General features: G+C 36.5%; 1 protein-coding gene across 1 annotated transcript; it reads left to right on the top strand.

Moving 5' to 3' along the window:
- The first annotated feature begins 24,343 nt into the window (after positions 1 to 24,343).
- Positions 24,344 to 49,264, top strand: LOC114362016 (uncharacterized). The gene is made up of 4 exons (XM_028317263.1): positions 24,344 to 24,362; positions 25,948 to 26,156; positions 46,593 to 46,728; positions 49,239 to 49,264. The coding sequence occupies exons 1-4, from the start codon at positions 24,344 to 24,346 to the stop codon at positions 49,262 to 49,264; spliced, it is 390 nt and encodes a 129-aa protein (XP_028173064.1).
- The last annotated feature ends 22,825 nt before the right edge of the window (positions 49,265 to 72,089 follow it).

Genomic DNA, 72,089 nt, shown 5'->3' with positions numbered 1-72,089 from the left:
AGAAATAACTATTATAAATATAAATATAAATATAAATATCCTTGGACATTTTATACTGCGCTTCTAGTCCCAAACTATGCAAAACTTGAACTATGGGTACTTACTAGACAAGGGATATAAACATACTTAAATACTTTTTTTTTGTAAATACATAATTACATACATATTATACATAGAAAACACCCAGTCCAATACAACGAAATATGTTCATGCACACAAATGTTTGTACTGTGCGGGAATCTAACCCGTAACGTATAGTAGTACGTTTCGAACCACTACACCAAACGGCCGACAAAACGTTTGATGTAAACACACACTCGGCCCTCTGTACATAGGCCTCACCAGGGCCTCAATGGTTTCCATTGACCGGTTTGTAGCGGTCGGTGTGCAATCATGCTTCCAGCGCCTTCCTGCTATACAGGGTGTCGCAAAAAGTAGTGTCAAGCCGAAACCCAGAAGTAGAACATCACTAGAGCTATCCAAATAACTCCCATGTATGTTCCGCGTTTTTTGTTAGTTCGAGCTATGATTGTATAAATGTTGCCCCTTTACGTGTTCTTTGGGTGCCTTTTCTTTGAATTGTATAATAGTTTCCCTATTTATTGTCGTCGTCAGATAACGTCACAACATCAGTCGGGGTCATAGATACATATCTACAAAACAATGATTGTCAGTGATTGCGAATTTTAACAGCAATATTAATTGTTTTGTGACTTGACCTTTCGGCATTGGTTACCGCTTCGTGGTTTTGCATAATATAATAACCATAATTTTTATACGAACATCCTCGTAAATCGCTGAAGATAAAAGGAATTTATTAATATGATTTGGATCGGATAAAAATGAGCTCAAGATCATTTATTTCACTTCGCAAACCATTAAATTAAAACGGGTTCCGTAGTTGCCCGTCGTTACCACAATACCTATCTTCTAAGGATTTTTTAGTTGAACGATCATTACTTTTAAACTATCTATCTTAACCGTTATAGTTTCCTCAAAAGTTCATAAAAGCCAGCGGCGTAAAGAACTAATTCAAGGACAATCGCGATTAGGGCCGTATGCCCGTTTTCACCATCAATCCCTAATGTTTAAGTGACCCCTATGAAAACAAAATGCCTGTTATGTGTTATATTAGGGGTCACTTAAAAATTAGGGATTGATGGTGTAAACGGGCATTACAGAGGCGGGGCAAGACCTAAATTTGATGTGGGCAAGACAGATTTCGCGAGGCCTTGTTCTGTGGCGACCTGAAGACGGATTTTATGAAATAATAAAAAAAAGGGTAAAAGGTCTATATGTTACGGTCAAAGTGATAAATGTGAAAATTATGAATAATCGCCGGTTATTATGAATAATTACCGCATGATTTGGTAAATGTGATTAATATGAGATCATTTTAGTGTGTATAAACTAAATAAGCGGCTTAGGGGTGGCCCAAGGGCCACCCCCGCCGCACCCTAACCTATTTTTCACTTTAAATCAAAACAATGTGTTATAGGCATTATGGCAAAGTAAAGTTATGCAAAAAACATTCCAAACTCATTTTGCCAAATTATATTAAATGATATCAAAACGTTCAAAATGTGAGGCTGTACATGAGCGCTGTACTCGAGCAGGTGTTCTCTTTTATGGTGTTTGTTAGTATTAAGGTTACATTATGAAATAATCACTGATAAATGTGATTAATTTATCACTTTTACCAAGCCTGTCAGTAATTATTCATAATAACCGGCGATTNTTGTGATATTGTCATCTCCACCTTGTATATGTTACGGCTAAAGATAGTTGTGAACATAAACTTAAGATTAGCCGGCTAAACTTAAGTTTATCTTCGAGAAGCAGCTAAAGTTCGATAACATGTTAGTTTGCGTCGTGATATTCCATCTTTAGCCGGCTAATGTGCACATTAGCCAAAACGAAACGGCTAAAAATGTATTCGATGAGCGCGCCAGGCCGGCGGAGGGCTTGAGGGGGCGATGGGGAGTCAACGCGCGCGCAGTTTTATTTTGTTTTATTTTGTAATTTTAAAAACCTACAGATGATTCTGTGTAATAATGACCAAATGGTTCCTTATTATTTTATTTTAATGATTAGGTAGATATTGTTTTAAGTAATTAATATTTTGTTATTGTAATAAGTAATTTTGGATACCTACATAGGCACATAAAAGTAAGTTTTCGTGTCAAAATAGTAAACATTATTACCTACATTGTTTCCTTTTCCATTTACTTCTACATTTTTAGCCAAGGGCCTGCGGTTACACTTAAGTTTAGCCGGCTAAAGATAGAAGAAACTAACATTAACACCTCGTCGAAGATAAACTTAAGTTTAGCCGGCTAAACTTAAGTTTATGTTCACACCTATCTTTAGCCGTAACATATACATTTTTTCAAAATTTTTGATGCGCGAGGCCCCTTGTAACGCGAGGCCATGGGCGGTGGCCCACGTCGTCTACGCCTTACGCCGCCTCTGGGGCATTAGGCCTTTTTTTCGGGCCTTGTGGCATTTTGCCAGCCCTACCACGTGCTACCACCCTGTAGTTACGCCACTGTGAAAAGCACTATTGTCATGATTTTTTTCCAGATTTGTTAAGCTAATAGTTTTAATGTTAGATTGTAGACTTGACGTTTGTTATGTTAATGCTATGTTGACTCGTTCAAATCCGATGTAATTCAGTTTTCTGGGAATTACCTACCTACTTAATCACAAATAACATAACAAACAATAATTTATAAAATAATATTTGAATTTGAAAAAAAAAACTAATTGAACCAGATTATTGTTCAATCTGGTTCCATTTTTTGTTTATTTTTCAAGTTGACTGAGTTTTTTCCGCCACTTCTTCTTAGCACCAGCCCATAATATGTTTTCCTGAAGTGGTGGTAGGGCAAGCTATATTTGGGACGTGTTTAAGCGCCCTGGAAAGGGCTTAAGTACGTACTGAATAAAAGCTTTGACCAACTTACGCCCACGTGACGGCAGCGAAAAGGCCGAAAGCTGAGTAGTTTTCGCGCGAAAAAGTCTAGCCTAGTATATATTATCGTTCGTTTATCATCGTTCGTCCGTACGTTTCACCCAAATGACGTCCACTGATGGACAAAAGCCTTCCTGTGGTCAGTCTTCTAGGTCATGCGCTTTCCGCATCCAGGTTCTTCCCGCGACATTCACCAGATCGTCGGTCCACCTATTGGGGGGCCTGCTCACACTACCTACGTCTTCCATCCCGTGGTCCCCCGAGAACTTTTATCTCCTGCCTTCAGTAGAATCCGATTATAATGACGCTCAAGGGACCGATTATATTACGTCATATTATCGAACTAAAGAAGTATTTTTTACGTATTTCCCAGAAACAACCAAACAACTCCAATATCGTCGTTGAAGTGACAATACCTTCTAACTGCGTTTATATTTTTGGTATTCATTAGGTAGAAAAATACAAGTAAATATTACTTGCTGTAGTGTACCTAAATGTGCACACTGGCTCACCGTCACACCAAGCGTCTCACTGCGGCACGTCCGTACTCGCCAGCGTCTGCCGTACGACTGACTCGTCCCACTCGTAACGACGTCACGTGACTGCCTATCACTTGTGTACGTGAGACAGCGTATTGTATCTATCTAGTACGTAGATACAAACACTACACTTGCGCATAATAATATAGCAGCTATTTCCACAAAGTAAAAAGAAATAGGGTAAACCGTATAGCTATTGCCCACTTAAAGATTTCAAACACATTGAGATGAAAAATTAAAGAAAGTATTTTAATTATCGACCATTTATGACTTTTTTCTTATAACTCAATAAACTGTTAAACAGAATATTAACAGTTTTTAACTAAAAACTGTTAATATTCTGTTTAACTTACGTAACTTAGAAAATATTGAAATAAATTTAAAATCCTCCAAAAAGTACAGTCATTGCCCATTACTTACACTAATTGCCCACATCAAAGCACAGTAATTGCCCAGTATCTTAAAACAAAATAATCAAATATAAAATGACAAAAAAGGCTTTAAATAAACAAAACAAAACATTAAACTTAAATTCTAGTAGTACAGTCTTCAAAATTTCAAAATAAATTGCGTTTGGATTTTTATCAATTTTTTCAAGCCAAACCATATTTTTCAGTACAAGATGCATCCAAAAATTTATCTACAAGATAAATTGTTGGATGCATCTTAAGCTGTACAAGATGCATCCAAAAATTTATCTACAAGATAAATTGTTGGATGCATCTTGTACAGCTTCGATCGCTTTTTGTAAATTTTCTATGCTATATTGAACTTTTGGAGTCTTTGGCATACTGAAAATGAAACATTAAAAGCCATTTAAATATTTATGCCTGTAAATTTCAAAACAAGTCTAGCAATGAGCAACTTAAACACTGCTACTGCATGGTGGCAACACTCTAATAATAATTGCCGTGGGCAATAACTATACATTAACATATGGCAATAACTGAAATGATGGTGGGCAATAACTAAAAATACGAGTTACGTGCAGTGATTACCCACCGTTAAAATGACCGTTAGAAATCAAATTTTGTCAGTTATTTTCATTGATAATGGATAAAACACTTATAATTTCATCATGACTATACACCATTAGTTGAATATTAAATAACTTGCAAAAAAAAATTAACCTCTAAGCAAGCAATTCCTTAGTAAAATTGTTAAAGTCTTTACCTGTTTGAGTAACATTTTCATCCGTCTTGACAAAATCCGCCATAACTGTTTTTTTTAGTGTTTCCTATTGTAAATTTTAAATCTACTGTACATTGATCTCGGAGCCATCTACTTAGTAAATTCAAATCTAACTAGAGTGATTCAGTGGCGGCCTCAGATCATAGAAAGAGAATTCCCTTCTATGATCTGAGGTGGCGGCGTAGCATGGGTTGGCACCCGGGGCGGCGATCACACCGGATTTTTGGGGTTTCCTACCGATTGAAAGACAATCGCACCCCCCACCCCCCCGTATCATGACATAGACCGCAGATTTGCCATGCAGATGTGCCAGTGAATACTAATCTGCGCGACTTGTGTCACCCCCTGATGCTTGGCACCCGGGGCGGACCGCCCCCACCGCCCCCCCCTTACGCCGCTACTGAGTGATTCAAAGTCAGCACCTGACAATATCATTCTTAAAGCGGGCAATCACTACCAGTGGGCAATCACTCTCTGGTTTAATCAGTTAGGAGAAAATTTCGAATGAAAAAAGGCCACGCAAAATAAAATTTCAATTTTTACTGTATTAATAAAATCGATTTCTTAAAAAATGTTAGTTAATAGATATTGTCACTACAACACGTCGATATGCGTCGCTAAAAGCGGTCAGTCGTTTTAAGCGATGTCGTACTAAACGGATTCTACTGTTCGTTCGTTCGTTTCAGCCGAAAGAAGTCCACTGCTGGACAAAAGCCTCCCCCAAGGATTTTCACAAAGACCGGTCCTGCGCCGCCCGCATCCAGGCACCTCCCGCGACCTTCACCAGATCGTCGGTCCACCTAGTGGGAGGCCTGCCCACGCTTCGTCTTCCGGCTCGAACGGATTCTACTGTAGTTTTAAACTAGGAATTGACAGATTCGTGTGACAATGACGCGTCAATCCGCGGCATGCAGCAACTTGTGAACTTGTATTTGCAGCGCACGCACTTACGCAGTGAGTCTTCTGCGCGCGCGCCGCTTTGGTTTAACAGTCCGTCCGAAGCGAATGCCGGCAGACTGGTCGCATCAGCTTCCCGCGACGGTTGGTAGCCGGAGCGACTCCTGACGTTGACAACCACTGAAATTCCGAGAACGAAGTGCTGAATTTACTGGTGAGTACATTAGTGTATACAGGGTGGTTTTGTAATGCCACCTGGAGTGAAAGTACTGTTAATATATTGTCGATAGAAAATTAAACTCAAAGAAAACATTCCTTTATTTTTGAAAAATGGAACTGCATTCAAATATTTTAAAAAAATTGCTTGTCATACCCGGGAATCGAACGAACTAAATCTGTTGAAAATTACTCCCTGTATTTTTATTGCATCGATCGTTAGCGTTAAGGATAAAATCTCTCTAACAAACTTGATAAATGAAATGAAAGGAAAACCATGAAATCTTAAATTTTACGATAAAAAATGGTATGGTGGTGAATTTTCGAAAAAAATCGGAAATCTTTGAATGCAGTTCTCTTTCTTTTTAAAAATAAAGGAATGTTTTCTTTGAGTAAAATTTTCTATCTGCCTACAGTATTAAGAGTACTTTCCCTTCAGGTGGCATTACAAAATTCCACCCTGTATTGAATTTTAAGGTATTTTTGTTTCAAATCTTATCAAAATAAGATACCTACTAGCGGCCGCCCGCGACTTCTTACGCGTGGATCCCGTTTTATCCCCTTAGGGGTGGAGTTCCGTAAAATCCGTTCTTAATGAGCACCTACGTTCTAAAAAAAACCCCCTTGCAAAATTTGAAACTCCTAGCACTTGTAGTTTCTGAGATTTCGTGATGAGTGAGTGAGTCAGTTCTTTCGATTTTATAGATATACGAGATCCTTAAATAAATAAATAAATACTATAGATCTTAAATCGCGAATTCATTAAAAATCAGCTGTCTCAAATGGGAATCGAACCCATGAGCTTTGAATCCGAGCGTTTGCTGCACTGAGCTATAGACAATTTTTTACCGTGTCGAAACTTTCCATACTTTTCACTCAGAATATTAAGGTGGGTACTTTTGTACACTACGACTACTACGGGAGCTTTAGTTTTAATTAAAGGACATTACAATGAAAACTAAAAGTATGTGCACTAGCTCAACTAACATAAATAAGGAAAAATTGTTACTAATCCCTACTAACAAACTATGGATGAAAGTCTGAAATAAATGATTTATTATTATTATTCTCGGTTTACACTTTAGTGTCTCAGCTCTAGGCTGGTATCAAAGGAAAGCACGGGCCTAAGCCAAGTGCGATCCCGATAAAAAGGTTGCGTTTTGTTCTTGCGGTTGTGCTGATGTCGGCTGGCTGTGATCTTCCTGGACTTGTAAAAATTTTCTTACTATCCTACTATTATTACAGTTAAAGTCTTTTAGACTTGATTATTGCCGCTGTAATATTAAAGTGTTGGACCGTATTTAAAAGCTTTCTAAAAGCTCCCAGACAAAAAAAAATCATCTACTTGTCTAGATAGAACTACGTTTTAAAGGGGTTTTTAAAATCGCCTTAATTTAAACATTTTTAACAACGTTTTGACAGTAATGACATTGACGAAGCGTTTGTATGAAGACTAGCCATCTAGGCGAGATTAATCTAAGGTCAATCTATAGTTTCCGATTTGTATGTGTTACAGGAAATGTATGAAATCTAGGAATTGTATACTTTTCCTAGGAAATGTATACAATTCCGAAGCTATTTAGGAAATGTATAAAATATTGCTTCAGAGATTTTTTAATACGCACATATCCTAGGAAATGTATACTTTTCCTAGGAATTTAATAGAATTCCAATATTGTATTAGGAAATGTATAAAACTAAACGGCACAAGCACGGTCGCGTGGTCGGGTGCCCCTCGGTACGCCTAAAATTTCATTTAGCCAAACCACATTGGCCGATAGGTACTTTTAATTCACAATTATTACACTGGTCAACAGTGTTTTTGTTGCCCTTGATATTTAAATGATTTTGTGTCAATTGAGACCCACAATTTACGAAACTATTATTACTTTTAGCAGATTGGCTCTAGTTTTTTTTTAAATCGTCTTTTTCTGATTACTCTATTAATAGTAGAAAATTAAGCAAGTACATTTTATAAAATCAAATTTTATCTAAAAAAAACCCTCAAATTTTGTTCTGAATGGTTTTAATTAATTTACAGGGAAGTAAAAAGATTTAAAAAATGCATAAATAATGTTAGATTTCAGAGAAACACCTTTTATAGAATTTTTTAAATTAAATGTTATGGGTCAATTTTGGTATGTGACTAACATTACTTAATCAGTCAGGAAACGATCCTATCTACCTTGATATCTTTATTCAATCACTCTTACGTCTTGATAGAATCATTATATCTGCTCGTCACTGCAATTTCATAAAAATAAATAAACATCTACCCACGTGACTGCGAAGAAAGTGCAGCTTATTATGCTCATATTTGCTTCGACATATTTTGCCCAATAAACTGTGTAATCTAGTGCTTTCTAGTTACCTAAAAAGATAACAATCAACACTAAACCTCTCCAAGCTTCACATACAGAATAAGTAATAGCTTTTTATAAGTTTGTGCATGTATATTCGAATTTGCCCACACATCTTGTTCCGAGTGAATTTTCTTTGCCCTATAGTTCCATATACATACAAATTGGGTATTAGACGTATAAGTGTAAGGTGAATTAAAAATCTAAGGCGTCCAGACAATATGACAAGTAATGACATCAATATTACTGTCATTACTTCCTTCGGTAATGACATTCTAAATCTCCCCACATACAAATAGCCTTGTCGCACTATAACCGCCATTCTTTGATTCCAGCTACCACATTGTCAGTGGTAATGACATTATTTTATCGTAATATCATTGTTACCGATAGTATCTGGTCCCATTACGTTTAAAATTGTGCAGAAAAACTAATTTAGTCCAGGTTCCTGGTCACTTATTAACAACGCATGTTTCAAAGAACCCATATAAATTGTTTATCACTTAAACATAAATATCATAAAAACTAGAGCCAATTCAGTACTTTCGTTAATACATTCGTAAATTGTATGCTTCAAAGTATATAAATCCGAAGAAATAACCAGGGCAACAAAAAAAAATTTTTTTGTTGTTGAGCTGTGTTATTGTTTAGCCTGACAGTTGTTTTCGCACTATTATACTTTGGCCGAAAAAAATATTTGCCTAAAATTTATTAGCATACCTTTCTTTCGGCATCACGCATATTACGCTGAAGTATTGGAAATCCCTAATTTTAACATCTCTTTTATTAAACTATTATTGGCATGAAGGTTTTAGTACTCCTGTAGCTGGATAACAATGTCTCTAGTTAGGTTAGGTTAGACTTGCGACCTTTTGTGTAAGTGGCGTAATAATTAAATGATTTTGTGTAAAAAATTTTAGGCTTAAAATTTGTGTGCCATAGACAACTAGGCGTACAAAAAATTTGGCTATTCGGTAGAGACCCCGCGTAATCGGATGATGCAATATCCTCCCCTCGCACCGCATGTCCACGCGTATTCATTGAAATCTTAACATTTCCGATTGCTGTTTAGGAAATGTATAATTTTCCTAGGAAATGTGTCTAATATAATTTACATCACACATTTCCGGGTGATTTTAGGACTTATACACAATTCCTAGGAATTGTATACAATGACGGATTTCATACATTTCCTGTAACATATGCACGCAAGCACGCAAACTACATACCTATGTCATTCATCTCAGTTAGTAATTACAAAATTATATCATTACAATGAGGATCATTGGAACAACACCTAAGTACATACCTTTATGAAGTTTCAATCTATACCACTAATATTATAAATGCGAAAGTAACTCTGTCTGTCTGTCTTGCTTTCACGCTTAAACCATTGAACAAATTTTGATGAAATTTGGTATAGGGATAGTTTGAGTCCCGGGAAAGGACACAGGATAGTTTTTATCCCGGTTTGGGAAACAGGGACACGCGCGATAAAGTTTATCTGTGACAGACAAAATTCCACGCGGGCGAAGTCGCGGACGGAAAGCTAGTTTAACATAAATCAAACATTGTACTTAGGTACAGTCAGTGTCATATTATTATAGTCCGTCACGGCCGGCCAAAGTAGCCAAAAAGTTCGCAACACGTCTTTGTTTTGAAACTCTTTGAGAAGTAAATAAATTAATATGAAGCTTTAATTTTAAAATGGCATCAACCCTAACTGTAAGAACAGTTACCTACTTAAAATAATAATTAATTGAATTTCTTTTTGATTAAATTGTCTGGAAGAGATCGCTCTATAGCGATAAGACGACTTTTGTCGGGGCTTTTCATTAAATTATTATTTATTTTTCTATTAATTATTATGTACTCGTAGTTACCTATAGCAAGCGGGGTCATGTCAACCAGCACGTCTCTATGTCGACGACTAGTAAACAATATTAATTGTTATAATGTTCTCTGTTTGTTGTGGATTCTTTGAGTATTTACTAATACGAGGACCACTGCTAATGTTTGTCTTTTGTCTACGCGTTGTTCCGCCTGTTTGACACGGACCAAATTCGATTCCTAGTTTCCTACTTCTGGGGACAGCACACACAAGAATAGCGCTGGCTACCACGGGACTATTCCCACCGCTGCACGCTGTGACTCCTGTGTAGCCAGGATCTACAGCTTGAATAAAAACCCAACCAGTGAAGGTAAAGTTTGTCCCGGGGGAAAGTTAACTGTCATTGGACCCGCAACGGAGCGCGCTAAGTTTTGCCCGCGTGGAATTCAGTTTGTCACGGATTTATAAGCTTAAAGATAACACATACAAACTTGAAATTTGGCAGGTAGGTTCCTTAAAGCGTGTAGACATCCGCTAAGAACGGATTTTATGAAACTCAACCCCTAAGGGCGTTTGTAGACATCCGTTTCTTTACCGGACGACATGGACCGTCAAAAAACGGGTGTTTACAAGCGGCCTATGGGGGTAAAACAGAGTCCACCCGTAAAAAGTCGCAGGCGGCTGCTAAAAAAAACTGCAACTCCTGTGTAGCCAGGATCTACAGCTTGACCGCCATAAAAACCCAACCAATTAAGGTCAAGTTTGTCCCGGGGGAAAGTTAAACTGTCATTGGACCCGCAACGAAATTAATCAGAAGAACATAAGAGGAGTTCGAAATTAAGGTTCGACTTCCCTCCATTGCAAAGCGGATGACAGGTGACAAACAAAGGTTGAAAACCTTTAGGAAAAGATTATGCACCACGGACAATAAATATCAATCAAGGGGGCCTATCTAATGAGCAATTAGCAATTACCTGTCAATAATATTTTTCACAAGAGGCGGCTGCTAGTAGTTTGTTCGAAGTACGAGTAGGATAACACTAATATAAGCCACCTTCTCCCCCAGAATCAATCATGGTGGTGCTGCACGACGAGCCGACACCTGGTATACCAGAGTTCTTCGCCGGGCGAACGGTGTTCATCACGGGAGCCACCGGCTTCTTGGGCAAGGTCAGTCTTAGTTAATTAGTTAGTTTGTTCTGTTTTATTTATTTACTAGCTGACCCGGCGAACTTTGTTCCGCCTTAATGGCAATAAATAAGCAGACTTTTTTTTAATTTCGAACGGGATAAACAGTATCCTATGTCCTTCTCCTGGCTCTAAACTACCTCCCTGACAATTTTCAGCTAAATCGGTTCAGCCGTTCTTGAGTTATAAGTGGAGTAACTAACACGACTTTCTTTTATATACAGATGACTCACAAAACAAGTTACAGTCATATTTAGGCACAGATAACAAACCCATACCTACAGTGTCACCCCAAAACTCCGCCACAAGAGTGGCGTTGTCAGTAGCATTCATTAAATCTTCCTGCGGGCAGTTGTTTAGGCACGCAGGGCACGAATCATGTGCTTCATCGACTGGGGAACAATTTATCCCAACTAATATTATATATTATATTATATAATATTATATTATATATATTATATTATTATATATAATATTATAAATGCGAAAGTAACTCTGTCTGTCTGTCTGTCTGTCTGTTACGCTTTCCCGCTTAAACCTCGCAACCGATTTTGATGAAATTTGGCATAGAGATAGTTTGAGTCCCGGGAAAGAACATAGGCTATCCTATGTTCTTTTTTTTATCCCGGTTTTTGAAACAGGGACGCGCGCGATAAAGTTTTTCTGTGACAGACAAAATTCCACGCGGGCGAAGCCGCGGGTGGAAAGCTAGTTCTATTATAAACGGGACTTTACCCAGGATCTACAACTTGGTCTCCAATGAAACCCAACTAACATAGCTAACTGGATAGAATCCTTTTTCTAATATAGCTAGTAGCATATGAGCATTGCAGTATCAGTTGTAGTGGGTTGTAGTAGGCAGAGCAAACCATCACCGTCACCGTCATCATCATCACGTCGTCATCGTCGTTATCGAGTCTTCACTGAAGGTGAACGATACCACGTCATGCAAATGGACGATTTGGCTTACACTCCCCATGTTTGTAGTTTGTGTTTGTATTGGCAGTAAGACGTGTAAAAGCGCTTGGTAAAGGACGTTCTCGTGACCGACATAGCTCACAGAATTGCTAAAATCAAGTGGCAGTGGGCGGGGCACATAGCTCGTAGAGACGATGGCCGTTGGGGCAAAAAAGGCGACCACGGGCTGGAAGACATAGCGTGGGCAGGCCTCCTACTAGGTGGACCGACGATCTGGTAAAGGTCGCGGGAAGAGCCTGGATGCGGGCAGCGCAGGACCGTGCATTGTGGGAAACCTTGGAGGAGGCCTTTGTCCATCTGTGGACGTCATTTGGCTGAAACAACAAAGGACGTACTATAAATTGGACGATCAATGCTGAGGGCATTTTGTTTTACTTATAGCAAACGTTATGATTCAAGTAGGCTTAGATTTTCTCATATTCCCTTGCTAGTTGCTATTGATCTCAATTAATAAACAAACATAATTATTGACAATGCTGAGTGAGGTCGATTGACAAAGTGCATCGACTTGGAGTGGATGTTTCCGCGTCGCTTCCACAACACAATGCAAGAAGGCTCGGTTGTGTCGCAAAAATGTACTTTAACTACAATTTGTGACCTAAATAAACTATAGCAAAAACCGGCCAAGTGCGTGTCGGACTCACGCACAAAGAGTTCCGTAGGTACCATTGATTTATGAAATTATTTTTTTGTTTTTTTAATTTAAGTTATTTGTATGAAAGATTACGCGGTAATAAGCGGTTTACGATTTACGAGGTATTAAAAAAAAACTACTTACTAGATCTCGTTCCTAAAGACCTATCCATAGATTACCCCACACGTATGTGTTTGATGAAAAAAAAATTTTTGAGTTTCAGTTCTAAGTATAGGGACTAGGGAGCCCCCAATATTTTTTTTTGCATCAAAATCTTAATGCGGTTTACAGAATACATCTACCTACCAAGTTTCAACAGTATATCTCTTATAGTTCAGTTCAGTCGGCCGTTTGGTGTAGTGGTTCGAAACGGACTACTATTCCGGAGGTTGCGGGTTCGATTCCCGCACAGTACAAACATTTGTGTGCATGAACATATTTGTTTGTATTGGACTGGGTGTTTTCTATGTATAATATGTATGTATTTACAAAAAAAAAAGTATTTAAGTATGTTTATATCCGTCGTCTAGTACCCATAGTACAAGCTTTGCTTAGTTTGGGACTAGAGGCGCAGTGTAAAATGTCCATTTATTTTATTTATTTAAAAAAAAACAGTTTCGGAAAAAAATGGCTGTGAATTCTGTGATACATTATTTCACAGATTAATCCATTCTACGAGTATCTACCTCCTACTATTTAAAATATAATATTTGACAATATACTTATTATTTACCAAATGAACAAACAACAAAGAACGAGTCAACAGTGACTGTGCATCTCAGGGTTTCGTACCACACTGGGGATTTCCTATATTAATTTGTGCAAATAATGTAGAAAAACTGTGTTTACTAGTAAATAATGGTTTTACTATGAATCGTCACTTTTGACACTTGTGAATTAATATGGCGTAGTACAACTTGTACTTTTTGTAACGAAAAAATAATTTACCTACCTGATTTTCCTATAAATGTATTTTTAGATTAAACACAGTTTTACGAATGGATTGATGACAAATACTTCGCGGCTTAGGTACGAAATACGATTCTAACTATATACTTTGTACTGTTAACTTTTCTGCGGTTAATACCTATATGTATATCTAGTAGATCACGAATAAACACTTTCTGATTAAATACAAATTCTTGTCCTTGACTTGAATCGCGTAGATTTTTCCTTAAAATAATAATAATAATAACAGGCTAAAACAAACAGGCTGGGGATGGTCTCTGGCTACATCCCATGATAATATAGTCAGAGACTAGATCCAGCATGTGCACCACTTTCACTTTTGTCGATTATTTTGCGCTTAAAACGGCCTCTACGTGTTGGATCTGTATCCCCACGCAAGCCTTATAAAGGACCGGGCCACTTTTGACCCGTGAGCTCCAAAGCGTACAAATAATAATCATTTATTTGCCTTAAATAGGTGGTTACAGAGTAGTTCTTATTTGATTAGATATAATGTTACTTAAGACCTATTTAGTCATAGACTATGACATGCAAATATACAGAATGGTTACAGAGTGAGAAAATTAAATTTAATGTCAATTAAGATTAGTCAATAAATCCATACATCAACCATTATTATCCATACAACATCCAAGTTATTCTTTATACTTTAAGAATTCATCCACTGAATAAAACGTATTTTTACAAGCTTTTTACAAGCTTTATATTGACTTCACTTGTTAGTATGTGTGGGACAAATCTTGCAACTGAATTTAAGACCAGTTCTCCTCAACCGATTAAGCTGAAATTTGGTATACTTATGTAAGTACGATGACAATGCAATGTTATGGTACCATTGAGCTGATCTGACGATGGAGTCAGGAGGTGGCCATAGGAACTCCTTAACGAAAAGGCGGAATCGCATCGAATTTGGGTTCGTTGGATATGTCGTTTTGAGCACTTTAGTGCTAGATAATGTCCAGGGTCCTGATGATGGATGTGGAAGGTGGCCATAGGAACTCCTAAATGAAACGGTGGAAACTCATCGAGTTTGGGTTCGTTGGATTTGTCTTTTCGAGCAGTTTAGTGCTAGATGATGACCAGGGCCCAGAGATTGAGATACAACTAAAAAGTGTAAAATCAAATTATAATAAAAAAAACTTTTTTAAAAACAAGCTTTATTCTGAAATGCCGTTGTACTAAAACGAAAAAAATAATTGTATGCAAGGTTCAAATAATTTCGAAAGCTTGTATCGCAAACAGATAAAAAAGAGGAATAAATTCCATGCGCGATACAAGCTTTCGAAATTATTTGAACCTTGCATACAATTATTTTTTTCGTTTTAGTACAACGGCATTTCAGAATAAAGCTTGTTTTTAAAAAAGTTTTTTTTATTATAATTTTTATAAGCCACTCTCGTAGAACTTTTCCAAACCGGGATTTTGGGAGCAGTTTAATGTGTTTAGGGATCTGGTTATAGAGCGTGATACACATGGCATAACAATATTTTTTATAACGCGTTGTTTTTGGTATCGTGTCTAGTACTAGTCTATCTGGGTTTCGAAGTTGCCGGTTTGTTTGATCTTTTGCCTTTAAGAACATTTCTTGGTGTAAGTTTACGAACTTTCCTACCTCGAAGATATAGAGGCATGGTAGAGGAAGTCCTACATATATTCAAAAGTCTGAAATACGGTTTGCAAGAAACGTCTGGGGCTACATATTGCACGTATCCAAGCTTTTTGGGCAATAAAAACTTTCCTGCTATCCGTACCGTTTCCCCACAAAAGTAAAAAACGTAGTACCTACTATCCGTTCGCGATAAGTTTGCCGCTGGCGATATGACGTCACTCGAAGGGAAGCGTCTTTAACTTTAACAAACTATATTGAAAATATTTTTTAATTATTATTGTTGATAAAAAATGTGTATTTGCGTAAAATAAGACACATTAATTGCGTTTAATCACTAACTAGTTAACTGCGTTTGATTGCGGTTTGGGGAGGGGACGCGCATTCCACAAACCGGCAAACTTAGCGCGAACGGGAATTTTTTTTTTTTAAGATTATTAGCAATTTGTACTTATTGCACAAATTACTAATAGTCCCGTTAGCCCCTCGTGGTAAGCTAAATAAGCTTGTGTTACGAGTGGGCTCACCACAATAGTCGAGCGGCGGTGGGATTCGAACCTGCGTTCCTCGGATCTCGAGTCGGCCACTCCGACCCCTTCACCGTTCGGCTATCGTGGCTATATATATGTCGCAGTCGGATTGTATAATCCGCCGTTTTACATTACCACTAGGCATTTTACATTACAGCTCTGTTTTGTAATACGGCGGTTCAACGTTTAGGTGGATTGTCATTGCGATACGTTCTTCAATACGGCGGCCCACGTTTAGCCGCATCGTACTACTATTTAGATTGTAGGGTGACCATACTTACAAAATAAAACTATGTTTAATGAAAATAAATTTTAATAAGACAGATTTTAAGAATTATTATCTTCGTTACTGTATACTAAATAATATATTTGGCTTCAGTATTTTTTTTTTACTTATTTATAAATCACAAGGGATAGCCATCTAAAAAAAGTAACTCAAAAAAATTAAACTTTTCTAAACATTTTAAGAATTAATTAGATATTTGGCTTTAGTCTTTTTTAGACATTAAAAATGATCACAGGGGACAGGTAGGTAACTCAAAACAATAAAGTTTTAGTCATTTTTTCTGGGTTATTTTTCTTTAAGATAAAATAATTATCTTCACCGGCCACAGCCATAATGTCATATTTTTACACTAATAATATTGTGTAGGATTCCGCCGAACACCATACCCACTTTAGCTGTTTTGATGTGGGTTATAACCTCTAAAACTCGTTCCCTTGTCCACGGTTTTTTTACTGTTCCACATTGAATCATTTAATTGCACATTATAATTATTCTTAAAGCCACTGTCGACAGACATATTATTTATCACGTTTTCTCTGTTAAATTCACAAATAACTGCGCAATTTAGCAATACAATTTCTGTATCCGATGCCATTGTTGTTGTTATGTCAGACAGCGCCACGGTATTGAAAATAGGAACTAAAAACTGTCAAAGCGGCGGGTAATGACACGCTGTTTTACATTACGGCTAGCCGTATTGAAGAACGTTTGGCGCCGAATACTTTCCAGCGGATTTTCATTCAGCGGTATTCAATCCGACTAAACGTTAAGCCGCCGTATTACAAAACAGAGCTGTAATGCAAAATGCCTAGCTGTAATGTAAAACGGCGGATTATACAATCTGACTGCGACATATATATATATAGCTAGCTATTTATATATATATATATATATTGGCTATATATGTATACTTTGTAGGTACTATTAGCTTTTTGAGGATATTATTACCTAAACTATGTAGTAGGTACTCGTAGATCACGATTAAACATTTCCTGAGTAAAACAAACTAGTCCTTGAGTTAAATCGCGTAGATTTGCATAAAACGTAGTAACTAATAGTAGGTACTTACGTGCTAGAACGTGGTAACTAATAGTAATTTACATATTACATACGAATTGCTTGATACATGTGAAATATACATACATACATTTATGTATTTTACATTTGAAAAATTTTTTGATGCTATTTTTCAATTTTTGAAGTTTCATAAAACCTAGTGAAACCTTATACATAGTATTCACACACACACACGCGCGCGCGCACGTGCGCGCACACACACAAACACACACACACACACACACACACACACACACACACACACTGACACCCGGTACAATAGAGATTATAATAGATATACTTATACAACCGCACCTTCCGCGACGCGAACTTTATAAAAATCAAAAAAAATCAAAATCAAAAATATTTATTCAGTTTAGACCACAAGTGGCACTTATGAACGTCAATAGAAAATAATAAAAAAAGAAAAAGGTAGCCCTTATGGGGCACTTTACATGTCTCCTTATCTTTTGGGCCCTACCAGCGCTTCGAGACAAACATATGGCAAGTGCTGAGAAGANTTATTTTTCGTGATTTTTACAGTATCTGAAATTTTCTAGCACTTTTAGTCAAATGAGATGACTTTTAGTGCGAATCTGGAAGTTTAGTACTGAGACCCGAAGATGTATGTGAACATACACTTATGGGCTACAATTTATACTTGGTTGTACAATTTATGGGCTACTGAAATGGAATAACATATTTTATAAATAAATAAAATTGTTACGCTCCCATTTTATGCATTGAGCATACTCATTTTCTTTCATCAGAATTGTGGTAAATTGAAAACCGACGATCAAAACAAATTTATACCCTTCCAGTTTATAATTTACTTTTAAATTATAAGTTAAAACTTGTACTTTGTTAAATAAAAACGGTTGTCATAATTAAAGGCACTAATTAAAAATTATACATAGGAAACTGATTCCTGAATTACAAGAACAACGGAAATTGTGTCTTTTTATATTTTTATGATAAAAATGTTATAATACATATTTTCAGCTCAGAGCATTTCTTAAACCTAATTAGCATACGTAAACAATCAATATTAAATATTAAATTCCACCTAAAAAAATGTTGAATGAAAATTTTATCACTTTGTATATTGGGGTGTGTCATACCCCACCTGGTACGGGACGTAACTTTTAGTCACCTCGTACACGGAGGGTTAACCATCCACTAAACAAAATAATAACCACAAGCTAATTTGTATTCCATTCTATGCACCAATCAAATTGTTTTGTAAATAGTTTATCGTTAAATATTTTTGCCAAATGAAACATTTGGCAAACCATACTTTGCCAAACAATAATTTGCTAAACAATAATATGCCAAAAACGACATTTGGGAATTAAAAGTTTGCAATAAGTTGTTTTGCCAAATAAAAATTTGCGAAACGTTGTTTGCGATGTGATAATTTGGGAAACGTTTTTTGGCCAAACATTAGTAATCCATTTCAATCGAGTAGGTTGAGCACTTTGTGGATTTTTTTACTAATTTTCTGTTCATGCCACTGTTTGTATGGATTTCTGTTTTTATTTATTTTTATGGCCAATTTCAATTTCGTGATGATTCCTGTTTTGTTTTTATGAGCCTTCTCAGTAACATTTTATCAGTATTTATAATATTTGGCAGTTATTTGTCATTGAAATAAGTTTATATCTGAGATGTTTTTAGTATTATAAATGAAAAATCCAAACAATTAGTGGTTGTACAGTTTCACAAAACCCTGGGATTAAAAACCCCAAAGAAGACTGTCAAATCGGACAACACAGCAGATTATTTCCCTAAGCCTATTACAATTACAGCTCACAGAAGAAGAACTTGATAAATCACACACTAAATTTAACCTTAAATTTAACACACTTTGCCAAGTACAAATCACCCAGACCTTTCGATAAAAACTTAATAAAACCCTTCCGAACCTTCCCGTCACTCGATCAACTCTCGTGCAAAATTATTAACACTATTAATATAAAAATCGGGAATCGGGCCTTATCGGCCGCCAGCAGCCGTTGGGAGGGTCACCAAAATAAATATGGATTAACTAAGGAAAATATGAGGAGGATCGGCCAACCTTGTTAGGTTGGAAGTGTACGGTTTTACACAATACGCGTAATAGAAGCTTATTCAATAAGCTCACATTTTTAGTCGTGTTTAAAATTGCAAAAACTCTTAGGCTGGGTTGCAAAATCTTATTTTAACAAAAAATTGACAAACTCCATACGATAAGCATCGGTTATCATTATAGTTACGGCTTAAGTTAGGTGGTGCAACTCAGCCTAAAGTATTCTATAACAGAGTCTACGATTGTTGCAAAATAGGTTCCAAAAAATCGACAGTGTCATAACTCTCCTCGATGTCCCCTAACTAAATAGAACTTTTTGTTCGTTCGTTCGTTCGTTTCAGCCAAATGACGTCCACTGCTGGACAAAGGCCTCCTCCAAGGTCTTCCATAATGCACGGTCCTGCGCTGCCCGCATCCAGGCTCTTCCCGCGACCTTTACCAGATCGTCGGTCCACCTAGTAGGAGGCCTATATATGGATCTAAAACGTGGTCGCTTACTATGGGCCTCATAAGAAGGCTCAAGGTCACCCAAAGGGCGATGGAGCGGGCCATGCTTGGAGTTTCCCTGCGTGATCGAATCAGAAATGAGGGGATCCGCAGGAGAACCAAAGTGACCGACATAGCTCGCAGAATTGCTAAAATCAAGTGGCAATAGAACTTTTAACTTACTAAAAATGAATGCCTATATGCAAAGCACACCTCAGATTCTACTGCATCCTTTTTATTTATATTTTGCGGAATCGCCCGTCAGATACAGTAAATACGTTGAATTCCGTAATGTTTAAAGGGAAAATAAAGTTTGCAAAGAAACGGTAAAACAAAGAAAAATGTCGTGCCTTTGCAATGTACGTGAAATATTTACAAAGCTCCATGCTCGTTGTTGGTTGTTAAATATGATTTTGCCCCAATTTAGTAAGGTAGCTTTAGTAAGGTCATTTTCAAACAAACTTCATGACGTTTGTTTTTGTAGAGATCGATAATACCTTACGAGTATATTGAACCAGATAGTGTTGTGTTTTTGATATCCAGTGGTTTAAAATTTATGAGTTGCACCATCTTACTTTAACTTTGACAAACGTCAAAAATCTGTCAAACTCCATACAAAAAGCACCGGTTATTGACATTGTTACGGTTAAAATAAGGTGGTGCAACTCAGCCTTAGAAGTTCGCAGTTTGATTCCCAGGTGAATTAAATATGAGCTTAGGTTTCGTTCGTTTGTAAGATGTCTTATAACGTAAAACAAACAAAAATGACAATCAAACACACTTTACCAGGAAACGTTCGCATTAAATGTATTTCTGAATGTTAGGGACTTTATACAGGGTAATTACTTTTCCGAATCACAAAATTAATAACAGATATTACAATTTACTAGAGTTCTTAACCCTGAGGGTAGGTACTTATTTTACTGAGGGTACATATAGGGTGATTTTGTAAACAGTATCCTTTTTTTAATAAGCTCTATATTAGAATTGTATATTTCGCAAAAAGATATTGAAATTCTATATCTTAAGTTTTAAAGGTTAAGTGTCAAAGTCGTGCAAATTTTTACTTAGATATGAAAAAAAATACGTGAATCGATTGAGTTACTGATTCTGAGTCACTCCTATTTGGAGACTGATTGCAAATTCACCCTGTATAATATTTTAATCAAAACAAACTCATTAAAATATGCGAAACATCTCTTTTTTTATTAAGAAACTTAAAAACCTATAATTTGGGAACCTTCGCCTTTTTGAAGTCGGTTGAAAACGTTTATCGGGGTTAAAATGAGAGACATTCACATCAAGGTATTCGCTGGTATTATAAGTCGTTGTAATAATAACGAATTTGCTTTCAAGAGTCTCTATTCTATTAAAATAGTAAGACACGGGTCTTAACGCGACGTTTATTAACTTGACCACGGCTGCAGCATCGTAGCCGAAACGTCAAGCCGTGAGTACATAATGTAACTCATTAATAAACGTCGCGTTAAGACCCGTGTCTTACTATTTTAATTGAAATGAATCGTGAAAGTTTAAAATCTTATAGTCTATAATCTGATGGGCTAAGTCAAACTTAAACTTTATGTTCATTAATGACAAAATATTCTAGGAAAAACGCTATGAATAGAGTTACTTTACAGCAATTTCCTTCAAGACTCCTTAAAAAAAGAAGTCTTACTATGTTTTATGACAAAAAGTATTTTACTGAATTATTCAATATTAAAATTTTCCATTGAATAATTACGTATTTTTTTTTATAACTGAGTTAGCGATAGCTATTTTTAGATCAGAAGCGAGTATTTTCTTTGTAAGACTTTAGTGTAATGATGATTTGATCAGAAAATTCTTTTAGGTTATCTGAATATGAAAGCTCCTAACTATTGAAAATTTAGGCAAGTATTTCCTTTACCAATTAGTCACATTAGCCTCATAGTTTCTTTCGCCCCGAGTGACCTAAAATAAAAATATTCAGAACAATGAATTGTGTCAGGCCTTCAAACTAAAATTCAATTTGCATTTTAAAATCTGGCCGGAGGAGCGACAACGCACGAGTAGAAAGGACATACGCGACCAGTTTTAATAGACCCCTCTGAAGTATATGAAACGTCCAGTTCTGGTTGGTGTTCTCTACTTATTTGGTTGCCTCACAGGTCAGGGTAAAGTGGAGTTTATCAGGAAGAGAAGGGTATTGTTTGACGCAAACGTTTGGGAAAACTGACTGGACATCGCTAACGAATATTCACTTTCCGTGCGCAGTTGTTTTGCGAGTTAAAAAATATCTACGAATATGTTATTAGTAAAGATAACAGAGTTATATTTATCATTTTTGAGACATTTTTATATTAATTTAAGTGAAGATTATGAAAAAAAAAAAAATTAAATGGTCCTGACACTAAAATCACCATTAGGTAGGTAATTGATTTTTTGTGATACTAAAAGTATTAACTTTCCGATCCAATCCAATTAAGGCCCGATTCGACCAAACTTTTATCCGAAAATAACTCTTGGTATAACTGGCACATTGATAGTTTCAGTATGGGAAATATGACAAAACTGATAAATTTATTCTGAGAATAATATTTAAGTACTCTTCTTTGGTCGAATCCACCCTTTGTACCTACATTTCATTGCCAAAGAGCACTTTCTATAATTACCAGATGATACTTGACAGCTTGATATGCTGTTATAGCTGTATTAGAAAATGATTCGTAAAATGCACTACGTAAGAATTAAAATCGCAATTTCGCCCATAAAATAGTTTAAATAAACAAATAATACATGAAATTACCTCAAATTATTTGCCAAAGGAACGTACCTAGATCAAAGCAGTTTGCTTATTAACAAGGTTTCATTTGATTATGAGCAAAATATATTAACCTGTAATTAGTTTTAGGGCTTTCGACTTGTACGTTTGAACTTTGAACAAAAACGCCGCTCTATTTAAATAAAATAAATAAATAAATCTTTGGACAATTTCACACAGCGCCAGCTAGCCCCAAAGTAAGCAACTTAATGCTTGTGCTATGAGTGCTAGCTTAACGGATATACTACTTAGTATACTTTTTTTTAAATACATACATATTATACATAGTAACTCCCAGACTCGTCACAGAAACTAAAATGCATCATTTCAATTTCTGCCCGGCCGGGAATCGAACCCGGGACCTCTCGGCATAGTAGTCCGTTCTGAACCACTACATCAAACGGCCGACTTTGTTTGTATATTTATGAAAATAACAGCAAAAAATAAGCAATATCGTTCGGTCGAAATGTAAATGATATTAATATCGTCGAACTGTTGGACGGAACCCAAGATATTGCGTTACAGAGGGCATCCTTAATTAAAGACCAACTGGACACAAACAAAATAGACCGGCCAAATTGATGAAATATTTCCAATGTTATTCCAATATTTTTCATGGAATGGAATAATAATAAAAACTCATGAGTGTGTTTGGAATTAATATGTTCATGTTTATTCGATACTAGCTTTCCGCCCGCGGCTTCGCCCGCGTGGAATTTTGTCTGTCACAGAAAAACTTTATCACGCGCGTCCCTGTTTCAAAAACCAGGATAAAAACATTACATGTCCTTTCCCGGGACTCAAACTATCTCTATGCCAAATTTCATCAAAATCGGTTCAGTGGTTTAGGCGTGAAAGCGAGACAGACAGACAGGCAGACGGACAGAGTTACTTTCGCATTTATAATATTAGTATAGATTCGAAGAACACTACTTGATAAAACAGTAAACGGTATTCATATAAAAGTAAGAGCGCTTTCAAAAGTCGAGCTTTACAAAAATAAATTAAGTTTCAATTCGCAAGTCAAACTCTTACGTAGTACAATGGTAGCGAGATGGACTCTCTATTAGAGTTTTTGGGTTCTACCTCTACATAGAAAAACACAACCATAGCCTTTACAAAACATTTATTTCTCAAACGTATAAATACATCAATCAAAAAGTTGAAATGGAAGTGGACAAAATACATTGATAAAATATAAATTACCACAATAAAGTAACAAAAATAAAGTCACGGTAAGCCATTTAACGGTAGGTCAGGGCACATAGTACGCAGAACTGACAGCCGATGGGGCAGCAAGGTTCTGGAGTGGAGGCCACGTACCGGAAAACGTCCAACCACAAGGTGGAACGACGACCTGAAGGTAGCAGGAAGGCGCTGGATGCAGGCCGCTACCAACCGTGCGACGTGCGACCGTGGAAGTCATTGCGAGGCCTATGATCAGCAGTGAACGTCCTGTGGCTGAAATGATGATGATGATGATGATGTAACGGTAGCATGTTACATCTGCTCACTAATGTACCATTTGAGTTGTTGCAATATCGCCCATATTATGAACTAAAGAAGACGCCGTATTATTTAGATGACTTGCTGATGTCTCTCAAAATGGTTCGTGACACCCAAAGAGACCAGTAACTTGACAAGACAACCATATTAATTGTAACAAAGGCGTGTCGCGAACTTTTTGACTATTTTGGGGGTCACGAACTATTTGACGCTGACTGTAGCAACATGACTGAGACACCACACAGTAACTTTCCGGGTTGTCGTTTTTCTTTTACCTGTGACTGAGGGCACTTAATACGGTATCTTATGGAAACAATATTGAGTTTGTCGTTATACCCTCAGCTCGTTATGTGAATGGTTTCTGAGGAAGTCGAGGATTAGGGGTGATGCTTATCTAGTTGAGGATATGTCCATGTTTGCTTGGACTTTGGTTATGTGGGCTAATTGGGGAGCGTAAAAGAAAAACTAAGGTTAGGGTGCAGTGACTAATTTAGATACTAATACTTTTTTTAAATGATTAAAAAGACTAAATATTTTCAACGTTTTTGCAACGTGGCTCTTCTCTTTAGTCAAATATATTTTAAGTAAATCATACCTAAGAATCGCTGCTTCAGTAGTGAAAGCCTTTGTTGTAGTTAAAAATATCCATCTAGGTAGACGAATCCTTTTTAATGGATATAATATATCCAAATATTCTCACATCATTCAAGCTAAGAAGTAAATATGAGTGATATTACTCTGAAGGCTCTTTTTGTAATCGCCACCGATATTAAGGCTGAGCACTTATTCCACACAAAAACTCGACTTGGCTTAATATGATTACGGTTAGAGAAAAAAATAGGGCGAATGTTATCGTAGGTTGCCAATTGATTTGCGGACTTGTGTTTCATAACACAAATCGAGTTAACGTTCCCCAATGTTGAATTACAGTGAATCAGTATTTATAGTATTTGTGTCGGATAAATAAGACGTTCTGATCGAAATTATGTTGTCTTTCTATATACACTTCGTTATGATAACTACTGGTGAAATAATAATGTGATATGTAATTCAAATAACGCATAAGTTGGACGTTTTCTTTATTAAAGATTGTTATTGAAATACATAGATACATACAGAACATTATTATTATTGTATTTTTCATTTTAGCTGAATAGCGTTGAAATGTAACTCTACGATTTATTGGCACACTAGCTTTCCGCCCGCGGCTTCGCCCGCGTGGAATTTTGTCTGTCACAGAAAAACTTTATCGCGCGCGTCCCTGTTTCAAAAACCGGGATAAAAACTATCCTATGTTCTTTCCCGGGACTCAAACTATCTCTATGCCAAATTTCATCAAAATCGGTTGCGAGGTTTAAGCGGGAAAGCGTAACAGACAGACAGACAGACAGACTAGTATAAAGAATAGTTGGGATAAAGTCACACTGTAAGATCTTTAGTAGCAGTAAAATAAAAAGTTCTATGTCCTGTACTTGTATCAATAAACGTTCCTTACGTGTTTTTTAGATGCAGCGAGATTTTTAAAAGTTTAACGTTTATTTTCAAGGTTATTAGTAATTTGTTATTACACAAATTACTAATAGTCCCGTTAGCCCCTCGTACTAAGCTAAATATGCTTCTATCAAGAGTGAGCTCACCACAATAGCGGCGGCGGGGACCGAATCCGCATTCCTCGGATCACGAGTCGGCCAGTCCGACCCCTTCACCGTTCGGCTGTCGTGGCTTCAACTAACTTTTATCATTTACAATCGCCACTGTTTTTACGTTCCGTCATTTGGACGCAAAAAGGCGGTGTGACCTTATTATACAACATCTTTCTTTTGTTTCAGATGCAATAGCGTTAAAGGACGTGCAATTAATCTCGCCCTCCGCGGTGAGGCTCGGTGACACAGTGTTGTTAATGTGCAAATGGACCCTCGAGGGTAACGAGACTCTGTACAGCGTGAAGTGGTACCGGGGCAGGCAGGAGTTCTTCAGCTACCTGCCCAAAGAGTTCCCATTCACGAGGATCTTCCCGTCGCCCGGGATCGATGTCGATGTGAGTACCTTTAGTAAACCTTTATTTATACCATGTGTACCGAAATAGTCTCATAAGACCTATATTACATAGGTAGGTTATATGTTAACAGCATTATTGTGTTCCGGCATTTAGAGGTAAGATAGCCAGTTCCTCCGTGGTTGAGGATTCCGGGTGAAGCTCGCTTCCACCTTCGGCCTGATCGTCACTTACCATCAGGTGAGATACAGGCCAAGAGCTTCCTCATTATGGATAAAAAACAAAGACGGTCTTATTAATTGACTTGACTTTTTTACTGGTGCTTGAAGGGATAATGCGAGTTTTCTACTCGGAAAAACTTCGATAACTTTTCTTTTGTATAATAAGACAGGTCACCTGATGTCTAGTGAGATGCAGTCTAGTGTGGTACAACCCTGTCCAATAAATTTCTATTCACTCTCGTCTTGTAAAGGCTCGTATGTACTGACTAATTATATCGAAAATATGAAAGAGGAACGCCTTGTTTATAAGTATAATATATATTCATCTATACTATCTATACTAATATTTTAAATGCGAAAGTAACTCTGTCTGTCTGTCTTGCTTGCTAGTGTCTAATAAACTTTGATATCCATGATGGATCTGAATCTTTACTTACGTACAAAATCCCTCTATACATCTGGGGGCACGGCAGTGCCCCCGCCAAGTCGAGCGCGAAGCAAACACTGCCGTACCATCCTTTACTGGAACCATTTCGCCGCATTTTCAGGCCCCTATTTGAGAACCTCTGGATAAGACCAGAACGCAGAAATTTTCGTCATCTAGTAAGCTATAATCACATACTTAAAATCCAAAATTTCAAGTCTGTAGGTCATTTAGTTCCGAAGTTAAGCGAAAGCAAAGTTTCGCATTTATGACACTCACTCACTCACTGATGATCATCAAAATAGAACTAGTACTTCCCATAAACTCAGAGAGCTGAAATTTGGTACAGAGTTAGGGTTTAATGGCCACATAAAGGGAAAACTATAAAAACTAGGAAATTCGAAGATCTGGAGTAACACCACATTCATGCGCCACACCGGCACCGTGGTGTTCGCCAGTACCGCTCACCGCTAGATGGCGCTAGCACTTTGAGCGTCGAATTTCTGCACCGCGGTGTCCAGATTATTAATTTAATATCGTAAAAAAAATTTGGATAACATTAAAAGACGACGACTTTAAAAGATTATGCCACTTTCTACAAAAAGAAGTGAAATCCCACCAAAAACATTCTGTAAAAAACTAGCCAAGTCTCGATGGAGCTGCTTGTTTATCTCTAAAAAGTAATGAAATCTAGACAAAGTCGTGCCAAGTCTATGGTTCCTTACTGCGATTTCTTTATTAATATAGTTAATGTTGTGTGACTTGGCCGTTGAACTATCTTTATTAAGATAATTATACATAAGTATTATTGAAATACGCAGCTTTATTAAGCCTACAATTGACTGGTCATTGAATCAACGTTTTCCAAGAGGCAATTCCATTGTCAATGGGTAGCGGTTCTGGCGATAGATTGGTGCAACGTGTCATGGAGCACCTGGTTTTGTACCCTTCAACGGCCAAGTCACACAACATTAACTATATTAATAAAGAAATCGCAGTAGGTAAGGAACCATAGACTTGGCACGACTTTGTCTAGATTTCATTACTTTTTAGAGATAAACAAGCAGCTCCATCGAGACTTGGCTAGTTTTTTACAGAATGTTTTTGGTGGGATAATTATGTCTCCATAGCCTTATGTCCTCATAATTCATATCTATTTCAACAAAGCGTCGCCTTCATTTGACTTCATTCTTTGATAGGCTTTTAAATACTTCCCATTAAATTATATCTTTTTCCTGGAACTTTCCAAACGATCTTTTATTCATTGGAAGAATGAAATGTTTTTAATATCGTTCACCTACAGGGAACAAAGTTCAAGAAAGTCATTAAATTGTCTGGTCGAGCGGAACACTGACTTTGTAAATATATTTAGGCGAAAGCGTTCAATCTTTTCACTGTTTATGGAAGATTCGAGAGGTTTGTTACAATGATGAATAAGTTCGATACTTTCCTTTTAATATTGTTTTTGGATGCTCAAATAATGTGTCTATATTTACGCTTGAGTAATCAATCAATCAAACTTATGTGAGTGTGACAGCCAGATTCGTATTAGGTTTTGTTTACATCGTTTATCCCGTACACCCTTATGTGTATTATGAGACCGCCCTAAAAGTGTGTTTCTTTTGTGTTTTATTGTTTATTTTTACTGTTACCTACTTTAACCCGTACACCCACATGTGTCCTAAAAACCGCCCTCAAAATGTCTTTCTTTTGTGTTTTACTGTTTACTTACTGGTATTTGAAGGGTTAAACTTCGATATTATATTAATAAGTTGTTAAGTAACATCAGCAGCAGTGTGCTCTCTCTCGCTCTCTTGATGTAAAGGAGACACGGAGTTGTTGCATCTTCACTGACTCTTACAAATTCTAGGAAGCAACACTAAATACTCGGTAGAGTATCAAGAATACCTGATTGAATTATTACAGTTCTACCAATCACATACTTGAATTTGAGCTAGAGATTCAATCCATTTTGATTCGAACGGCGATTTTAAAAGAAGTACGTGTCGAAGCATTCTAAATATATTTATAGCTGTTATAGTTTAGGATTTTGCTTGTCGAAGCTCAAATAAATTAATGAAGCCAACTTAAAACGATACCCTCGTAAAATCACCAAACTTTTTAACTGATACTATAAAACTCGTTATTCGCAGCTAAGTGGGGCGTCATAATTTTGAAAAATCATTATACCGGTTCATTGTAACTTGAGAGTCCAACGTTAAACTATTAAAACTTTGTCGTAGTTCCAAAGAGTTCTGGCCGCGACAGCGAAAAGTTAAAAAAAAACCTTGTTGGCTCTGAAACAAAGTACATTGTGCAGTACACTTTTTACTTTAATTACTGTTGCAAGAACAGTGAAGTATTATCTGATGTTGAGGTTTTTGTTTGGGATGTCAAAGTGGTAATTTCCTAGAGAAAACAAGCTTTTAGATTCAATTGCAGCTACTCGTATAATATGTAACTAGCGGCCGCCCGCGACTTCAAGCGCGTGGACCCCGTTTTACCCTTATAAGGGTTGAATTTTGCAAATTCTCGTCTTTGTGAGCACCTCTGTTCTAAAAGGAACCCCTATGCAAAATTTGATACTCCTAGCACATCATGTGGTTTCTGAGATTTCATGACGAGTGAGTTCATAGATAAAGATAGATTAGTGCATGGAAAGTAATTGTTCCCACTATCAGACCAATTTAGGTTTATTTGGATGTACAAGTAAAGTGTCGTTTAAATAAATTGTCTTGTTTCTGTATAATTTAATATCGAAGTTTCTTCAGTTTCTCTACATACCGCAAATAGCACAATTATAATTTCATCTCTATCTAAGAGAAATTTTCATAAAATCTTTTAAATTTTACTTTGTGCTTGTCTAGGTATTTAATAAAGCTTTGAAAAGTTGTATTAAAATCTAGCAATTAGACGACCAAAATTATTATAATTAATTTTCTTTGTAAAATCTAGACACACCCGAAGGTGTTTTGTCTCAAAATTTCAATTAGTCTACTAATACCCATCTTTTTATTCAATTAAGACAAATAATAATAATATTTTGTTGATAAAATTGGAAACATTAACCTTAATTATTAATTCATAATGAAACATGACAAAACGAATTTCTATGCATTTGTCGTTATGATTCTGGCCTACGCGGATAATGTACGAGTAAGTACTCGTATATTGTATTGTGCAAGTAAAATGCACAAAATAAAATAACAACTAAAACAACAGGGTACAAACATCAAAATGGCATCTCCTGCGGAAAATCTATCATTATATTGACATCCATTACTGAATAATATAAATCATCAAAGCGTATTTCCAGACACACCAAAATTGTCCCCTTCTTTTCAAATCAGTGCAGTAATAATATTCTTCAAGGAATATGCCAGAAAACCTGATGTTTTCTTCCAATATCTTTAATATTCCCAAACAATAATCTATTCGTCCGATTTTAACGGCACATAGTAAACAAGATTTTATAGGTCGTTAACGCACTTTTCATGTTTTATTGTCAACCATTGTTAGGATGAGTCGGTTTACGAGCTCCACTAAAAACCTTTGCCTTTCATATAAATAAGTAACTGTCGTATATTTTTATTGTTAGGTACAGTTAAGACGCGGCTTCCAGGGGCTTAATTTTGTGTTGGAAAGGACATCTTAATTTGTCATTTGACTGAATAATATTGATGACAGATTCAAGGGATTTCAAAATAATGTTTCTTTTAATACTATTTCTACTTGATGCTGTTATACATTTTTGTAATTCTTAACATAAAAATGTAGTTACATTTTATTCAGTGTAATAACGGTTACCTCTTGTTTTATCTCTTACAGCAAAATACAGGGTTACGTGTTCAATTCCCAGATACGAACACAATTTTTTTGACTCAGTATTAGATTTCAGTTTGGTTAAAACAGGCAACCTACGCTAGCAGTGGGGTATGCGCAAAGCATTTCCCGAAAAAAAAAAGAGAAAAAAGAAGGCTAGCCTGTATGAATCCGTTACTTGTCTGAAAAAAAAAAGATTATATAGAATCACATCAGTATCGTAAAGGAGAATACGTGTTGGATTTCAAATAATACAAATAGGATTTTTTTCATTCGTATGTTGGGAGATGATTGTATCAAGCTTTTTCTTGGTCACTCTACTTACTTATCATTTTTCCTTCTACTTCTTCTACATTTCTTGATTTTCCTCCATTCCGATGGAACTCGGACCTTAGGCCCGGTTTCCACAAAGCGGAGCGGAGAAGAGTCGGGCGGACTAATTTTTCTATCGAATTTGAGAGCGGTGTCAGTGCGGCGCGAAGCGGAGCTATGCGGAGTGAAGAGAAGTTGAAATTATGAAATCTGATTGGTTATTCAAAACCATAGAGATATAGGGCGATGCCAACTAATGCGCCAAGTTCGAAACTCAGTGTCGCATTAGAAATTCACACAGAGAAAGAAATCAAAATATGTGCTCATTATGCACTGCGGTATCAGTACTCAACGTTTGCATAATCTTTAGTAGGTACCTACTACGCACGCAATGTAAGCTGTTCAATATGTTCATTATGACGTCGCTGCTGTCATCATTGCTTTCACGTGCAATGTTTTCTGTTTTTGGGCATATTGTTGCGACACCAGCCCCGCCCCCTTGTCAAAAAAAAGGAAGATGCCTTTAGAATCTGTGATCTGTGTTCAAAACTGATTCTTGGCTGGTAGCCTCAATATGGTCTCGGTCAAGAGGGCGCGCAATCCGCAATCTTCATCGTGTGTTGGTTCCCGCTGAAAACCAGCTTCTCGACATGGCGCTTGTTATGTCGCGAATATAGCTGAGCGGACGCCTCTTCAGCATAGCTTGTAGTTTAATGTTATATTTACTGTATTTTTTATTTTATTTTTCTATGCTGAATAAAGTATTCTTATTCTTATTCTTAAAACACTTCTCCGTTACACTCCGCCTTAGAAGAAACTGGGTCTTAAGCTGGTGTTATGGTGCGTTCATCCTCGCATCGCCAGTTTGTATCGCCGATGTTTTCCGTGTCAGTCGTAAAAGGCGGTCCGGATCAGTTGACATGTAATTTTGGGCAGTAAAATAAATTGTTCATTAACCGTGTTTATTAAGCAATAAAACCAACGCGGCGTCTAAAGGGGATATCAGCTAAAGACCATAATTTAGTATTTCTTTGCTACATTTAATATCGGGCGATTAAACGACCTACTTACAGTTCTCCTACAGTTTTTTGATTCATAGTTAAAATAACAAATTGTTAAATTTTGCTACTAATAGTTAAATATTAACAAAATGGTAACTAATAGTTAAAAAATTTACTAAAAGTCAACCTAACCATTGTTCGAAAAACATTTTTTTCTGATATTTAACCACTTGTCATTTGACTTCTGTCAAATTTGACTATTGGTTATTTTAACTACAAATCAAAAAACCGGGCCTAAGTTACTTACGTAACTTGTACTATAGATTCTTTGACCAGGAAAATTCGATAGCACAGGTTGCAGGATTGAATCACCCCGTATGATTTTAATGGGCATTATTTTATACCCAGCCTTGGATGTTTAAGTAAAAGTATTGTTGTCTTTATTTCAATTTGTTTCTCCCTTAAATCTATCTAATTGCTTCATCGTCCTAAGCATTTTAAGTTTTAAGCAAAGACCTAAAACATGCCCTATTTTCTTGATTCAATTTCAAATAGAAAATCGTTTGTTTCAGTATTTTCTAGCGCTTTCAATATTATTAATTATGAAACAATTTTAAAGGCTCTTGGAATGGTTTCTAAAATAATATTAGAATATTAATATACAGGTTCTTGTCTAGCCCTCAAAATAGCTTTGGATTGTTATACCTAGGTAGAATTATTATATTTCCATCTTTCAAAAATATACTCGTATAACCTGTTTTAGCAGAGTAGTAACATTACGTGTGGCCAAAATGGATGTCAGTCCTTCTTACATAATTTTACGCCTAGCTTTTAAAGGTATTTTTCGTCGCGATAACTTTCCAAAATACCACGTGAGCGTTATTACAATTTACGTCCCACCACAGATTAGTATAATCCAGAGAGGACCACAAACAACTCGTAATGTGCCACGATAATATTTTTATTTTTCCCTCGCACCGGGTTCTGCCTTTTTAAATCTACCCCGGATCATAATCGTAAGACGTAACACCGGATTGTGACACGTTTCGCCTTTACCTCTGACTTAGAGGTGTTTTGTTCTCGTTTGCGTTTTTAGGGTGGAGTTGCTCAAATTGTACCGGTTCGTAAATTGTACCACTTCAAAATCTATCTGGCTTCTAGCGGCTTTAAAATGTACTACGATTACAAATGTTTCATTATGTTACACATTTTTGGCAATTAAATCAGCTTGTCGAAAAGAGTTACTTAGCTATTCCTTAAGGCTGAGTTGCACCACCTAACTTTGACAGTAACTATAACGATAACCGGTGTGTTTTGTATGGAGTTTGACAGATTTTTGAGGTTTGTCAAAGTTAAAGTAAGATGGTGCAACCCAGCCTAAGTTTACTACTTTTGTCTGATAATCTCTTTACATCTTAGGCTGGGCTACACCATCTTACTTTGACTTTGACAAAATGTCAATAATCTGTTAAAGTCCATACAAAAAGCACCGGTTTTATCATTATAGTTACTCGTACATGATTAGGTGGTTGAATTCCGTTCTCAATTAAAACAAAAGTAATTTCGTTTTTAGGAAAACACAATTCAATGTCGATGAATACAATGTGAAACCCCTTTATTAAGTATCTACACATTTATTCACACTGAAACGACTGCACGTGCCCATCCAAATCCCCAAAATCGTTTCGGGTTTTGTAGTTGCAATAAAAATCCGCAACAGCCCCATAGCAATTTACATTACTTGTATCCCACGGGATACCCATTAAAATGTACCCATTACCGAACCTTTCTTGTGCCCAAAAATGGGGCGAAATCTAATAAACAGCTCGTAATACTGAGCAGCAATGAAGGTATAATCGGTCCTATCTAAAACGAACCGATTCAGAATCGAAATGGTATCGATAACACGTGTTATTATGAGGTATACGCCGGTAATCGATACATCGTTTGCGCCTTTGTGATACGACAATATTTGAGAACGGTCGGAATATGTTTTTGGCATGTGACCCTGGCAGTCTACCTTCAGATATTTCAGTTTGTTCTGCGAATAAGAAAATCTTCTAAAAATCTATCATGTTTAGACTTAAATTCACTCGTAATGAGGCAATTCGTCGCTTGAGTTGTAACCTCAAAGTATTGTGACTTTGATAAGTTGATGTCAATAGCTAGATAACTCTAATTTACTGGAATGCAAAAATCAGTAAGAAAATAATATCTCTCAAGTACTTATTAGTAAGACAATAATATCTAATGTAAGGTAAAGTAATTAAGTTCTCTCTAATTGTGATTTAAGTGCGTAGTGTTAATAGTCTAGAGTCTAGACTATGTATAATACAATACATAACCCGTATTTACTTTTCTACCAAAATCTATTTTTATTCGGGCCGCGGCTTCACCCTCGTGAAATTTAGTTTGTCACATATGGACATAAATTATAGCCTGGTTATTCTGAGTTATAAACAATAATACTGTGAAGTTTCATCAAAATCCGTTCAGTAGTTTTTGCGTGAAAGAGACTCAAAGTAGTTTTTGCTTGAAAGAGTAACAAACATGTTAACATCCAGACATCTAAACATCCATAAAAACTTTTTCATTTGTAATATTAGTAGGATAGTAGGATAATATTAATTTCATTTGTCTTTCAAACTGTACATTTTTAACACGTACCTACTAGTATTTACTTTTCCGCCAAATTACAGAATTTCCAGCTCCGACCTTTTACAAAAAGCGAATTGCCTATCACTCAGGAGCTAAGTGTGGCAATCGGCTGAGTCAATTCCTCTGATTGAGTCATTATCATTGCGCTGCACCCATTAACGTAATAGGGTGTGAGCGGGCGAATGTGATACCTTCCAGGGAGTGGGAATATCTGACGGATTGATTGACACAGAGATAATTACGGTAATAAGATAGCAGATCCTTCCAAGAATGGAGTTTGATGTTGTCGCATTCTATTAATAAGAATTAGTACGGAATGAAGACTTTAGGATTTATTTATCAGATTATTCGATAAATAAATCCTAAAGTCGAATACGCTTCCGTGGACAATAGGCTTAACCCACGCATGTAGTATTGCCAGGTGTCCCATTTTAATCTCGACTCCCAGTCTGATTGGAAGATTGTCTTTCGGATTATACCTGTGTCGGGGATTTTAAGGTGCAAATTACTGAACGACACTCAAAAGTTGATTAATTTTCAAGCATACATTGAGGCTCTACATTAGTTGAATTTCAATAATTAGGTATTTCCAGAATACATGACTGAGATTAAATTGAGTTTTGAGCGTATTGTAATACAGACCTAGTGTCCCATATTCGTACCAATAAGGAACATTACATTCCCAACATCACGCGTAGTTTAGAGTCAAATATGCGTAATTACGAGTAACTTTTGGGACCCAGTCTGTGGTGGATTTACAAATTTTTCAAAGTTGAATGACCGCAATACCTAGCCCGTAACGATGTGGAAAAGTACTTTTGATTCTTGTTTTAAAACAGTATTTAAATCGTGAGTTATGATTTACTTATGTATTTTGATTTTTATTCTTTAGATTGATTAAATCCATGACGTCATATTAAGCCACCATGATGTAACGAAGTTAGGCTTAAATTGGAGATTTTTAAAATACCATTGAAATTTTTTCACTGCGATACTTATCTAGTAATAGTAAAAGATAATAATAATAAATAATAATAATAAATAAATCTTTGGACAATTCACACAGCGCCAGCTAGCCCCAAAGTAAGCAACTTAATGCTTGTGTTATGGGTGCTAGCTTAACGGATATGAATAGTAAAAGATATTTTATAACAATATTGTATACTGTGATAAACTGTAAATTTAACCTGTTTTGAGACAAATAAATATTTACTACTACGAAGCAGTGGTAGGGTTAATATTGGGAAGTGTAAAAGTGTTTTTAAGAGCCTATTTGCAAAAATAAATGAGATTTATGAGTTTTTAGAATTTTTCTATCTAGTTTCAAATTAATTAAAGCTAATCCTATGGGTGTAAACGTTTTTTACCCCAAATACCGTATCTTTATTAATCCCTGGCAACACTACGTCCTCACGTACGCAGGTGTGTCGCAAAACCGAGCCAATTACCTCCCAATAGCTTCACCCCATTCTCTCTAAGAGCTTTCTATACTCTACTAAGCGCGTAAACAATAACAATAATAATATTGTTTATATTGATACCTTTAGGAGAACAAGTTGTGGTGTTATTTTATAAGTTTTAGAAAAATATATCGCTTATATTTAAACGGTTTTGCATATCACATTGTTTATCGATGAAAAGCTATAGTTTTAGTAAGTTTACTCTTAGGCTGGGTTGCACCATCTTACATTAACTTTGACAAATGTCAAAAATCTGTCAAACTCCATACAAAAAGCACTGGTTATCGTCATAGTTACCGTTAAAGTTAGGTGGTGCAACTCAGCCTTAAACTTTTAAAATAACTTTATACATATTGGCTACCTAAGTAAACTCCGACAAATGTTACTTCGACATTAGGTACGTTACTTCGACACTACTGAATATCGACATGATTTTACTTCAACACTACACTAGACACACTACACACTACAGACAAAGACGAATATCCTTTGTTTGTTGTGTCGAAGTAAACTTTCTTAGGTAGCCATAGGTACATAATTATTATCCTTATTATAGCCCCTATAGACTACGGGCAGGCCTCCGTCACTCGCCTATGCCGGCCGAGATAATTACCTACAGCGCGCGACAACTTCAAGTTGCAAATCAGTCAGGGCCGTCACGCGCCTGTGAGCACACGCGTACCTATACACGCTCGGTCGATCATCGTCACAATCAAGGTTTATTGTTCCAACAGCACTGTTATCCTTCTTTAATGGAAAATCGTAATATTTAGGAATAATAATTAACTGTAGTAATTTAAATAATTAAAAACACTACACTTTTTAAATAATTTTGAAATACTTATGACAAAAAAGTGTAGCAAAAAAATTATTTTAGCTAATTTAAACATTAACTTTACTTCACCGTGTCTATTTTCCGACACTACACCTTTTAAAACTGTTTGTCCAATTTCGAATTATCGCAACACTGAAGTTTATTAATATGTACTTTAGAGATGATACGATTATACAAACACCACTAGATTAAAGTTAACTAATCGTAAATACAATAAATGCTTCTTAAAATTAAGTTTTTATTTATTTTACTTTGCTTATACAACCCTGACGCTTGAGCTGTGAGGTAGATCAATTCTGAACACAAAAAAAAATTCGCTCTTGTGAGCGTAGTAGTAAGGTGCGATTTCGAATGCACCATGTTCGTTGGATATTTTGCATTATTATTATTACCGTTAAAATGTCGGCATCTGATCCTACACAAGGGAGTGCAATTTCTGTTGCTACTATTATGTATTCTGTGCTACGGGCTGGAAGACGTAGTGTGGGCAGGCCGTCTGCTAGGTAGACCGACGATCTGATGCGGGTAGGACCGGTCATTGTGAAAATCCTTGGGCGAGGCGTTTTATTCAGCAGATGACGTCATTTAGCTGAAACGAACGAAACTCCTAGACTACATGTAATATGCAGTCGTGATCAAAGCACGACAATATTCCTTTTAGCACTAGCTCCAATATTTATTAACACGTTTACAGCCTAACAAACGCGTTCATTGAGCAGCTATTAACCCACATCGCTCAGGCGGCATATTAACATTATTAAACATTTTATCGCCAGAGCAAATTACGTCCATAATTCGTTGGCACTATGAAAACTTAACAAGCGGTACGGGAAGTCGATTGGTCTGATTGTCCGCATTAACGGCGGCGGAATGGTTAATGGAGCGAGCATTTGGGCCGTGACGTATTTTGCTTAATTCAATGTTGGCGCAAATGAATTACTTATTTTCATATATCATTCTAATAATTTGTATAGATGTTTGTTCTTTGACTTTTGTATAGAGCTTTTCAAGTTGTTTAATTTTATAATTTTTGAAATTGAAATTGTTTATTTAAACCAATAGGCTTCCAAAGAGCTCTCTTACACGTCCCAACCCTATCACTGTTTCGGGACAGTAATAGACGGGCCAGTCAGTTACTATTTTAACGGAAGAACTTTTTCGTAATGTTCAATTAGTTAGCTAGCTTTACATCAAACCCTAGTGGTTTTTAAAGCTATCTAAATGTAATTGTCTCAATGTAACTTTCTTTAAGTTGTTAAATAAAATAAAAAAAAAAAAAAATTGTAGAAAATATGTAATATTTGCTTTTATGTTAAATAGGTAAAGCTTCTATGAATATTCACTTTCTTGACTATTTTGTGGCCGTGAGGCATTTTACTACCTCACGTGGAAAATAAGTTATCTAAAAATCATTGGGGTTATGATTTTTAGATAACTTATTTTCCACGTGAGGTGATAAAATCAAACTTCAAGTTTTTCCAACTTTTAAAATAATATTAAAACTACTGAAAAGAACAGTTCTATTATTATGTTAACATAATGTATCCATCAGACATCCTCCTACTACACAATGATCCTTTCTCCTAATAATCTTACGTCATATCTAAGACGTATCTCATCTTGTGGTTGCGTGAATGACTCCTCCCTCTATAGAAACCCAACAAGCGTTAAAGGCTGATTAGGCTGGCTAACAGCACATAATGTTGTAATGGCGGTTAATAGAGCGATAAATGGTTCACCACGTACGGAACACTTGACGTCATCTTATTGATTAAATAGGGCGTAAAGGATAAGCTGGCAAATATTAAGACAAAACTTTCAATGACGTATAAGTACTTTTTAGTTACAATTTTTTTTTTTATGTGATAGGAGGCAAACGAGCAGACGGATCACCTGATGGTAAGTGATTACCGTCGCCCATAGACACCCGCAGACCCAGGGGCGTTACAGGTGCGTTGCCGGCCTTTAAGGTAAAGATACGCTCTCCTCTTGAAAGCTTGCAGGTCGTATCCGTCCGGAAACACCGCAGACGACAGTCCATTCCACAGTTTGGTTGTACGGGGCAGGAAGTTTCTAGAGAAACGTACTGTTGTGGACTGCCAACCATCTAAGTGATGGGGGTGGAAGTGCTGTCGGGTAGATCGGTGGCGAAAAGTGGCGGCAGGAATAAGTCCGGATAATTCTTCGGAGCACTCCCCGTGATACATGCGATAGAAGATGCACAGTGAGGATACATCTCTACGCAGCGCCAAGGGGTCAAGCCGATCCGAAATGTCCTGGCAGTCAACGATTCGAGCTGCTCTCCGTTCAATGCGGTCCAGAGGGAGAAGCTGGTACTGGGGCGCACCTGCCCAAAGATGAGAACAGTATTCCATATGAGGCCGAACCTGCGCCTTGTAAAGTTGCAGACGATGGGCTGGAGTGAAATACCGTCTCGATCTATTGAGCACACCAAGCTTCTTCGAGGCTAATTTAGCCTTACCCTCTAAATGACCACGGAACTGGACTTCGCTCGATATGTCGACACCAAGGATTCCGATATTGGCTGAGGCAGTTAGGGGAGTGCTCTCGAAACAGCGGGATACGACAAACGGCAACTTTTTGGCGGTGAACGCGCAAACTTGTGTCTTTGTAGGGTTAAATTGGACCAAATTGCGTCGACCCCAGTCTGAGACCTCCTTCAAGGAGGTTTCAATTTCGGACACAAGTTTGTTACGGCTCTCAATGACGTTCTCCCGAGAGATATTTGCGCGGCCGGTATAAGCGGCATCAACCGTGCTGTCGTCCGCATAGCAATGAATGCCGCGACAACAATTAACGGAATTGTCTCCTAAAATTTTCATACTTAACATCAGGTGCGATTGCAGAATACCTGCCTTGTATTTCTTTTCTGTAGTTAATGTAGAGTCATATAGAAGTCCATACGCACTAACTTAGGATTTATTAATAAATACTGATTTCCTAGTGCTTTACGCCATGGAAATGAATATGTTGTCATACATTCACCAGCCGGGCTAGGATGCACGCCGTGATATACTTTATCGACGTCAAAATGTATGGGCATAATCGATAAAATGGCGTGATAACCGCTTATCGCGGTCAGACTACTAAGTATAATTTTTTGTTGCAATCCTACCGCAACTAACATAAGACACCAAAGTGTTTAACTTGATTATCCTTCTGTACGAATTGAAAAAAGATGAAAAAAAAAAACTCATTTCATTTCAATACACACTTCAAATCCACGAATGTGCGTACAAAAGCACACGCAAAATAACCCAACCTATACACCATCGTATCTCAGAACCGTGAACGGTTGACTTGATAGCCGGAATGAGCCAAGCATACACTGTGGGGCCCGTCGCTTGCCAAATCACCTACCATCAGTACACTATTGCACTTGTTTTATTTTATTTGTGGCGGTATAAAAAGAAAACATCCTATTTTTTTTGCTTATCCGCCGCCGAGTTTTAGTTATTGCTAATAGGTGGCTGCTCTGTTATAACGTCTGTATAAGGTAACGTGTGCAAAAGCGATGATTTTTATCAAAATATTTCAGGATACCTAAAACATTAACGCCCGTATTCACAAACGATGCTTGCTTAAGTGAAGCAGAAAATCGAACGCACAGCGTTGAATACAGCTCTGAAATTGGTTCGTGTGTGACTCTGTGCGTCCACGCGCACTGTGAGACCTCATAGTAATGTTTGTGAATACGGGCGTAAATACCGAAATCACATTGTACCTAATTGATTAAAAGAGAAAATTTGAGCGCCTAACATTATCATTAACTTTTCCAAATTTGCGGTTAGCACCGCCAAACACGTCTACATGCTGGTGATTTATGCGATCTATGTACTGATAAGGACACTAAAATTAACCCTTATTCACCTACTTAGTTATAACAGGTGCATTGGCCAATTTCTTCACCGAGTATCTATCTCTCAAAAACCTGATATTCCCATCTATTAAAAATGCTACAAAGTCTTTTGCTCATTTGTCTATTTTCCCGCTCAAAATTAGGGTTGGTGGCACACTTTTTAACAAAATTCAGGACGATCGTTACCAAAGTTTCCATTACATATTTGGAGCCACTATATACCAAACAACAAACAGGACCAAAAGTCGTAAAAGGAATTTCCGCTCTAGACAAATTCCCACTTTTTGCGAGCTACCAATTGTGCCCTGGCCTGGTAGAGATAGCCACAAGTTGTATCGATATGTTAAATCGCTTCTTGCTAAAGGTTTCTGTCGATACAATTTGTTGTTGTAAAATATTTTAGAACTTATTCCAGCGCAAAACAAATAATATCTTAAGCAATAGAAACATTACTAGTTTATTATAAAACATAGCTTACCTATCTACAACATATAGAACTTTCTTAGGAAAACAATAATTTCATTTTGCATTTATTAGCTTTAAACTCAATCTTTACATTAATTTGTCATTCATACAAAGTGGAACTAGATTAATTCCGTTACAATTCTAGCCTATTTATTTAAATGTAAGCCCCTCAGACAGTTCCATAGCATCTTTAAATAATAATAACAGTTTTTTTATTTCTTTTATTTGTCCCATTAGTAATATCGATAATGTATCGTGCATCACTAGCCCGGCGTCAAGGATTAGAATTAAATCCAGCATTATTTCCTTTCTCTTTTCCCAGATTCATTTTGCTCGCTGTCTCCTGTTTGGTGATGGCCAATTTTGTTAACCGTGATGTGATTTGAAACTCAAGTCTGTTTAATTAGCCATTTAAGCAATATACGCCAAACCAATATAAGAAGTTAAAATTTGTAAATTATGTATTTAGTTGATTAAATAGAATATTGTACACGAGTCATAATTAATTTAAATAATACCTAACTATCACTCCAAACCAATTAAGTTAGTATAAGAGGAAAATTAAAATTTAATTATGCACACCTATTTTATATACCTACGGCTATTTCAGACATTTGGTATAAAGAATTGCAATTGACTTCATTAATATCTCTCTCTAATTAATTAGTAAGTCAGGGCGATTGTGTTTCTTTGCTTTTACTCAGTCTTTGATGATAAACAAATATTTTTGCAGCAACCCTACTTAGCACTTGCGAAATGTTTATCTCGAAGCGGTGGTAGAGGAAAAGCTTATGGGGGATATAAATACCACTCTTTTAAAAATAAATGGGGAAAATATTTTTTTCTTCTTAAAATAATAATATTCTGTCAATAATTGCTCAAAAGATTGCAGGTAGAGATAATTAAAAATATGAAGCTTAGACATCTGAAGATGCGTTCAAAAATCTTATTTTGAACGCATTTTCATCTGAATATGTATTTTATCCGTTAAAAAAATATTAAAAAAAAAGATTTGTTAAACCTTTATTTATTTCTTTGAAACTCAAAAGCCAAGTAAACAACTGAACTCACAAATTCCAAAATTATTTACTAACACCCTAAATGCCAACTAAAAGCAAACTACAGAGCAAAACTATGGAATCACTTACATGAAGTTGTTTCCACGCGAACTTGTGTACTAACGAATCGAGCAAAACTATGGAATCACTTACATGAAGTTGTTTCCACGCGAACTTGTGTACTAACGAATTTGTTAGTAACAAAAAAAGTGGCACCATTTTAAAGATTAAACTTTTATCTTTAAATTGATACAAAATTCATTTAAATCACACCGGTATTTAAAAAGATATCCCGGCTGATGTGAAGAAGTAACGAAAAAGACATGTATGAACTGTTTGATACGTCGCGAGTTGCGGCCTATTTACCCCCTATAAAAGCACGCGTTTTTAGATTTTTGCTTTCACACGTTGATTCATACACATCTCCGCTTCTTTTGACACTTTACCTGGGATTCTACACCTTCAGAAGCAGCACAAATCGTTGCACTATTGCAAGAAGGGCTCAGCCAGCGGGCTGTCGCACGTCAGCGCCACATAAGCCAGTCCTGGGTTTCGAAAGTTTTAAGACGCTTTCGGGAGACTGGTGGCTTTATCCCGAGACCAAGTTCTGAACAGCGCCGGCGCACATCGCAGAGGGAAGACCGTTTTTTCATGTCAACCTCTCTATGAAATCGTCATTTGACTGGAATCGATGTCCATCAAGAGCTCAGAAATGTTCGTAAGATAGCTGTTAGCGAGTGGACAGTTCGTCTAAGATATAAGCAATAGAATTTGACTCCAAAAAGGCCTGCCACAGGCTCGAAACTGACGGCAGGTCACCGATAAGCACCCTTTCAATTTGCTCGTACACATCTCGATGGGAAGGCGAGTAATGGAGGCAAGTTCTGTTCTCCGATGAATGCAAACTGTGTTTGCAGGGCAGCAGTCGAAGAGGTCGGGTTTATAGGCGGCCTGAGGAGCGATTTGTGCAGTGCTGGTTCGCTGAAACAGTGGCTTATGGGGGTGGCTTGCTCGACTTAACATCGAGATGTGTACGAGCAAATTGAAAGCGTGCTTATCGGTGACCTGCCGTCAGTTTCGAGCCTGTGGCAGGCCTTTTTGGAGTTAAATTCTATTGCTTATGTCTTAGACAAACTGTCTACTCGCTAACAGCTATCCTTCGAACATTTGTGAGCTCTTACTGGACGTCGATTCCAGTCAAATGACGATTTCATAGAGAGGTTGACATGAAAAAACGGTCTTCCCTCTGCGATGTGCGCCGGCGCTGTTCAGAACTTGGTCTCGGGATAAAGCCACCAGTCTCCCGAAAGCGTCTTAAAACTTTCGAAACCCAGGACTGGCTTATGTGGCGCTGACGTGCGACAGCCCGCTGGCTGAGCCCTTCTTGCAATAGTGCAACGATTTGTGCTGCTTCTGAAGGTGTAGAATCCCAGGTAAAGTGTCAAAAGAAGCGGAGATGTGTATAAAACAACGTGTGAAAGCAAAAATCCGAAAACGCGTGCTTTTATAGGGGCTAAATAGGCCACAACTCGCGACGTATCAAACAGTTCATACATGTCTTTTTCGTTACTTCTTCACATCAGCCGGGATATCTTTTTAAATACCGGTGTGATTTAAATGAATTTGGTATCAATTTAAAGATAAAAGTTTAATCTTTAAAATGGTGCCACTTTTTTTGTTCCTAACAAATTCGTTAGTACACAAGATCGCGTGGAAACAACTTCATGTAAGTGATTCCATACTTTTGCTCGCGAGTGTAGCAAACCTAAATAGCAACTTATAAGCAAGCAGACGACTCAAAGTTGGCTAGACGAGAGATTTTAATACAATTGACAATATCCGACCCATAGAGCGTTATAAAAACCTCCGCAAAAAAGGCAATAAAGATGGTTCAACTCTTCTTGTCATCATAGATAATAAAAGCCGAGAAATTAAAATGAGCGCGACGCGGTCAGTGTAAACAAGGGAGAAGGGGGCGATGTGGGTGGCAGCAATTTTATTTTCCAATGTCGGATCAATAGACAGAAGTAGGACGCAGGATATTACTGGACATTGAAATAAAAAGGCGTGCCTTAATTACGACCAGGCGCTTTGTTGCGCGGCCGGCCGTAAAAACTTGTGTTGCGGATATCCGAGCTGCGAGACTATTTGATTTGTTTTTGCGACGTTTTAGAATTTGTCCGATATCTAGGACAGTTTTTGGGCGTTTGGGATGTGACATAAATAGGGGAGAACTGAAAGTTAATAAAACGATGGCCTTGGTAAAATGAAACGTCCAATTTTGACACGAGCAGATTTATTAGTCTTTTTTTTTACGAGACAAGAGGCAAACGAGCAGATGGATCACCTTATGGTAAATGATTATCGTCTGTAGGCCCGGGGGCGTTACGAGTGCGTTGCCGGTTTTTAAGATACAAATAGCTCTCTTCTTGAACGATCTTGTAGGTCGTATCGGTTCGCAAATACCGCAGACAATAGTCTATTCCACAGTTTGGTTACGGATTATCATGATAACAATTCATCGAGTATACTACTCATTTTACGACAAAACAATAGATCTAAAAACAATATTAAACCTGTAACCCGTAAACGCCTGTTTCATCATTTCGCTCAATGCTTGTCAAGCAAATGCAGTCAACGGCGTAAAGGTCTGAATTTCAGTTTTCACTATTCCCCATCTTCCTTTATCGGGACGTTCGAACAATACATTATTCATCCGATGAATGAAAGTATCGGAGGCATTTGTTGTTACTCCTTTGCAATGCTGATTCTATTTGGAAAGTAAGAAGTTTCGCTTTCCATTCATGTTTTGCAAGCGATGTCGTGTGAGGCAGCGAATGGTACAGAATTTACGGCACTTTGTGATTTTGTTGTTCATTAGTTCCAAAAAGGTTGCGTTGCCACTCTTGGACATATTTATCTGTTTCGAAGACTATTTTAATTAGCAGAGTCTGTTTGTTATTCTGTCGTTTGTTTGATATACTTACTCGTATGTCATTTTGTAAACTTTTTTTCATTTAGTAGACTTTGTAACACCTTTTCAGCCGAAAGACGTCCACTGCTGGACAAAGGGCTCCCCCAAGGTTTTCCACAAAGACCGGTTCTGCGCCGCCCGCATCCAGGCAGCTCCCGCGATCTTCACCAGATCGTCGGTCCACCTAGTGGGAGGCCTGTCCACACTACGTCTTCCGGCTAGTGGTCGCCACTCATGAACTTTTCTGTTCCAGCGGCCATCACCGTTATTATTTTAATCATACTCACTCTAGTGCAGTGGTCGGCAACCTTTTGGCAGGCTAGGGTCACAAGGTAGCAAAACAAACTAAAGGAAGGCCGCACTTGTGATATTAAATGTAGAGCCGCGTTTTCTTATTGATTAATGCATGCATTTTCATATTTATAACTTATTCACAACGCCGCAAGTAGACGCGTGTTGCCGACCACTGCTTTACTATGTTAAAAAAAGGTTACAATAGTGAATAAAGTGTACTGAATTAATTATATTTTAAACCCTATGCAAGTTTTTTTGGATGAGTAAACAAACTGTGTTAATTTAAATACACATCATACGTAAATAGGCCTCGAATTGATGTGTACATTTATACACAAATATTCAGTTAATTATGAATTTAATATCGGGCTATTCTCTTGCCAACGCAATTTTATTCGTAATTCCGCATAATCTGTGGACAGGCTCGTTCGTGAAATAAAATCAGCGTGGCATTTTTTATAAATTAATTGTTAGCAATATGTGAATGAAATTACACGTTTTTATAGCATGTTTGTCATATGAAACATTAATTGAGTACCTTGTAAGCAAAATAGCGATCGCTACGGCCGTTTTCGGAGTTTTCGAGGAAACGTTTACCAACTTCAATAGTGACGTATTTCATTAATATATTAGCAATGATAGCACTTACCGCTTAGCGATTGCCATGTTTTCTTACAAGCGCTTTTTTCCGCCAAACGTCCCTATTGTTCTTGTTATTCTTATTAATTTTATAGACTACTAGCGGCCGCCCGCGACTTCGTACGCGTGGATCCCGTTTTACCCCCTTTTCCCGAATTTTCTTTGCTATAAACCTCACGGAGCCCGAGACCTTTCCAACGAATGCAAAACCGTGGAAATCGGTTCGTGCGTTCTGGAGTTATAGCGTCAGGGAGGAAAACCCGACTTATTTTTATATAGTAGATTTATATCAAATTTATAATTCAAACTCTAGTCTATTTGGTGTAGGTCTCAAAATCGACGTCACAGTAAGCGGTGGCCGCTACCGCTGCGAAGTTTCAGCGTACGCGCCATCTTTCCAAAATTGCAATTTAAACTCTATTGTATTTGTTTTAGGTGTCAAAATCGACGTCACAGCAAGTGGTGCTGCGGGAAGCGACGCGTGCGCTCGCCGGTCGCTACCGCTGCGAGGTCTCAGCAGATGCGCCTTCCTTCCACACACAAGTTCGGTCGGCGTACATACACGTTGTCGGTAAGTGCTAGTTTATAAGCTTAATTTATCAACGTTGGTATTAGGCTCAAAAATAATAAGTACGTAGCTTTTTTCTTCTTGAAAGTCAACGGCACTATTGACTGACCAAAACTTTACGACTCAAATAAGCCGTAGTTAGGTCTTACACTTTACTACATTTTACACAAGAGAAGAATTACAAACGATTGGTTCCTCGGAAAACTCTATTAGATTAGAATACCTAAGTTGTGTTAAGTAAAATTTTGACATATGAATTAATAACACGAAAATTTCTAATACAATTTGAAATAATAGAGCATTTATTGAGTGCCATTTAAAGGGTAAATACTTTAATTAATAATTATCGATGATGAACGCATTATTTACATGCAGTATGCTTGCGGTATATAGGTACTTGTTAACGTTATGCAATAGTTAATTTTACAGTTGGAAATTAAATTATTAACGGTAATTTATCATTCGGTTGAGTGAAGCACTCGAACGTCCACAGGACGGATGATAATAAAATATTGATGATTTTTGTTAAATTAATGGTGCGAAGTTTTTGTGTAATTAAATGGAGTTATCATTATTAGGTATTGAATGAGATTTTTTAATCTAATTAATTACTGAATTAATGTGTATCATTCTATTTTAACGCCACACAGCATGATGAATTTGTCCACTAGGACAAAATCCTCTTCGATTAAAATAGAAAAAATATCCAAAATTAATCAGGGGTAATATAATTTTTTGGAGGTAAATCTGTTAGCGACATTGGGGGGCTAAATATTTAAACGGTAATTTTCAAAGTGTGGTTAACTTTTTATTGATAAAACCGGTTGACCCATCGACATGATTCTTTTGAACTAAAGCATGGTATGTAGAGTCCTAAGATATTCCAATAAACATGACATTAGTGGCAAACATTTTTCAAACATCATCTTTACGACAATGAAAAGGCCAGTACGCCCATAATTTCCAATCAAAAGTTTTGTCCTAAAATAACAAAAAAGTGCCGACACGCATGTTTGCCTTCGCTGTCACGATGGGACGGGATCGATGCGACCGCGGGGTTATTACGTATGGATTAAGACAGACACCCGTATTCACAAATGATGCTTGCTTAAGTTAAGCAGCAAATCGAACGCACAGAGTGAATAGAGCTCTGTGATTGGTTAGTGTGTCACCCTTTGCGTCCATGCACACTGTGAGGCCTCATAATAATGTTTGTGAATATGGGCGAGAAACTCTTGATTGACAGCACCACTCTTGTAGCGGAGTTTTGGGCTAACACTGTATAGGTTTGTTGTCGACACGACAAGAAGAAGACAGAAACTTCATTAGGCATTTTTCTTGGAACAGAATCCTCTTAATTATTAAACTGTTATTTGTTATGCATAAATAACCTGCCTTGCCTTGTTATGCATAAAAAAAAAATTAAATATTTCAATTTTATTTCAAGATTTTACATAATATGCCAAACGGCTCTTCTTATGTTTCAAAACCGATAGCAACCAGGGCCGTTCTTAACCTTACTAGGCACCCTGGGACAAGGATCAAGGGGGGCCTTAATCATCTGGAAAAAGTTATTTTGAGTCGCGGGACGGGATGTGCTCAAAATGCCCAGTGGGAAAGAGGGGCCTGATAGCAACTACATAGTGACTGGTCGCGATGACTTTTCTTAACCCACGAGTCGGTTATGCAAATTGTGCTCGTATAGATTGGATGTGTGCCGATGATGTTGTTATAGTTTGGCCGAGACTTATTGTGATGCTCGCTATGGGAGAGGTCAGGAAAACAATTTCTGCAAACAACTTTGGGTCTACGTACTTAGTAATTGATTTGATTAGCTGTATTGTGCATTTTGTAAGTTTGATGTTTCTACAGCAAAGTTTTTAGGAATATTATTTATTTATTTATTTTATTATTATTATTATGAATGGTTATTAGTAGGACTTTGTCAAGTTGTAGAGTTCTCGACTATTAAGTTACTCTTTCACTACTGGCTATTGGAAACCAAAGTGCGCCTCTCTATAGATACGGGGTATTTTTACGCTGTCGAAATTTGTGCCCCACTTTACATCAAGATATTTCAAAAAGTATGAGACTTACGATATTGAGGAATATATTCTGTAACTAAAGTAGTTTCATAATTACATGCGCATTTTACACTTCATTTGAATTTTTTTTGTTTTTTTTTTGACGCAAACCGTGATTTAGGCTTTGCCAAACCAACAATATATGCCACCCGTATTGAGAAGTGACTTTTGATTTGGAATCAATAGGTGCCTCCCGTAGGAAAAAGGTTAAAATTTATCTAGGAAGGCACTCAGATTATGATATTTGCTTATCTGCTCTAATTCATTTTAGTCAGCTAGAAGTATTCGACAAACGAATTCTCTAGACATAGACGTATTAAAACAACGCTCAATAGATAGGGCGTTTTCATTAATTCTCAGTAAGTTAGTTACTACAAAGCTAAAATTCCTGGAATATCTATTTTTAACTTTGACCTTACCTCGTTTCAGCTAGTACTGAAAAGAAGTACAAGTAAAGTTCTTAATAAATTATGAACGATTCAATTAACTTTACACAAAATTGGTTTATAATTATGTGTGACTTTTGTTAAAAAATCCCACATTTAATAATAAAATATACGTAGTACCTAACCATTTTTAGAACGAAAAGAAAAAAATATCGATAAAATGTGTAGAGAAACTCTATAAATTTTACGTATCTTGATTTGGCTTGCCTAAGTTGGGTTCAATTCATTATTCCATCATCATCATCATCATCTCAGCCAGAGGACGTCCACTGCTGAACATAGGCCTCCCCCAATGCTTTCCATGTTACCCGGCCTGCGTCCAGCGCTTTCCTGCTACTTTATTCTATGATGTCGTCGGTCCACCTTGTATTATTATTACCATTATTCCATCAAAAGAACAAAATACAAAAAATCTACTGGAGCACTGAAGATTATTTTATTCAATGATATTAAAGACTTAGAGATTACTAAATTAAGTACACTATATTACAGCCTCACTCCGCTCATTAATAACAGAAACGTTAAAAGAGCCCTATAAAAAAGTACGGGCCCATAATAATAAAGCGAGTCCGGAAACTAATAGTTTGCTCGGGTTGTAAATGAGAGCGAATTTATTTCTTCCGAACGGTTTTCGGCCAGCCGTCGTGAGAGAATCGGGGGTCCGTCTCAATTGGAGAAAAGAAACCCTGGATTATTATTATGTCGTTTAGTGACTTTTAGTATTGCTTTTTGATAAAAAACAACAATTTGATATCTACTAGCTGCCTTGGCCAACCTTGTCTGCCAATGTTCATCAGAAAATATGATGTAAGACTCATAAGTTGAAATAATATATTTTCAATTACCTAGGTACACAAATTTTATAAAGAGTAAAGATTTGACTGTTTTTTGTATTGAATAAACTTTGAAACTAAGTTTATTCAATACAAAAAACAGTCAAATATTTACTCTTTATAAATTGTAGATAGTTTAGACAAATTATCATAAAATAATACTCAATATCATCCTGCCTGTACAGTCCCATTTTTTAGAGAGACATACCCTTTTCTATTTCTTCTTACTTCACTTTCTTATTTCACTTTTTAAGCATTTTATGTTACACTTTAAGAATAATACGTCAGAAATATTTGATAAATGAAAAAGTCCTATACTCTCAAATTTCCTGGGCGTCTACGTAAATATTTCTATAGTTATTCTACGGAACACTTCCAACATAAACCCAGTTAACGCTCCCCAATTTTTTACGTCCAGACTTTCTGTCGATGTAGAATTGAAACATGTCTATATAATATTGGTAATATACTTCGTCTCTATTTTATACCTTGTGGAAGAGTTTTATGTGTAAAACTTGCCCGGACCAGTTCGATGCTAATGCCGATAGTGATCTGTTGATGGCCAAGTTATTGAAATTCAAATTTATTTTATAGATCCCTGACTTATACAGTGTGAGTCACGTTAAAGTGTACATATGAAAAAAGATGAAACTAGACCTATTTTTATCGACAAAAAAGAGGTCAAAAGTTTTTTGAATTTTTTTTTTAATTTTTTATCGAATTTTTTTTCTTCCAATTACCTATTGTAAAGAAAACGTAATAACTTTTAAACTAAGCGGTATATCCTGATAAAATAAAAACAGTAATAATGCTAAATAACAGGCGATACTAAAAACATACATAAAATACACAAAAAAGGCCAACAAATAATAAAAAATGATACTATTTGAAAAAATCTGCCTAAAAAATTCGTGTTTTTTTGGTTATTTGATAAATTTCTCCAAAAAATGCCCCTATAACTGGTAGTTTTTATTACTTTGTATTATTCTCTATCGTATTACCTTCGTAAAACCAAAAATCGCATGTCCCTATCCCTATCACAACGTTTGCAATGATTGTTTGAACTAAGCCTCTCCGGGCGCGCCATTCAACGCTTCGTTAACAACGAAAATGAAAATGGCTCTAGATTTGTAATTTTGATAAAGACAAGTTAGATTTCAAATAAAAACAAAAGATTTCGAAGTAAAATAAGCATTTTAGTTAAAATTAAAATTGTCTCTACCTGTAGCGGAGAATAATGTTGTGGCAGGCCTTTGTTCAAACGATCATAGCAAATGTTGTGATAGGGATAGAGACATGCGATTTTTGGTTTTACAAAGATAATACGATAGAGAATAATACAAAGTAATAAAAACCATATGTTATAGGGGCATTTTTTTGAGAAATTTATCAAATAACCAAAAAAGTACGAATTTTTAAGCAGATTTTTTTCAAAAAGTCTCATTTTTTATTATTAGTTGGCATTTTCTGGGTATTTTATGTATTTCTTTAGTATTGCCTGTTATTCAGCATTATTAATGTTTTTATTTTATCAGGATATACCACTTAGTTTAAAAGTTATTAATTTTTCTTTACAATAAGTAATTGGAAGAAAAAAAATTCTATAAAAAATTAAAAAAAAATCTCAAAAAATTTTTGACCTCTTTTTAGTCGATAAAAATAGGTCTAGTTTTATCTATTTTCATATGTACACTTTAACGTGACTCACACTGTATTGTGCTGATGACATAAAAAAGTTTCGGGAGCACCCGTTAGCCTCATAAAAGTGTGTTAAATGTGCCAATGGAATGACCATTTAGTTATCCGTAAGAATAAAGTATTTGATGTTTAAAGACTAGAATACTTTTATTTATTAGAATAATCGTACGTACCTTAGTATAATCTGCAATATCACTCCTGTTTAGGTACTATCACTAACTCACGTTACAAGGTTAATTTTTAAATTCAAACTTTTATTGCACATTACTTGATGGTACACACGCTTTTTGCAAAGAGAAAGAGAGAGAGAGGTACGTTTTATTCTGGCATGTGCAATGTTATCAACTTAGGGATGCTTAGACCTGCTTCTACTCGTAGATCGAAATAAGTAAAACGCAACCACTGCTTTGCATGTATTGTCGCCCTATTTACTACCAGGAAACGCACGGTGCGCTTTTAAAGACGGGGAAATTCGTCGACCACAGAAGTAAATGTTGTGTGTAATTTTGTTTTTCATAACAAAATAACAAAACAACTTGTCAAAGTGTCACGTCGTGTGGAAAAACGTCAACCACAAAAAACTGATTTCCCTTTTCTCCCGTCCAAAATAGAGCGTGACAAGTGAATGACAAGTGGGTTGGCCAACTAGTGCAACTTGGCGCATTTTCAACCCTCTGTGGTCGAATTACTTAAGGATATTTGTTCGACAAATGTTTTTGGTGTGCCAAAACCCGCGGCGATCCCGTATTTTCTGTTTAAGTTGGATTTTCAATAACGCAAGATCGAAAACCGATTGGACTCGTGTGCCAGAGCTATGATGGATAGAATTGTTAAACAATGCACTGTAAATGTCGAGGAATGATAGAAGCTAAAAGAAATCCATTAAATGATGCAATTATGATACAAAATGCCATTGTAGTTATGAATTTCTTTGTGTACAAATAAATTAAATCTGTAAATACACCCACCCAGAGAGAAAGAAAGGTTTTGGAAACCTTTCAAACTATACAATTGCACAGGATTTAAAAGGCTTTAGCTTTCCCTGAATCAAACGAAAAATAAACAAAAGAACCATTTTCATGCTTTTGTATAATGTAATTCAATACCAGAAAAAATCTAAGCTTCACTTTTGATTATCGAGTTCTTCTTACCGAAACTCAAAAACATTTCTACAAAAACTGAATTCAGAACTAGCAAATAACTAATCGTACAACAATAATATAATTCAACGTACTGGAATAAACACATAATAAACAGATATCATAAAAAGTAAAACCATTTTCATTCTAAAATTTCAGTGATGTTTAATTATTACAAATTATGTAGTTGTACTGAGACTTAATTATGTTGTTAAAGCACCTAAATCACATTTTATGAATTTATGTTATAACGTAGGTATACGCCCGTGATTTTAATGAAAATTATTTTGTTGGTTTAATTCTACACATCTGTTCATTATAAAGTACCTATAATAAATGTGTGCAAATAGTAATGATTAAGTTTGTATATTATTATTACATTTTCACGCCTCAACTACATATCTTTTTGTAACATAGGATGGAAGTTCATGAGAATTCCAACATGTTTCAATGGACGTATTGACACAACCCGTCAATTGACGTACTTTTTAAAACAGTCACAACGAAACTCTCCTATAGATTTTGTATGGCAATAGAAGCAAGTTTCGTCACTACCTATTTTGTGCAACCAAAAATCTTATTTTATAGGTAACTAGCTGACCCGGCGAACTTTGTTCCGCCTTAATGGCAATAAATAAGCAGACTTTTTTTTTCGAACGGGATAAAAAGTATCCTATGTCTTTCTCCTGGCTCTAAACTACCTCCCTGACAATTTTCAGCTAAATCGGTTCAGCCGTTCTTGAGTTATAAGTGCAGTAACTGTGCAGTTTCACGACCAGAATGAAGTGTCTTTTTAAAAAGTCATTATTTCGAATTATCAAATCAAAGTCAAATCGTCTATTCAAGAGTATGAAACAACCCGGACTAGCGCAGTAATTCACAATTTCTTTATTTGTTTAGACTAATAAATAGTTCTTACAAATCGTCATTATTTATCTATTACTTATTAAGCTGGCACACCGACTATACGTCACTCAGCGAGAACAAGACTATTTCACAAAAAAGTAAAACGTACCTACCTATGATCTTCTGCTCGATTGCCCTGCGATCATGAAGATAGCTGACAACGGTTTAGTGAGAAAAGACTAAGGTTGGGTTGCACCGTCTTACTGTAGCTTTAACAAACGTCAAAAATCTGTCAAACTACAATACAAAAAACACCGGTTATCGATAAAGTTACCGTTATAGTTAGGTGGTGCAACGTGCAACTCAGCCTTAGGCTAAGTGGCACAACCCAGCCTTAATAATCACGCATATCAATCCAATCACATAACTTCTTCCATAAGTATATCAACTTACAAAAACAGTCGTCGACAGCCGCATCGGTCCAGATCGGATCGGCGCGCGCTCGGAGAAATGCAAAACAGAATAAAACAACTCACAAAGGAACAGATTGCTCAAGCGGGGTTATCCCGGACAAATGCACCTATTCTTCTGAACTGTTTCATTCACAATGGACTTGTGCATTTCTTGAATGGCCTGCGATGGTTTTTTAAAGGCAAAGAATGTTTGAACGTTTTGTGAAGGATGTAGTCTTGAAATGATGATTCATGCGGATGAAAGTTATACACACATCAAACTCTTGTTTAAATTGTATGTTTAAAGTAATGTTCGACTTAAAATTTTCTTATAATTGTAATAGAAATTAGTATAGTACGAGTGGTATAGATTATTAGGACCAAGCCCGTTGATGGCCCGGCGGCTTTATTTCAAAAGAAACGACGACTTTTACTTTCTATGACTTTGTGATGTGTATTATGTATTACACTAACGATCTTAATAACAGCAATAAAACTGATTCTTTATTTACTAACTCTACGTAAAAGTACAGTATTGGATCAAAAACATAAGTTAAAACATTTATTCTACCACTTTCCACTGAAACTGCAGCAGTATTTACGTTAAGCCTATCACAGAACTACGCGAATCACTTATTATCTTTATTAAGTCCGTGCAAAGCAAATTCGCGTCGTTTAATGGCGTTCTCGAAGTTTTCAAAAATAAAGATACAAAGTAGACAGCAAAATAAAAACAGGAATAATCCGGAATACTCTAGTTCCGGAGTTTGCAGCGACAATATTATCCGACACTGAATTTTCTCATAAGCTATACAACCTCCATAAAGTTGAACACTTTGCGCATAAAACGGCGCATTTTTTTTTACTTCACGGGCCAAATAAAGAGAGGATACCTTCGCTCAGTGAGCCCCGTTTCTTAAATTTCATTATGATTGGTAATAAGGCGGTTTTGGCGTGGTTTTAGCGATTGTTTGGGATAAAACGAGGTGTTTTTAAACAGTGAATGCCGTCTCTTTTGCGAACATTTTTGGACGTTTCCTCGGTGATAATGATTCGTCCACTTGCGACGACTGTGACATAGTATAGTTCGAAATGTCACACTGTTGTCGTCGCAAATGGACGATTTTGTGTTTGAATTATTTTGTAAACGTTAGTTTATTAGGTATGTGTTGCAAAGGTTGTGATATTAGTTTTATTACTGTTCATGGTGTGTTCTTTTATAGACTTTAAATGCGCACCACTAAAGTTTATATCAGGGTGACTTAAGTTGATAATTAATAAACCGATAAAATAATAAATAGCAATGCATTTCTAGCCTGGGAATCGAATCCACCGCCTTAGAAATTGAATCCGCCGAATCTACGTAACGAAAAGTGTGTATGTGTCATAAACAATGTTCTGATTATGGGATATAATAACATTAAAATCGCGCCTAAACTTTTAGTGTCAATTTTAGGCAACGCTTAAATGTAGGCCCAGTCGTTTAGTCAAAATGAGTTGTAACACACTTTATTGGTTTTACCTTCAGCCAGTACAGGTAGTGTTGTTGAGAAGACTACCTTCTAGCTATCGATATTGTTGTTATACATACATAATACATATTATTATTCATGATGAATCAAAGCATGGGATAGATGGAAAAGCACCTTTTTTTAAAAAAATACTTTGAGACATTGAGTGCTCGGGGGAAACCTTTTTCCAGCAGTGGATGTCATTTGGCAGAAAATGAATGAACGTACATAGGGGCTATACTTATGTAAATAAGGGAAACAAAGGGAATTTCGATATTCAGACATGACTATTATTAGAATAGACGATTACAAAAGGCCATAAATCTTAAAATTAGAGTCTCAGGGCTTATCGTGTCAGTTCAGTTATATTTACTGCTGGGTTCAAGGTACTTAATGCAGAACACTAAAACGATTAATGCTCAAAGTTTGATTCGAAGTTAGAACATCGATTTATTAGCCTATCGATATGCGAACAGCACTAGCACGCAAGAATCGACGTATAAAAATAGCGATCCATTAAAAAGTTCGCTCGTGATGCGTTCCTTGAAAGGTAATACAAAATTTATAGGATTATTAAGTTGATCGTAAAAATGAAACTTTTGAAAGGAAAATGTACTTAGACATTGTAAACTGGGCTCTTACGCTAGATTGTAATGGAAATTATTTTAGGTTTAGAAGAGTTTCTTGATGAGAATTTATCGATAAGTGTAATGAACGTTACTATAGCCAAACAGCTTTTATGGTACGTTGCCAAGTTTTTAAAATTTTTACACTAGAACTCTGTTTTTTATTTACTGTTTCAGACTTAGTAAACTAGCTGTGAAAAGGTTTTCTAGAATTGCAATTTTGTTATTATGGTGTTTTAATATCGTATTTGATCTTTCTTTTGATCGCATTATTTTAGTACAAGTTCGTCATTTCTGTGCTTCTGAAAGCAAGTTTAATATAATTTGATTTTGCTTATTGAGTCTAGACAGAAACGGCTTAAAGCGGCTTGATTTGCTTATAAGATTCCCTCCTCATGCTCATAAATATTTTAGTCAGCTATATGCTATCATCATGAGGCTCAAAATCAAATTTGAATACGTGAAACCGATTTTAAAATATCTCAAATCATGCCAGCAGTTCGCGTTTCCAATTTGCATTCAATAATATGCCAGTTCACGGCACTCGCACGCACGCATTTGACGTAACGAGCTCCCTGAGGCGCCGCATTGACGGACATTTAATACCAATTCATTATGAAACGCGAACGGTTCACGTTTGAATTATTACTCCATGCTAGGGCTGTAACTAATGTTTGACTTTTCACATTCGCAAATGCGAATAACTGTCTTTAATAATAATTATTCGCGAACGCGAATATTGGCTTCCAAAAGAGCGTTAAAAAAATATTAGGTAGGTTGGTTTAACATTTCATATTGACAATATTTAAACCCACAAGGAGACGACCTCAAGGTAGCAACCGGTTATTATGGAAATCATTGGGGAGGCTTATGTTCAGGAGTGGACGTTCTATGACTGAAACTATCCCGATGAATGTTTAAACCAAATATCCAGCAGATACAAGTTAATCGAACACCAATTATGTGAGTAATAATTAAAAATGCGAAACATTCGCATCGTTTCTTGCGAGAAACGAGAAACTTAGAATGCGATTGCGGATGTCCAAAAATGTACGAATATTCGCGGATGTGATTGCGAATATACGTTACATCCCTATTCCAGACCTCGTCATTGGTTTACGCGTTCGCTGTCAGGCCTTTAGTGATTAACATGGATTGTAATATAAATTTTGCACTATACTGTACGCTTTCAGAGAACACAAAAGTAGCTAACTATTGAATCTGATGCTCTAAAACATCTATAAATAGCTGCAATAGTTAGAAAATAACCTTTATTTTAATTGAATATCTTAAGGCATCATTTACTTTAACTATTAACTTACATAAACTAAAAATAGATCATGAGGTGAAACGAGTCTAAACAAAAGAGGCACGCACAGAACTCGATCCTATTCAATTTGAATTACAAGTAAAATCGATCCCACCAAAAACATTCTGTAAAAAATTAGCCAAGTCTCGATGGAGCTGCCTGTTTATCTCTAAAAAGTAATGAAATCTAGACAAAGTCGTGCCAAGTCTATGGTTCCTTACTGCGATTTCTTTATTATTATATTTAATGTTGTGTGACTTGGCCGTTGAAGGGTACCAAACCAGATGCTCCATGACACCATTGCACCAATCTGTCGCCAAATCCGCTACCCATTGACGATGGAAAATAAATTGCACTTGGAAAACGTTGATGCAATAACCAGTCAATTGTAGGCTTAATAAAGCTGCGTATTTCAATAATACTTATACGATATTAAACACAAATAAACTCAACGACCTTTAAAATGGACAACGAATCAGAAATTGTTTTAATAACAAGTGCCACGCCATCTAGCGATGAGCGGTACAGGCGAACACCACGGTTGCCGGTGTGGCGCTAGTAGTATTGATTGTGAATGTGGTGTTACTCCAGATCTTCGATTTTCCTAGTTTTTATAGTTTTCCCTTTATGTAGTCATTAAACCCTAACTCTGTACCAAATTTCAACTCTCTGAGTTAATGGGAAGTACTAGTTCTATTTTGATGATCATCAGTGAGTGAGTGAGTGAGTGTCGTAAATGCGAAACTTTGATTTCGCTTAACTTCGGAACTAAATGACCTACAGACTTGAAATTTTGGATTTTAAGTATGTGATTATAGCTTACTAGATGACAAAAATTTCTGCGTTCTGGTCTTATCCAGAGGTTCTCAAATAGAGGCCTGAAAATGCGGCGAAATGGTTCCAGTAAAGATGGTACGGCAGTGTTTGCTTCGCGCTCGACTTGGCGGGGGCACTGCCGTGCCCCCAGATCACTCGGCATCGATTCAACGGGATCGAGTCATTCTCGATTCTGGCACAAAGCGCTCGTATCTGGCCTAATGAATAGTCGCCATTCTGGACGCATCAATAATAGATCGCGGGTCATGGGTCGATTGGATTTCGGTGTAAACACACCTTTATTTGGTAACTCCATTACGCTCATGGAAATTTGGTATAACAATTTGGGAGCAGGTGCGGTGTTAGCACTAGTTTAGGAGTCACTGCCGCTGTATGTTTAGCGGAACAATTGGGTAGGTACAGTTGACGGTACCTTGAAATTTATTAACTGACAAAACGATTTAAAGCGCTTTAACATTAGGGCGTTAGTAGCGCGACTGCAGCGCGGCAGCGGCGTTTTTATAATGTGTAGGCATGCATCCGCTGTCACATAGTATAAAATTTTCGGCAGCGCGTCTGTCGCTCGCTTACTCATAAATTATGCTTAGGGCTGATTTTGCAATCGTCGGATATTTTTGAATTGAATAATAAACTTGATATATATTTTGATATATTTCTCATACCGAAACTGTCAATATGCCAAACATATTCTTCAGTTAAAAGTTATCCAACTATTGAAAAATCTGCCCCTAGAAATGGAAACCTATGACGTCATCTGTTATTCGTATTACATGTTTTAAATAACCAATAAATAATGTTTAATATTTTTAACGAATTTGGCCTCCTAAAGGGAATCCCTTAGTTCACTAATGATAGAGTTAAAATTCATTAAATAAAAAAGGTTTAAATGTTGGCCTGCATATAAAGACGCACTTACAAAACATAACAGATATTTAATGTAAAACCATGATAGTGTAGAGTTGCTATTCAAAATATCCACGCTACAAAATAGTATCGTATTAGTTATCGTTAAGGAACTATAAGCAAAGTTAGTAAATACATGGTTAAAATATAAACTAGATGAGTTTAAATAACAGTGTAGCATCCCAACACGACGCTGCGGTCAGTATATTAAGCAAACTTCGGCGCTTTGAAAATTGTTCGTAGTTAGCAGAAAAAGCCCGCTCCTTTGTTAATGAACTGCAAGTTTTTGTGTTAACATAGTTTGTATGACGTTACGAAGAGAAATTAATGTGACTTTAAAAAAATAAAAACAAACTTACAAACAGTTTTCGTCGCTGTGATAGGTACTGGCTGGTAACAAGAAAGGAGTAAAAAAACAATTGAAAAAGTTTGACAGCTGCCAATAATTGTATTTTTTTTTCTTTTCTTTAATGGCTTGCAGTTAAGACTTGTGATATAGGTCGCATACATTTAATTACTGTGAAACAATTGAGCTTACAGATTGATCCAAAGCATTGACAATGAAGCACAAACATGAAGGTGCGTAAATAAAAAGACTTACTAAATTATGTAACTTCAACTTTTACAACATAATCAAACAACCTTCGTAAACAATTCAATCTACATAATTTTTGTTCATTGCAGGACTGAATTTGGTTCAAAAGTTCCTCACTTAATATCATTTTCGACCTTATCTCCTCGACATAAGAGTGAGAAAATATTTACGAAGCGTGAAAAAAATGCATAAAAGGTACGGATTTTTCACTTGAAAACTGCAGCCAGTTGCGGTAACGAGGCAGCTTTGAAAACAAAGCCGAAGCTTTTCGTTGAAGGGTTTATTTCTCGGTGGAGCAGTGGCCAAAACTCTGTAGAGGTTAGATGGTCCAAAGTTTGATTATTAATCCAGTAATTATGGTCCCTACTTTTATGGTTTGGTAATTTCCTTTATGATTATGATAAAAAACTACTCAAGAAGAGATCGATAATATCGAGTTATACTCACTCAACTCAAATTCTGAAATCTTACCATAACTATAACAAACGTCAAAAATATGTATGTCAAACTCCATACATAAAGCTCCGACTATCGTGAAAGGTTAAAGTTAGGTGGTGCAACTCAGTCCAACAATCTAATTATGTAAGGTGTGGTGGACTGCAGTGGACTGTATGCGTTTGTGTGTGTTCGAGAGCGCTGACCGGACGATGATGACTGCCGTTGAGAGCTTGCCCTTACTATGTCAGGCGTAGTAGGTGCTACTTGCAGGAATAAAACCACTATTTCACTTGCTGAGACTTCTCGCGTTTATTATTCGCTTCCTTTTCTCAGTTTTTGCTTCTTCAGATCACTTGTTGCTTGGAGCACTTGTTCTCTGAACTGAACAAAACAATACATGCCAGCTGGAGCGGTTCATTCCGTATTTATGGGGAGCGGCTATCTCCGTCCCGCTTTCACACGCTATTGCTATCCCTGTCTTCGGGAAATCCACAGATTTTGCTAATTTTCTCCAACTGGCAGGTAGTTTTACAATGGTTTCTTATTTTCTACAGATGCGTAATTAAATTATCTACATTATACAAAAAGTTTCTTCACAAAATTCCCAAAATTGGCGAAGTTATTGACAAAAAACCTAAAACGGCTCTCTTTACGGTATTGCCTCGCGCAACGGACCATCCGTGCAAGACAAGGACAAAACATATTGCTATCTCACGCTCTAGAATGTTCGAAGCGAGAGGTCCGATATTTCCGTCTCGTTTCTTCTCTATTTTTTCCTGAACATTCTAGATTTTCCAGAAAAGTGTGAAAGAGAAGCTATTTTGTGGAAGTGAGAGATCAGACAATGCAAGAAAGAGGCCTACCGAGTGAGTAAGCGAGAGAGCCTGATGGTTTTCGCTACGGTATTGCCTTTTTGGCGAAAATTTCATGTTCATTTTCTTAACTACGAAACAGATTAATTACTTAATTTCAACTAATTGACATGATGTTGCTAACATTAATTCTGACTATTCTTGACGTCGCTAACATAAGGTAATTAACAGGGTCAAATAAAGAACAGACATATTGTTATTTTAGCAATCTTCCCTTTGGAAGGAAGAAAAATTGGAAGTAAATCTTTCAACTACGTGAACGAAGTCGCGTCAGTTACTATTTTTCAAATACGCTGGAACCCTCATTAAATTTCTCAAATGCTCACTCCATATAAATGAACATTGAACATACATGATTGCTTCGGAACTGCACTACCTTATAAAACCGTAAGTTTTCACCAGTGGCGTAGCGTGGCTTTTCGCCGCCCGGGGCCGTCCGGAAATCCGCCGCCCTTTATTTTAATTGTAATATTTTAAAGTTTAAATATTATATTGAATGGACTTCTGGTACACTATTCACCTTATTTGTTGAAAGTCAAAATAAACTACCACGCACTGCTTCAGAAGGAAAATATATTAAAGAGAAGCAATTGCTTGAAACCCACAGGAAGTTAGATTTTCTTAAATAGCTCAGCTTTATTATGTAACACTAGGTGTATAACAATAAACAATAATAACAAGTATTAAAGTATTTATTTGTCAATTGATAGTAAATATTATCTTAAATTATATATACTTAGTGCTCATTGAACTTAGAAGGAATAACATATGTGCTTAATATTATTAAGGGTTGTACCCTAGCTAACCAGCGCCACCATATTTTTTCTTGATTACTTTTGTTATAGACCGAAATTAAAAAAGTGGTTTGAAAAATGTATAATAAGTATCGAAGCTATTTTTTAAAATAATTTGTTTGAATTCATTAGATATTTGCAGCAAGTTACAGATTTAATTACTGCTAAAAGTTACCATTTTAGCTAATTTTGAATTTCGTTTTAAAAGTAGCTTAGATATGTATGGCTTTAACTATTTACAAACCACTTTTTTATTTCGGTTTGTAACAAGAGAAATCACGAAAGATTATCTGTGGCGCAAGTTTTAGAGGGGTAAGTAAGCTCCTTAAATATTTTTGTTACTATTACTTAAAAAAATAGATTACAAATGTAGTCTTCGTGCTTTTTAGGGTTCGGTACCTCAAAAGGAAAAAACGGAACCCTTATAGGATCACTTCGTTGTCCGTCTGTCTGTCTGTCTGTCAAGACCCTTTATCTCAAGAACGCGTGGACGTATCAAGCTGAAATTCACATGAAATACTCAGGTCTATTGTCGCTGTAAGCTGTGAAAATATCAAACTTCTAAGCCAAGCCAATCAAAAGATACAGCCGATTATGTCGATATTTTCAAAAAATTTTCGACACTCGCAAAGGAATCAAAACCTACAGGATACTTCCCGTAAACTCAGAATCTTGAAATTTGGCATAAAGCATTGCCATATAATGCAAATATAGGAAAAATTACGAAAATCACATTTTTTTAGTTATTTAATATAATAAAAATATTTTAATAAAATGAAACTTACTACCTTATTTCTCACGAACGAATAAAGGTATCAAATTGAAATTTATACCAAATACCTAGGTCTATTGTTCCTTTAATCAGTGAAAAAATCAAACTTCTAAGTTAACGCGATCAAAAGATACCTACAGCAGTTTATACCGACACCTTAGACGAATTTCCGTCACACGCTAGGGAATCAAAACCTACAAGGTACTTCCCGTGAACTCAGAATCTTGAAATTCAGCACGAAGCAACGTTATATAGTACAGATAAAGGAAAAATTGCGAAAATGATAAATTTGAAGTTACATAAAATATTATAGCCTGACCAGGAACATAAAAACCCTCGCCATGTTGCGGAAAATTAATGGTACTAATTTCTTTTAATGGCAACAGTAACTGAAAACTTCATTGACATGTCACCTTGCATGTCAGTCTATTGCTGTCAAAGTGTAAACAAACTTTATTTTAAATGTGCGCAATTGATTTTGTGAATTAAATTGCTAAAATCTTTTTATAGTCGTGAAAGAAAAGTGGTTCACAATGTGTTAAAGTATTTGTCGAAGAGAAATACTAAGGGTTCGGACAATATTTTCATTAAATAATGTTTCCGACAAAGGTTGTCAAATTGACTGACATGTTTATCGTATAGTACAGTCAACTATGAAAATTAGCTGTGGTTTGTTTCAACTACCTATTTTAAAGTTTTTTGTCACTTTTTAAGTGTTGAATTTTATGGAATTGGGAAAGAAGTACCGAGTTTGAAGCGTTCATGAGCAGACATTGTAGTTGAATATTCAAGTTCAGAATGTTATTATTGATGAATAATAATAAAATCCTACTTGCTCGATTGATGGTTTCATTTAATTTATTTAAACCAGTTTACCTTTAATGTAATATTTTTTTGTTAATTTATGAAAACATTGAATTAGCCTATGATCCTGAATCCTGATACATAAAGTTAGCCTATTAATTTAATACAGGTACGACTGTACCCAGTGTTGCACTATCAAATGCAATTGACGCGCCTCTATGCCAGGGTTTTTATGTTCCTGGTCAGGCTATAAAATATTATTTTTGCTTACATGACATAAAATATTTTTTTAATAATTATAAACTTACTACCTACCCTTTTTCACATGAACGCGTAGAGATATTTAAGTTGAAATTCATATCAAACACTTCTTAAATCTAATTGCCTCTAAACTGTGAAAAATTCTAAATCAACGCAAAAATTCAAAACGCTTTAAAACGATGACTATAAAATTTTGTAAATAAATAACTTTAATAAAAGAACTTTTACAAGGTACTGGCCTACTATTTTAGTTATATTATAAAATAAAAAATATTAACTATGATTGTTCTAAACTGAACGGTTTGCGCGAGAGTCACTTCCAAAGTATTAAAATGTGTCCCCTCTCTGTAAGTTCCAAAATAAGATAATATTAAAACTAAAAAAAATATATGATGTGCATTACGCATTACCATGCAATTGGTTTGAACGATATCTAGTAAGTAATTTGATTTAATACGTCATAAATTGTAAACCGCTACGTTTGTACGGCGGAACCCTCGGTGTGCGAGTCCGACTCGTACTTGGCCGGTTTTTTCAAAGCAAAATCTTTTACACAATCGTCGATATCAAATTGTATCTCATTTTCAATTGCCAGTATAGCTAGATTTGTTGTCTCAACGTAGACATAGTCGACCTAAGGTAATTTTTATCAGCTTTAGTTTAGAGCCAGTCGCGCGCCGACCAAGCGATTATCGTCCTCTCTTGCGCACACTTGTGCGTTTCGTTTCGCTTTATCGGTACGTAACATATTACGACGCGATTTGGAATAACTTTTTTTTCTTGTTCATGCAATGTTTTTTTTCTTATCCGCCGCCCCCTTTCATATGCCGCCCGGGGCCATGGCCCCCCCTGCCCCCCCCAAGCTACGCCACTGGTTTTCACTTTGAAAAGTACAGCGAGTTAGTTAGGTAACTGGGACATGTTTCTCTTCTCAAATAAAATTATTTTTGCGAAGCCATTGCATTACATTTAAAAATAAACTTTTTGAAACTACATTTGTTTAGATTTTGGTACCTATGTCACAAAGATATTGTATATCTTCTCTAGGGTTCAGCTGTGTCATGATAGAAATGTAGCATAAGATAGAAAAACCCGGGTATACCTACTGAAATTACTTTTAGTATTGGATTTATCTTTCAGTCTTTCAAGATAAAGGAATTTTAGGGTATGTAGGGTCAGTGGAAAATAAAAAAGACACAAGAAAACTCAATACTTATTAATGAAAAATATGAAAATGCTTTGTGGAAGAAGGAAAGTGCTAAAACTAAAAGGTTTGGAGATCATTTTCTAGCGATAAATTACGCCTAATATGCATTATTGTAACTTTATATATTCCGTATCACAAGAAAGATTTATCTCACGTACAAAATTATTTACTGCGAATTAAGTAGATGTATCTATTTATGTACATCCATGTTGCTATTGATTATTTGAATGCCAGCGCCGTTCCAACCCAACTCCGTTTCAACTCCGATTGCTTTAGCACGAATTCTGTGGTTGTATAAGCGTAAACTTTTTCACTTTAAACCTGCTAGTTAGCGGTAACGAGGCCGCATTCCCTAAACAAAGCGGGATCTTTCACGTGCCGGCGTTAACTCGACAAGTTTCGGGCAGGTGGCGCCCGCGGCGCTTCCGCCGGATGTGGCGGTAACGGCCTACTTCCGGCACGGCCGCCTGGGGCGGCGGGCTGTTGCCTACATGCGAATTAGGTTTTTCAGTTATAACTAAATGGATAGTGATTTTTAGTGAACGGAAATTAATAATGGGGCGTGCTTGAAATATCTCTAAGAAAATAGATGTTAACCTGAATGATGTAATATTATGAAACGTTTTGCTGAGTTTTCTAGAATATTGAGACTGTTATTTATAAATTGAACGGGGGTAATGGGTAATTAAAATAGGGTAGAGAGAACTAAGTAAAACAACAAGTATTTGTACGTCTTCTGTCTAAGCGTGGGTTGTAAGAAATTTCTTAGTTTATTCGTACTTTGACTTTATAAGTTGCTCTAGAATTAGGAACTAATTGGGATGTCCAAAGATGTTTACTGACGCATAGACTCATATATCCTTACGTATGTGCGTTCTATAGTTATTTTATTAGAAGCTGTTGTAAGGATCTGCTTTTTTCGTTCCATCCAGGAGTCAAATGTAGCGCCAAGAGTAAGGCTGAGTTGCATCACCTTATTTTAACCGTAACAATAACTATAGCCGGTGATTTTTGTATGGAGTTTGACAGATTTTTGACGTTTGTCAAAGTTAAAGTAAGATGGTGCAACTCGGCCTAAGTGAGAATCAAACTCTCGGACTACTAGGAAAGATTAAAGCTTGCATGAATTCAAAATCCGTGAAACCATCAAAATTTACTCAAGCAAGTTATACTGAAAATCTAAGACCCTATTAATTAAAGATCGGCTGCTCAATTGGGGTCCGAACGGAATTAACAAAGTCGACAACTTGATTCCGAAATTATGTTAATCGCTTTGCAAGAACCTCCACTGAATGCATAATGCGAAAACAATAGGCGGAGGTCAAGGGTGTTGGGAGTGTTGACCGTACAGTTTCAAGCTCAAAAAAAGAAAACAGACCATTTGTCAAATAGGCCCCATACTAACGTATTTCGAGCGTTGTCGTCTTGTCAACGCCCACGTGTTTGGATACAATCACGGGACTATTCCCACCTCTCATTCCCACCACTACAACTCCTGTGTAGACAGGATCAACAGCTTGACCGCCACAAAAACCCAACCAATAAAGATCAAGTTTGTCCCGGGAGAAAGTTAAACTGTCATTGGATCCGCAACGAAACAAATCAGAAGAACATAGGAGGAGTTTGAAATTAAGGTTCGACTTCGGTTTGGATACAATCAGTGTGAAAATGGACGATGCGACGCAAACGCTGCGTAGCTCTGCATAGCTCAAGCTAAGGTCTGCGCAGGCACTGCCAAGATGATGACGCACGAAAGACACACTAGTGTGGGAGGTCCCTAAGGATCTTCATACCTTTACTTTAGGTTACTTTGTTAGCCAATGATTGTGGTCTCTAAACGACTACCGCTATTCATAGAGGTTCATACACAGGCACGCAACGTTGATATTTTGTCATTATCACCGTGACCTTACACTCGAAGTTATCCGTAGATATAAATTATAAAATAATTATAATTATAAAAGATAGAAGATATACGAAAAGCCTGTCACAATTTAAAGCTGAAGTTAAAAGGATGGCGAAAGTATCAAACGTAAGGAAATTAAAAACGTTTTAACTAAAATTCCTCTAATGCGCTAACTTTTCTAATTTGGTTATGGTTTAGACTTGTGTATCAATAATTTAATGACTGGGCTGGCATGTTAATTAATGTTGGGTAAAATAGGAATGAGATAAAGGTGAGCTGGGACGCCCTCAAGATGACTGGACAGATTTTTGGGGTTTGGGTTGGGTAAGTGAGAAGTTGTGTTGCGAAACCAAACTTAGGATTCTTGGATTGTATTGTGTGTTTCAGAGACGAATGAATAATTATATTCATGAGATGTTGGGTTATTATTAGTGATTGTTTGGAATTAATTTGAAGATTCAATTGAAGTACGAAAATTGCGATCGTAATGTGTGTTTTAGTTCTCTTCTTCGTTCTCTGAAAAATAGATATGAGTGTGAGTGTGTGTTATCAGAAACACAGGATTCATTTTAGTATATTCAAAATTTGTCTGAGCACATAAATAATTAAATAAAACGTTCTTGTAGTAACTACTTAACGACGATTTTAACAAAATGATCTTTTAACGATTAGCGCCATCGCATGTCCTTAATGGGTATCAAACCCTATAACATTGTATCCTGAAACGACAAAACCGACATTTTCACTAATTAGCTCATACGTTCTCGCGGTCGGCGTCAGTCATAAAGATTTTTTTCACCAGCGCAGTAAAGTGAAAAAAATAAAGCGCGTGGCACACTGAGAATGGGGTCGCAAAAGCTTGAAAAGTGTAGGCTAATTTAATTTTCACTTCCTTTATTACTCGAAAAAAAATAACAATTAAATTTAAAAATGTGAGTTATTTGTATTTTTTTATTTACAAGGATTAAATATATAATAGGAAACTAGTTTCCTAACTTCGGTTTCCTTAACGGCCGAAGGGGATTAAATACTGTTATTGATTATTTTAAAATTACTAAACCTAGTCTGAGCACATTTTTTAAGAATAATAAAATAACATTCAGAAGGTCTCTGTTATAATTATGATGTCAATGTCCACACAGCCTTAGATACTCTGCGAGTAGATGGAATCATGTTATCTTCGTTATTTATACTACGAACCCACAAATCTCATTAAATTATCTTATTGCGAGAAATTACAGATAAGTACACCGCGGGTGCCGTATTAAAATGAAACGGAATACGCAACACGTTCTTAGAAGTAATTTGCAAAACTTCGTTTATTTCGTTTATTTATTCTAGGAATATCTGAAATGATTATGTTTCAGTAAATGCTCAGGCATTTCTTGCGAAACAACAGGCGTAATCTGTGGAGGTAATTGCGCGCCTGCTTAAATGCTTCTATTGAACAAGAACAACATACCACAGTTAACGTGAATTTGGTAGGGTCTCCGAAGAGTAAACAATAATTTTCTACGTCTAAATGAGCATTAGTTTTGTTTCTAAAAAAATATGTACCTACATCTTCATTTTACACGACACCGCACTTACACCAGCTATTTTTAAGTCTTAACTTGTGACGTCATCATTGTGTTCATCTGTGCAAGTGCACAAATCCTCGTGAAAATAAAAGCCCATATAAATAAATCAGTTATTAAACATCTGCTTATAATATTAGTATCTATTTGTATTTCCGCAGTATAATACATATTTATGTGCTTTTTCTATACTTACTTATGCTTCAAGCACACCAAAGCGTGCAGATCGCCATCGCCAGGTCGCGTGGACTGTCATTGTGACTATGCCGAGAGGTCCCGGGTTCGATTCCCGGCCGGGCAGAAATTTAAATGATGAATTTTAATTTCTGTGACGGGTCTGGGTGTTACTATGTATAATATGTATGTATTTAAAAAAAAAAGTATATAAGTAGTATATCCGTTAAGCTAGCACCCATATTATTATTGGTTTTTGGGCCTTTATTTGCACCAACTCGACCAGGTTTGATCTATTGTGGCAGCCCTTGTCTTTAGAGTTCACTGCTTAGTCCCGTTGAGTCTATAAATTTCCAGATTCTTTGGAGCGTGATATCTGCTATCTCATCCGGGTGCATGATGTGTCGCCCGAGATGGATACTTCTTTTGCTCATAAGCGGGAAGCATGAGCAAAGAACATGCATGGCCGTTTCTTCTTCTGTATGGCAGAATCTGCACAGAGTTTCCTCGGTCATGTTCATGTTCGATTTATGTTTGTTTAGTTTGCAGTGGCCGGTCAGTATTCTAGTCACTGCACAGGCTTTGTATCTTTTGAACTTTAGCAGTTCCTTAGTTACTTTGTTGCTATATCCCTGAATGAGTGCTTTTGAATGTTTTTGACCCGATGTAGACTTCCACCACTCAATAGCCTCTTGTTTGCAGAGGGCGGTTAGTAGCGTGGTGGCTCGTTGTTTGGTAATGCCACAGAACGGTTCTACGCCGATTTGAGCGTTATCGGCTCCATCTCTTGCGAGTTCATCTGCTACTTCGTTTCCTTCTATATTCGAATGTCCTGGTACCCTACTTTGTTGGTATTTCCCAGTGCATTCAGTGTCTCGGTGCATGTTTGCACCAATTTTGACGTGTATTCGAAGGATTTTAAGGCCAGCAGTGCTGCTTGGCTGTCTGAGTTGATGTAGATGTGTTGATCCTGGAGCTTCCTTTCCAAGTTTATCTCTGCACATTTGTTTATGGCAAAGACCTCGGCTTGGAAGATTGAGGCTTCAGTCCCCATGTTTAGGCTAACTTTGAGCTTAGCACCCATAACACAAGCATATTAATTGCTTACTTTGGGGTTAGATGGCGCTGTGTGAGATTGTCCAAAGATATATTTGTCCAAAGATATATTTATTTATTGTGTCGCGCGACCTGCCATTGGCTTATGATCGCGCCGGCAATGGCGATCTGCACGCGTTGGTGTGGTTGAAGCTTTAGCTTTTAGAAATCTTCAGTAAGCCTTCTTTACTTGCTTCTTTTGTGAGTACCTAAAGATGAAGAAGTAATTACTGAACAGTGGAAACGTGTACGTAGCCTTTAGAAGTATTTACTGTTGAAGTAGTATAATTTTACTAGGTACATGTTCTGTAGAGTATACTTATCGTAGAGCGTATTTTATTGGTTTATTCGTTCAAAAGTTCGTCCACTGCTAGACCAAGGCTTTTAATTTCGATTGGAAAGAGCTGAAGCCAAAATAGTCTTAAGGCTTTTTCATTTCATTTGGTAAACACAACGCATCGAACCTTTAATTCGAACTCCTATGTTCTTCTGATTAATTTCTTTGCGGGTCCAATGACAGTTCAACTCTCCCCCGGGACAAACTTGACTTTCACTTTTGACTTGGGTTTTTATTGGCAGTCAAGCTGTAGATCCTGGCTACCAGGAGTTGCAGTGGTGGGAACGTGAGGTGGGCATAGTCAGCCATGCGTATTACAGATCTCTGTAACCAGTTGCTAGTTTTAATTAAACGCGACTGACCGCCGTCAATCAATGACAGCGCCGCGTTCAATTACAGATGGCGCTAGTTTCCATACATTCTTACCCGTCGCGTTGCATTTATACAATTAGCAATCGGTTGCTAAGATTCGTAACAACGCCATCTTAAGCTTCGGATAAACCAGCTTGCATCAGCGATGGCGATGGCGATGGCGATCACTTCGCGTGCATAGATCGCCGCGACCAATGACAGGGCGCGTTGATGTGAACTCATCGCTACATTCATACACGACATCTGATAGCCATCGCCATCGCGCACGTAGGCTGCATGCGATGCTTTGGCCGAACCTTTATTGTTTATACATAAGTCGCTGTGTGCCACTTGCCTTATCAATACACCATGGTATTCCTACCGCGTTTATGGCCGTAATTTAATTCCTCCTACTCGTGCGAACGAAACGATAACAATCACACCGTTTAAAATTAGTACATTACAACTTGTTGTGTTATTAAATTTTATTTATCGTCAGTTTAATTTATAACTTTGACTTTTAACGGCTAAACCTGGTTATTGTGGCAATCTGAATAATTTAAGTCATAAATTTTATTGTTGCCTATTCATTGCGCCACGCGATTTATGTTTTCAATTTCGTTCATAATTTTTGTGGCAAAATAATTAGAGGGTCGAATGATTACTATGACAATGTAAACAAATTTTGTCAAATGATACCAAAGATCTATTGCAATACAAGTTATTAAATAGCAAATAAAAAGTGAAACATCATTTTTATAAGTGCTTTTTAAGCTAGAATCTTTGCTTTGGTCTAGAAACTACCTATTTTGAATAATAAAAGATAATTTCTCATTATTTCTAAGAAGACAAGGTAAGTATAATCCTTCTTAATACACGTAACTACCTACACCATCATCGGATAAAGATAGTTGCTAAATATAGTCCTACTTACTAGGTAGATTCATGATTCACTAAGAAGCTGCTTCCTAATTTGAAATATCCATTTCGGTTAAAGTGACCATTGGTTTAGTTAAACGGGGCGAGCTACAATCAAGAGGTTAATTGCTTTAACTATGACCGGGTCTTAGTGACTCTACAAAGATGTAACAATACTGTATATTCGATTTAATTAAGTATGTAGTTGTCTACGACACTCATTTATCCATTTTAGTTTAACTGACCCTTAGAGTTGATAGTGGTATTTGTTTCAAGTTATTTATAATTTGGGTAGGTAATTATGATAATAATAAAGCTTTAGTTAACGGAAGATTCACGGAAAAGCACCTATTGGTCTACTTTCTTTGGATTCACAGGAATTGATGTAATGCTGTCCACATTTATTTGAGAAAAAGAAACTAATTTACAAAATCCTCGTACCTATCTTCTAGTGTTCATTTTCCAAACAAACTAAACAGATAAGTTTCATCCACTAAAGTAGTGTTACCTAATTGGCAATATCCATTCGGGTAAACTGACCATTGGTCGAGCTAAACGCGGGACCACAATCAAGCGAGC

Source organism: Ostrinia furnacalis, unplaced genomic scaffold (genome assembly GCF_004193835.3).
Source record: "Ostrinia furnacalis isolate ACB-3 unplaced genomic scaffold, ASM419383v2 OfSCF6117, whole genome shotgun sequence".
Lineage (NCBI taxonomy): Eukaryota > Metazoa > Arthropoda > Insecta > Lepidoptera > Crambidae > Ostrinia > Ostrinia furnacalis.
The sequence above is the reverse complement of the archived record's forward strand: the minus strand, read 5'-3'. Positions and strand labels throughout refer to the sequence as shown.

Coding starts and splice junctions, on each gene's coding strand:
- LOC114362016 (XM_028317263.1), top strand. Junction 26,157..46,592: donor CGCCCGGGATCGATGTCGAT/GTGAGTACCTTT, acceptor TATTTGTTTTAG/GTGTCAAAATCGACGTCACA. Junction 46,729..49,238: donor GGCGTACATACACGTTGTCG/GTAAGTGCTAGT, acceptor ACCTCGTTTCAG/CTAGTACTGAAAAGAAGTAC.